This window comes from Scardinius erythrophthalmus, assembly GCF_964197995.2.
Source record: "Scardinius erythrophthalmus genome assembly, chromosome: 1".
In the NCBI taxonomy this organism is placed as follows: domain Eukaryota; kingdom Metazoa; phylum Chordata; class Actinopteri; order Cypriniformes; family Leuciscidae; genus Scardinius; species Scardinius erythrophthalmus.
In genome coordinates this window covers 17,613,575-17,685,663 of record NC_138221.1, presented here as the reverse complement: position 1 = coordinate 17,685,663, position 72,089 = coordinate 17,613,575, and the positions used below count along the sequence as shown (strand labels likewise).

General features: G+C 37.6%; 2 protein-coding genes across 5 annotated transcripts in view; one reads left to right on the top strand and one right to left on the bottom strand.

The window, feature by feature from the left end:
* The first annotated feature begins 19,831 nt into the window (after window positions 1–19,831).
* LOC308694771 (uncharacterized protein) lies at window positions 19,832–52,976 on the top strand. Its single transcript, XM_081372480.1, has 2 exons — window positions 19,832–20,000; window positions 51,559–52,976. The coding sequence occupies exons 1-2, from the start codon at window positions 19,943–19,945 to the stop codon at window positions 52,614–52,616; spliced, it is 1,116 nt and encodes a 371-aa protein (XP_081228606.1). The 5' UTR covers window positions 19,832–19,942; the 3' UTR covers window positions 52,617–52,976.
* Window positions 52,977–70,176: 17,200 nt separating this feature from the next.
* LOC308704332 (uncharacterized protein) overlaps window positions 70,177–72,089 on the bottom strand; it is an 18,435-nt gene continuing 16,522 nt past the window's right edge. For 2 of the 4 annotated variants that reach the window (XM_081388540.1, XM_081388541.1), the window contains exon 5: window positions 70,177–71,278. The gene's annotated coding sequence lies outside the window, so the exon portion shown is untranslated. The remainder of the gene's footprint in view (window positions 71,279–72,089) is intronic. The other 2 variants (XR_014031791.1, XR_014031792.1) reach the window with 1 other exon arrangement.

Genomic DNA, 72,089 nt, shown 5'->3' with positions numbered 1-72,089 from the left:
CTGCTTGGTCTAGACAAATGAGTGGCAATCCTGTTAGTGTTCAGGGGCAGAGCTTTCGTGGCCAAAGGCAAAATTCTGCCACTTATCCCCAGAGGAGATTTCAGTCCCGTGGGGGAACCCAACAGAGAGGTTCACGAAGGGGTGCAGGACGTGATGGTGGCCCTGCATAGGGGTCAGGGGCTGACCGTCGACTGTTCCTCCCAACTTTCACGGGCCAGTTGGGAGAGAGTGGTCTCAGACCAGTGGGTTTTATCTACAATAACTCACGGGTATTGGCTACAGTTTCGACGGCGCCCCCCCCTCGTTTTCAAGGGTCAGAATGACTATGGTCAAGGACCCACTATTGGAGCCCGTATTGAGAGAAGAGGTGCAAGCTCTTTTACGAAAAGGAGCAATTGCAAAGGTGCCCTTCAACGCACAGCAGACTGGGTTTTATTCAACCTATTTCATAATTCCAAAAAAAGATGGTGGTCATCGTCCCATTCTAGATCTCAGGCACCTCAACCAGTACTTAAAAATTCTTCCATTCAAGATGATTCATACAAAGATGGTAATGCAGTCCATACATGCAGGAGAATGGTTCACGTCCCTGGATTTAAAGGACGCATATTTCCACATTCCAATTTGTCTAGAGCACAGGCCTTTTCTCCGCTTTGCATTTCAAGGCCAGGCCTTCCAGTTCCAGGTTCTACCGTTCGGCCTGTCTTTGGCATTGAGAATTTTTACTCGGGTGATCTCAGCTGCCCTAGCTCCCCTTCAGCTGCGAGGTATCAAAATCCTGCCATACCTGGACGATTGGTTAATTTGTGCTCCTTCTCGAGAACAGGTGATCAGGAACACAGAGGAGGTACTAGCTCACATTCAGTCCCTGGGGTTCATGGTGAACTGGAAGAAGAGCAGTCTCCAGCCTCAACAGCAGGTGAAATTCCTGGGGCTATATTTCAACTCCATAACAATGGAAGCATGTCTCACTCCACAGAGAATAGACAGCCTGGAGAAGGCGTTAGGTCACTTCCAGAAGGGAAAGCTGGTGACAGCCCACAGGGTTCAGAAGCTGGTAGGACTGATGGCGGCAGCATCAATAGTGATTCCCTTAGGCCTACTGAGGACACGCCCGATACAGAGATGGTTCAATTCTTTTCGTCTTCATCCAAAAAAGGACAGAAGAACGAAGCTGTTGGTGACAAAGGCCTGCATGCGGGCCTTACTCCATTGGAGGGACAAGGACTTTCTCCGCAGGGGAACCCCACTGGGCAATCTTCCTCACAGAAGATCAGTGATAACAACAGACGCATCACTGACAGGCTGGGGAGCCGTTTGGGAGGGCAGGTCAGTAAGGGGCAAATGGGATCCCCATTGGTCATCAGAACACATAAATGTGCTCGAACTGAGGGCTGTTCATCTTGCTCTCAAGGGTCTGTTACCATTTTTTCGCCACAAGCATGTGCTAGTGAGAACGGACAGTACCTCAGCAGTTTACCACATAAATCACCAAGGAGGGACAAAATCACTACGCTGTCTCCAGGTGGCAACGAACCTGCTGACGTGGACCGGGCCACGGCTGTCCTCACTGAGAGCAATCCACATCCCGGGTGTGACAAACAGAGCAGCCGACATTTTGTCCAGAACAGGGCCTCTCCCAGGGGAATGGCGGTTGCACACAGAGGTAATAGCCCAAATGCGGACCCGATACGGGACAGCTCATGTAGATCTCTTTGCTTCCAGGGAAACGACCCATTGCCTGGGATGGTACTCCCTCACGGTACAGGAGGGCAGTTTAGGCCTGGATGCTCTGTCGCAAGAGTGGCCGACAGGCTTATTATATGCTTTTCCCCCCTTTCCTCTGATTTCCCAAGTCCTCCAGAGGATCAGAGAGGGTCATTGCACAGTTCTACTAGTTGCTCCACGCTGGCCAGGAAGACCATGGTTCTCGGACCTAGTTCAGCTGATTCAGGGTCCTCCGTGGCAACTTCCATCACGGGTGGATCTCCTATCCCAAATAGACGGGCAGATTTGGCATCCAAACTAGGCTTGTTGCGATAGTCGGTGTTACCGGTGATACACGGTGTTTAACCCACCTACCGGTCATAGCACTTGACCACCGGCACCGTCACCATCGTGTTGAAGTTTTAGCCTATAGTAATAAAGCACTTAATTCAGTTAGTGACTACGTGCCTTCGTAATTTAGCGTAAGCGGAACGTTCACATATCGCGCCTAAAAACGCATAGAAAACGCTAGGCGCGCCGCGTTCTCCTTTTTCCAAAGCGCTCGGGTGGTTGCGCTCCGGAGGCATCTGTCGTTGCTAAGCTTGGTTCTTGTCACGCGACCTGCGGTGAGCTTGCGGCATTCTGAAAAGTTGAGATGTTTTTATCTCGATGCGGCGCGGACGCGCTTGGAAAAAACGAGCTTCCATTATGAGCGCGCATACCGAGCGCCTACATTTGAAATAACGAACTTGCGCGCACAAAAGACGCGATATGTGATCAGGCCTTTAAGCAGCAGGTGTCCGATTTCATTTATCATTTGAGGAGAGTGAGGCGAGCTAACTGGCAAAGGATGGCGGAAGATCTGGTTTCAAAGAGAAATGCAAACGTGACTTTAATTTTTATATTAGTGTTTTTTTTTTTTTGCACTTAAGTGTCCAGTGATTATTCGGGTAGGCTACCTTATTTAACGAAGTTTTTGATGTTTGTTCGTTTCATATTCGATGGTTGTGCGGTGTTTTTTTTGTTTGTTTTTTTTGCTGAAAAAGGCAGGCACTTTATTTAACGAATAGTGATTTTTTTAATATAATTTCTTGTTTGATACTTGCACGATGTGTGCAGTGGTTCGTTTTAATAAATGCACTTTAAAGGTGTTTCATAAGTGCTTTTGTTTAGTTTTTACATGGTGTGTTAAGTTATTATTCATTTTGCAGTAAAGATGTGTGTAATACAAGCGAGTGTCTTATTGTTTTGTGTATTTTTATTAAGAATAAAATAAATTAACCCATGATTAATTCAAACAAATGCTACTGAATTGCCGCTAATTAAAGTGAAAGTAAAATTGAGACGTGTGCACGTCCGCATTTTCGGCCACCCGAAATCCCTGACACGCAACCCCGGTGACACCGGGATTACCGTTTTTTTTACACGTCGATTAACCGGTGGAAAAAATCCGTCACCGCAACATCCCTAATCCAAACCCGATGGCACTGCGATTGTGGGTATGGCCTCTACAGAGTCCGTCCCTCAACAGCTAGATGAAACTGTACGTGAGACACTGAATAACGCCAGAGCTCCATCTACTCGGGCTAATTACTCGATAAAGTGGAGAATTTTTTCAGAATGGTGTTTAGGCTTGAATGTTGATCCAATAACCTGCTCGGTGCCACTTGTCCTTAGATTCCTGCAGGCTCAACTGGATCAGGGCAAAGCAGCCAGCACAATCAGGGTTTATGCTTCATCTATTTCAGCATCTCATAGGGGAGTGGATGGCCAGCCATTAGGCCGACATCCCTTGGTAGGTCAGTTCCTGAAGGGAGCTCGTCGCTTATGTCCAAATCGCACTCTGCGGGTACCCAATTGGGATTTGCCTTTAGTACTAGACTCTCTCACTAAGCCCCCGTACGAGCCTATGGCAGATGCAGATTTTAAAGCTTTGTGTCTCAAGACAGCTTTTCTCTTGGCTATATGCTCTGCTAAAAGGGTAGGAGAATTGTGTGCGCTATCTATCAGTGAGGATTGTTTACGTTGGAGGCCGGATGGCACAGGAGTGACACTCTGGCCCAACCCTGCCTTTTTACCTAAAGTAATTAATCCTCAGTTCAGAAATCAAGTTCTGGAGTTAATTCAATTTCAACCCCCTTCACAGGCAGATCAGCAGAATTTGCTTACCCTTTGTCCAGTAAGAGCATTACGTACCTATGTAAACTTTACTCAGGCCTTGAGGAAGTCTCATTCTCAGCTTTTTGTTTGCTATGGAAAGGCCAGACTAGGGTTGCCACTTTCTAAGCAACGGTTGTCACATTGGTTGGTTGAGGTTATTTCCCAGGCTTATACAGAAAGAGGGTTTCCAGTTCCTATGGGAATACGGGCCCACTCAACCAGAGGTGTAGCTACTTCATGGGCCGCACTAAAAGGAGTTCCGGTGGGGGAGATTTGTGCTGCAGCATCATGGTCTACACCATGTACATTTGCTAATTTTTATAGAGTTGACGTAACTAGCACAACGCCTGTCAGCACGGCAGTTTTGATGTCTGTTGCCCAGCGAGGTTTGAATAGTTCGGAGTCTGTAGTTCCTCGCGACCCTGTTGACATGAGTCATCCTATTAGACCGTAGTGACGGTCAGAGTGAGGTCGAAACAGATCGTAAGTTATGAATATAACTATGGATCTGTGAGACCGAAGGATGACCGTCACTATTCTTGTCGCTCGGAATTCTAGGGCGTTCAAGGTAAGAGAACGAGTCGGAAGTTTAACTCGCCTTTTATAGCGTGTGACGTTCCGCTTCCGGGTCATGGGCATGACTTTGTTTACATAAGGTCTCGAGAGAAGGCGGAACGAAGGTTATCATCCTATTAGACCGTAGTGACGGTCATCCTTCGGTCACACAGATCCATAGTTATATTCATAACTTAAGTTATATTACTTATTTCGGGTTGAATCATAGACAGTAAAAGAAATGGACACAGCGACCCCATTGGATTCAACGGAGACAAAGTGAAGCCAATTAGAAACTCTTACTTCCTGGGGGTCCAGCGTACTGCGCAGACTCAAACTGAGCTTGACGACGTAGATGTGACGTGAGCAAACCCGTCTGTCTTCTAGTAGCTGTGCCATGATCAATCTGAATCATTACCTTCCGAAACTCGCAGAGACGGAGAGCGTGAGTAGGAGCTGTCCATGATCTTGGAGCAGGAGAAACTTTTTGTAGGTGTTCTGATTAATTATTTTGTCATTTTGCCTCGACGTCCCCCCGATTGCCCGCGAGCTTCTCCTCCTGTCCATACGGTAATTTCCTACTGTGCGACAGAGAGTCGCGTGGCTGTGACGCAATCGTTAGCCTACTTTTACAAAAACTGCTTCTACAGGGCCATAACGTAAGCTACAAGGTAATGGAGCGTTTTATACATTTTCGTGTTTCTTAGAAATAAATAATGGACAAATGGAGTCTTTAAACGCCTCAGATGCAAAGTTATTCGCTGTCAAAGTGACGCCAAAATGAATGGGAGTCAATGGGATGCTAACAGCAGGTGGGGTTCCGCTAGCCAATGGCGGCGCCCGGGGGTACCGTCAAAATAATACAAATCCCTGCCCCCCTGGGTTGAATGGTGGTGGTTTCGCACCCCCCTGGTGCCCGAGAGCGGAAAAAACTCACTTGCAACTTTGGGCCGGCGGGTCGGCGTCAGGAAGTATCGCGTGATATCAGGTCTCACGATGTAACGAATTGCTTGACGGTGTCGTGCCAAGGTCCTTCCCCCATAAAGGAAGTGTATCCCCGGTCGCGGTAGCGCGCACGTATGCATTTCAGCAGTAAAGGCAGGCCATTGGTTTGACCAAAGTAAATTAAACTATATCACGTGAATTGTCTAAGTTGTCGTTTTACTAATGTTGTTTAATCAACGATGCTTAGCAAAGACAGCTATCACGTGGCACATCTATCAAAATAAATGCTTTTATTCTTCTGTAGGCTATAACGATCGAACTTCATTGCACTGAATTGAGAATATCTAAAGTTACTGGAAAACTAAGACGACCACACCGTTTCACAGCCTTTGGGTATTAAATTGTACTGAATCCCCCCTACTCCTTCCACGGTGAATTATTATCAATACCATTTAATAATGCATTGCACTTAAATAGTGGGAAATGTCATACACAAAAAGCGATTGTACAGATGATAGCCTATCATCAAGTGCTTTATTGTGTGAATACTGTACATCGTGTCTAATAACAGCAGTGAATATGGACACGTTTCTTGTTTCCTGACAAAAGTTATAGTGGGATACAAATTTTTTCAGACCGTATTTTCGACCTGACAAAATATGTATCCCCCCGCAAAAAAAACAACAGATGATGGCCTATCATTAAGTGCTTTATTGTGTGAATACTATACATCGTGTCTAATAACAGCAGTGAATATGGACACGTTTCTTAGTTATAGTTAAGTTATAGTGGGATTTTTTCCTGACTGTTTTTAAACCTGCTATAAAAATATCCCCTCTCCATAATGCACAGATGATGGCCTATCAACGTCTCCACTTCCATTGGCGCCTGAAGAAAGCAAGGAAAGCCCCCCACCACCCATAAAATGAACATCAAACACTTACACACACCAGAACACTTATACCCCCCTTTTGCATCTAGGAATTCTTAAAGCTTAGGCCTTAAAGGAGAAGTTCACTTTTAAAATGAAAATTCTGTCATCATATAATCACCCTCATGTTGTTTCAAACCTGTATGAATTTCTTTCTTTTGCTGAACAGAAAGGAAGATATTTACCAGGCAGTTTTTGGGTCCCATTGACTTCCATAGTAGGAAAAAAAATATACTATGGAAGTCAATGGGACCCAAAAACTGCCTGGTTACTGATATTCTTCTAAATATCTTCCTTTCTGTTCAGCAGAAGAAAGATATTCATACAGGTTTGAAACAACATGAGGGTGATTATATGATGACAGAATTTTCATTTTAAAAGTGAACTTCTCCTTTAACTTGAAATGAGTCTCCAGTACACTTTCAGTTTTAATGAAAGTGTACTGTATAATAGGATACACACAGTAGATACTGTATCCACTTTCTTCATCACTTGAATGTACAAAATAACTTCGGCCATTGTTTTTGACATGCTGTTTACATACCAAGTATTATTTTATTAATCAATCAATTATTTTAATCTGCAATTATTGTATTATTAATCAATATATTGTAAGCTATTTTTCAAGCAAAATAAAAAAGATAAGAAGACACAAACTTGGAAGGTGTGATGTAATACAACAAGATGTAATGAATACATTCCTCCAGAAAAATAATGTACAGAAAACTAAGGAGTGCAAGCAGTACACAGGAAGGCGGCATCTGTTGGTGGGCCTTGAACGCACACATGGTAGAACCACCGCAAACAAATGTCACACTGAATCTGGAAAACAAATTTACATTCTTCTGCAATTATAGTTATATTTTTAATATACAGTAATTCATCTGGAGATAAAAGAATAATAGAATGTTTGTTAGTCATAGGTAAAATAGAAGCAATAGAATAGACAAATCTAACATAACAATACAAGAAAATTCTTGATAACTTTATAACAAAACGTATTTCATTTCACATTTCTTAAGTTTGATTTACCCAACTCAAGTCTGTCTCAGGCCCTTCTGACCCACAGAAGTGACATATGTTTGTCAGGTCATCTTCGAAACAAAACAAAAAACACAGAGCATGCATCTATAATTCTTCATTTTTCACACTAATACTTTTTAGGTAAGAATGGAATAATTCTGGTAGCTGCATAAGATGTTGTACAGCAATTATAAGGACAATTATTTGTATTGCTAAAACATCCCCTGATAACTTATTACTCACCAGTCTCTAGGAGAAGAGTGACAGCGATTTGCAGCCTGTGCTTGATGATATCCTCTTTCGTAGCAGGAAAATCCACTGTCTCATTTTTCAAAAGGTCTTCTGCAAACTGAAAAAAAATTGTTTTGACTACATTAAAAAATCATGTTACGGAGATATAAATCTACTGTCAGTGAATAACTTAACTAGTCTTAACTAAACAATGGTCATACTATAATGTGAGGGTGAGGACACTGCTCTGAATAGTAAACATACTTTCAAGGCAAAGACTCCACATGAGGTACCACCCACACGGAAAGAACCTATATGTGGATATATGCACATATATGAAACCTATATGCAGCATATATGTTGTATATATGCAGCATATATGCACATATATGCTGCATATATGCACATATATGATAATATATATGCTGCATATATGCGTATATATACCACATATAGGCAAAACTGAGGTGCATATATGCACATATATGATAATATATATGCTGCATATATGCGTATATATACCACATATAGGCAAAACTGAGGTGCATATATGCACATATATGATAATATATATGCTGCATATATGCGTATATATACCACATATAGGCAAAACTGAGGTGCATATATGTGCATACAGGCCATATAGGTCTCCTGTATTGCTTCTTTATATCCACATATAAGCCCTATATGTACATACAAGATATGTCTCCTATATAGCTCATGGCAGGATGGTCATTTTGTAGCTCATATCTCACTTTGGCAACTGTCATACATGATGCCTAGCTCTGATTGGCACTATCAATTCGAGAAGATCAAAAAGATACATTTTTTTCTGTTCATTTTTTTGTCTTATTTATGTTCTTGTACTATTTGATTGTTGTTAAGTAAATAAATAATGTATATTTCTACATTTTGGGCTTTTATTTATGTTGCCTACACTGTAAAAAAAAGTGTAATTTTACAGGTAATGGTCTGTATTTTTTTCTTTTTTACAGGATTTTATTATTTTGTCATTATACAGTGAATGCCTGTTATTTTACAGATATTTGCTGTAATTTAAGGTCCACTATTAAATTTACAGGTAATTGCTTGTATTTTGGTTTTACATCAATTTTACATTTTTTTAAAAGGAACTTGTCTGTATTTTTACAAAGTAATATTTCTGTGAAATTAGAAAACAAAGAAAAGGTGTGTAACTGCAGAAATCTGCATCTATTCAATATGTTGTCTTGTCCTTACAGATTATTAAGCATGTGTGGGTTAAAGTGAGTTACACATAGGCTACAGTAGGCCTGCCCACATGGAAATAACCTATATAAACATATATGTTTTAATATAGATTTTGATATAGGTTTTGAATATATGTGACATATATAAAATTGGCCGTTTTCCTATATTATATGTACATATATGCACATATATGTACATATATGTTCACATATATATGCACCTATATATGTGTGCATATATGCACCTATATGTTCACCTATATGTGTGCATATATATGTACCTATATGTTCACCTATATGCGTGCATATATGTACCTATATGTTCACCTATATATGCACCTATATGTTCACCTATATATATACACCTATATGTTCACCTATATATGCACCTATATGTTCACCTATATATGCGTGCATATATGCACCTATATGTTCACCTATATGTGTGTATATATGTACCTATATGTTCACCTATATATGCACCTATATGTTGACCTACTGATGAAGTTATGTATAAAAATGCATTAAGTACATAAATTCAAACACAAAGTTTGTATATTTACAGTTTTAATTTTTGCATTTCAAATTTCACAACTTTAACCAATCTCTAATTAAGTACTTAATAATAGCAAATGTACAGTCAATGTCTGATATTTGTTTTACTGACATGCAGCTCCTAATGGCAAGCAGTATAATATTAGAAAAATGGTGACAAATAAGAATGGAAAGAAAGGAAGGAATGGAACAAGGTAATGGTCTAAAAACAGGGTGATGGCAGATTTAAATTGTTTTCTTTAGTACAAATGTTGAAGAAATACAATTTCTTTATTATGAGTCATGGAACTTGACCAGGCAAAGTTGAAAAATGAAAATTAAACTTTGACCTGTTGGAGTGTCTGTTTCTGTTATTTTTAAACATAGGCTAAATAAGGTACATTGATGTGTGATAATCTGAATGTCACATACAAATACATTTTTATGGATTGACTGGACTGTGTGTGGAACCTTATCAGTAGCGTTTTTCAGTAGCCATTCAAATAATTGTTTCTTTAATCCTTATTTTCTTCTAAAATGTTAATAAAATTATGTAGGCATACAGTTTGTCATATTTTTGTATTATGTACAATAGGTATATAGATTTGAATTTGTATTATAACTGTATTAATTTTGTAAGTGAATAGTTACATACTGTAGCACGTACGTTACACTGATTAGACTACTTTTAAAGGGACTGTGTGTAGGAATTTCTTCCATCTAGTGGTGAAATTGTATTTTGCATTCAAACGAATAATGCTCTCCAGCGCCTCACTTTTCCAAAGGCGCGTTGCATCTATGGTAGCCGTTATGTACCAAAAAGCTATGACAGGATGTCTTATAATAGCACTTCGAGTTTTCCTTCAGGTGAACAGGTTTGTTATTTAAAACAAACTGAAACTTGAATCAATGAAAAAAAGAATGTTACAGTTATCAATTACTGACTGTGAAAAACATTAACTATGGTAATTAGTAGTAATGCCTTCTTTAGGCCGGTGACACACTGGCTGCGTGGCGTGAGCGTGGCGTTTCTGTTGCGTGTCAGCTGCGTGGCGTTTTCTATGTCTTTGCACACCAGAAACATGTCTGACGTGGCGCTGCTGCTGCAAGGTGACATATAAGCCTCATTGGTGATATATTTGGCATATGGGGAGAGAGTTGTGGAAGGCCTATACTTCATGTTAATCATAAATATAGCAGCAAAGACAACGTCGGCAGTACTGACACAAAATAGTCTACAGAATATTTTGTTCTGTATTGACAGGTGCAATATTTGAAAATCAATATTATTTTTTTTTAATTACATTTATATCTGTATTTATGTCAAAACCTAGAGACTTTCAAACATCAAAATGTTATTTATTAATATGTATTCATGTCAAAATGACATATAAACATTTTTTCCTATTCTATTTTGCCTGGAAACGCTTCCAACACGCTTGCGTGTCGCGTGAAAAATAGGCGTCGGTTCTATTTCTAGCATGCACACGTTTTACGCGCGTCACGCAGGCGGTGTGTCACCGGCCTTACTCGTATATATTTTATAAGTACGTGCATTGTTAGACATCATCATCATCAGAGCCTTCTCTAACGTTACTTTACTCAATAGCTGCTATTCATCAAAGAGCCTATTTAACTTTTAACTATAAATGTTCTACTGTCTATATAATAAAGTTCACAACCAAGCAATGAAAAATAAGCTTGTAATTAAGACCGTAACATTGACTTACCTGTCGAGAAGAAAGCAGCATCTCTTTTGAAAGCTTTCTCCTGCATTAGCTATCCCGACATTAACCCTTGTTTTTGTAATCTCCGGTCACATTTCCTTTTACGGTCTATTTTGGACTTTTTCGACGACGAGGACTCCTTATCCTGTGACTCAGCATATGTATGGTGTTGCCATCTTTCCAACAGTATGTGGACATCCCCACTAGGCGGGCAAACATCTTGGATATGCGTTATGGGAACGTACCTGATGCATTTCGTACGTGTTCCTATCCCCTGCTGGGAGGATTTCTGGCCCGTTAAATACCTTGGGCCAAAGCGGGCCAGCTCGGGCTAGAGGAGTGGTTACCAACAGAGGAGGAGGAGGAGTTTACCGTTGGGAGACGGCAGCGCCGGATGATTCTGTCAGCATTAAAGACTTAAAAATAAAATAACTTAAATCGCGTTCATGTTTGAATGCCTTCTGTTTGTGATGCAAAAGACTATGCGCGCTAACCTGAAGATACGCATAGTAAAAAAAAAAAACATAGCGAACGCTTGAAGAAATCAGACCAATCTTAAAGGCTATCACAGTCATGTTTTTTATTTTATCTGTCATAGCCTACGTCTCGTCTCTTTAAATCATAAAATAAAGTAACTTTTTTTTTCGGGAGCTTCCTCTGTTTCTCTGACTGAAAATATCTGTATGGGAGTCGAGAGAGTGCTAAAGCTCCTCAGGTCATATGGCATATACAGTATTTGTAGAAATTATCATTTTTTCTAAATGTGATGTAAATATGATAAAGAAACAGACGCAACTGAAAAAGTAAGTGTGTCCTCTTTCTTTTGTGATAGACCTAAAGGTAATTTATTTCTGAGTGACTAATGTGCGATTTTGACATAAATTAATTAATTATGATCAATGTATCACTTTTTATTGTAAACCTGTGGTAAAACATCGATGCTTGGGTTTTAAATATTCAAGTAAACAAAAAAAAACAAAAAAAATGCTAGCAAACGGCCGCTTTTATCGTGTTTGTTTTCAACACTGTTTCCAGTGATTTCTGATTAGTTTTCTGATAAAAATTCCATTTGTTGGTGAAATGATGGGTTATTGTGACGTTGTTCCAGAGAGGCGTGTTACGGGCGTGTTTTAGTGAAGCTCTGTGGAGCTTTTGGCCCGACAGTGGAAACGCAGGCCCGGTGCTATTGGCCCGAGGCTATTAGCCCGGCACGGCCCGTTTAAAGCCCTGGCTCGCACTGGCCCGACATAGTGAGGTTTATTTCACTGCCACCATTCCTCTCATATGGAAAAAGTCTATTATAATCCCGGTCCCCAAAAGGCCACGGCCCATGGAGCTTAACCACTACCGACCTGTTGGCCTCACATCAATAATTATGAAATGCCTGGAGAGGCTGCTGCTGAAAACCATCTTGCCAGCTGTTAACCCACAACTGGAACCCCTTCAATTTGCCTATAAGGCTAAAAGGGGCACAGAGGACGCTGTAGCCTGTCTGCTGCATCTCCTCCTTCAGCACCTGGCAATTTTGCTCGGATACTCTTTGTGGACTTCAGCTCTGCTTTTAATTCCATCCAAAGACACCTGATGATTCAAAAGTTGTATCACCTCAACATCTCTACTCGGCTGATTCATTTTATACACAATTTCCTTAGCAACAGGCAACAAGTAGTACGGATGGGCTCAATTACATCATCTGCTCTAATCATCAACACTGGAGCACCGCAGGGCTGTGTTTTAAGTCCTTTTTTGTATACACTTTACACAAACGACAACATCAGTCCATTATCCAGCATCAAATACTTAAAATATTCAGATGACACAGCCATTCTTGCCCTGCTCAAAGATAACAACTCTGTTATGGATTATCACACCACTGTTTTGAACTTTGTCCAGTGGTGTGAGGATAACTATCTGAATCTTAACATTAGCCAGACAAAAGAGCTGATAGTCAGTCCCTCTTCACTACAGCATCCTATTGTTATTCATAATCAAACAGTTGAAATAGTGGACAGTTTTAAATATCTTGGAGTGACAATGGACAACAAACTCACCTTTGATCAGCACATTATAGACATTCAGAAGAGAAGTCACCAAAGAATGTCAGTCATTCGAAAACTCAAAGGACTACACGTCTCTCCTCGATTGTTATTGCTACTCTATCAAAGCATCATTCAGCCAATCTTACTGTATTGTTCTGTATGTTTTTTCAATATGCTTTCTGTTAAAAATCGGACCAAACTTACAAAGGTATCTAATATTGCTTCGAAAGTTATAGGTCTTCCAACACTTAACCTCACAGAACTTAATAATAGAGCTATTACACGCATTGCAATTTCAATCGAACAGGACCCCACACATCCACTTAATGAGTTTTTAGCCCCACTGCCCTCAGGGCGTAGGTACAGGACTCTGAGGTGTAGGAGGGCTCGCTTTGGAAGAAGCCTGATTCCCGCAACTATACCTCAATAATCGACATCGGTGATTGTTAATCGGTGATTGTTTTTTTTTTATTATTATTATTTTTTATTATTATTATTATGTCTATTTGTATTATGTATATCTGTATTATATTGTTGTGTGTGTTAAACAAGTACAGTGCTGTGGAAAAGAATTTCCCTCTGGGGACAATAAAGATAAAGTAAAGTGAAAGTGAAGTATGAATGAACGGTGTGTAAATAACCGTGCAGTGTGCATCCTTTTAAACTTGCCGGGGCAGTGACAAGCGCCTCTCACTGCTCTGCTCCTCCGCTTCTGCTGGCTTCAGTCATGTGACGCTGGCTCTGAATGAAAATGCGCTGTGGAAACACATTGGCCTAGTACTTTTTGTCCCTGTCTGCTATTATAGTTTTTCAAGATGGCGGAACTACATGGAAGCCTCCGTGGACCTACCCGTCCCATGTATATAAAGATAATAAATTCTTCGTTCATTAAGGAATTAGTCTGATCATTGGCATAGGTATTTGTACACCATTGAGGGCATATTTATGAATAAAAATATTGATTTTAGATAATAAAATACCTAAAAAGCTACACATAGTCCCTTTAATGCAGACCGAGGGGAAAGTTACAGTTGTATTACAATGGCTACCGTCATGACCAAAGTAGAGAGCAGACAATAAACAAACACATAAACAAGACAAAAACAAGCTTTCCGAGATGCCTTGCTTGTGTATGCGGTTACTGCAGATAAAGAACATAGTTTTTAAAAACCAGAAACTCACCTGAGCTCCTTCGAGAAACGGAAAAAGCTGTAGTTCCCTCACTCTGCAAATGCGTTGACAGCATTGTCCGAATTAAATCCAAATTTCTGTTCAATTCTTCATACGTCTCAAGAGGTAGCAAATATGAAATTCTCTATGCATTTCTTAAAGGGTTACTTCAGGATTTAGCATTAAGCTTTGTATTAGTAGAAAACCTGTAGTATTTTCGAATTACCGTACTTTCCACCCTCATATCCCCCTATTTTTTGTCTGGAAAAAATCCTCCGATGACGCAAAAATCGTCATTTTGCGTCATCGGAGGATTTTCTGGCCAGAGGCTAAAGACTACAGCCAGTAGATGGCGTTGTTCCGCATGTTTTCAGCCCGCCCATAGGAGGTGGGATCTCACTCACAGAATGTACAGTGTCAGCCGTCTTTCTTTGGAAGCTAAGCTTGCAGGCTCTTGTTCTGTGGAGAAAGCTGAATAGTAGGAGAAAGCTGAGTAAGTAGGGAAAACCATCCTCCTTTTCCCGGACTTGTCCGGCGGGCGAGATCGTTCAAAATGTCCGGGATTCAGCTTTTGTGTTCTGCGGTCGCTATTCATTGTTTACATGCACACCTTTTGTTTCAATCTAACTGAATTCATTCCGATTGGTGAATCTGAATGTAGTGTTTACATGAACGCTAAACAAGTGATCGTTTGATGTGCGTTTTACCCTTGCTAAGAAAATTCCCGCACCTCCGTGAGAGATGCGAGACCCGGCGCGTCACAGTAACGACGCCACCGGTCTCGCGCCGTTCTCCCGCGGCCGTCAGCCTCGTCCTGCTCGCCACGGTAAACATGATGAATGGCAACTGTAGAACGCAAAAGCCGAATCCCGGACATTCTGGGCGATCTCTAGAGATCCCTGGCAAACTCATCACGTAGGCTAAGCCTTGTTGTTTTCAACTGCGCACTCTTACCGGTAGGCGTGGCCTCCTAAGGCAGCGAAGCAAGTGCATTCTGGGAGTTGTTGTCTTTCATCCACATAAGCCAAAAATACATTTTCTGGCTTTTCTCAGTCTAGAAAGCTCCAAATTCAAACATTTCTTCACATTTCTTCTACTTAAATGACCTATTTTAAATACACATTCATCTTCCCAGAGGTGAAGTATCCCTTTAAGCAGTCATCTATCGCACGAAGTTTGTGCTCACCACAATTTCCCTGACTTTGAGCTCTTTCAATTTGTTGACACTTTCTTGCTATTTTGTCGAGAACAGCTGCCGCCATCGTTTAATAATCTCTGAACTACTTCATATCTTTTCTCTCGGAAAACAAAAGCAGACTAAAGTTGTTAGCGGTTAGCTAGGGAGGAGAGGAGGAACTCTGGGTGGTGCTGAGGAAATGTAGTTTCACGACACGCAACAGCGGATTCGACTAGGAGCAAGTACAATTCAGATATCTTAAAATATAATTGTGACTAGTCGAAATCGAATTAGAGATATCTCAATTACCTTTGCGGATAAACGACGCATCTTTTAAAGATATCAATGACATCATTACAGATATCTTAAATGGAGTTTTGACTAGTCAAAATATATATTACAGATATCTCAAATCGGATTTCTTACTAGTGCAATTATAATTGCAGATATCTCTAATTGTCATTCTGACTAGGCGAATTATAATTATCACTCGTCAAAATACAATTGTTACTAGCTTTAAATATATTTATAGATAGTCAGAACAAAGGTTTAAATGCTAAAACGGCTTGCCATAGTAACAGTTCTCACACAAACATCGAGACAATCACACAAACGAACACAAAATCGCTCAGGTCTGAATGAACTCAACATTCTCCTCATGCTCGCTGCTGCTGCACTAAATGTTTATTTCAGTATGAAGACGCCAGAAAAGACGCACAAGTATCGCTGTGATCGATGAAAACAATACAGAAATGAGCCTGTCGTTTAATCAAACTGAATAAAGTTTGTGTGATGGTTGTGTGAATATGAGACATACCGTAAACTCACCTCAGAAGACTCTCCTTCTCCTCACCTTCTTCTCCTTCTTTTGATATTTGCGGCAGACTATAGTATCTACTGGTCTATTGCTGCCCTCCTCAGTTCATTTGAATAATTAAAAAGGGCAAAAAAGTTTTGTTGTCTCTTAGTACAAAGTAATATTTATAAATAGCTTGCTATTCCAGCTTCCGACAGCTCTGAGTACATGAGATTTCTTTCTGTACAATGAGATAAACAGTCCATTAGCATGGCTCACAGTTTCTACTTCTCCATGTAGGCTATGCTTGTTTTCCAACCATCCTTCCTAAACCTATATTAAAATATTTATATGGCTTTGAGGTTTTGAGGCAATTAAATGATGCATGTTAAGTGATAAAATTAACTGATTTAATGTTTGTATTTAATAACCTTTGAAACAACGTGCTGAATATGTCCGTTGATGTAGCCTATTATTCTACATGAGTTAAATAGTCATTAAAATAGCCTACAATAAAATACAGGATGTGCTCTATCCGCATTAATTATTCCTATTTTGTGCTTCATTTAAAAAAGTTCCTTTCCCATTTAGTAACAGGACTGGAGTCACTTCAGTTCTAAAATAGTACTAATTGAATGCTACTATATGTGAATCTGCGTGGCCCTCATTGGCTTCGTGGGTTAGAGGCCGATGAGGTCACCGCTCGCTCTCTCGCGACTCGCGCCGTTTTTCGAGTCTTCTGAGGTGAGGAAAGCAGTTCACGGTATTTCTCATATTTACACGACCATCACACACACTTTATACAGTTTGATTAAGCGACAGGCTCATTTCTGTATTGTTTTCATCGATCACAGCGATACTTGTGCGTCTTTTCTGGCGTCTTCCTACTGAAATAAACATTTAGTGCAGCAGCAGCGAGCATGAGGAGAATATGTTGAGTTCATTCAGACCTGAGCGATTTTGTGTTCGTTTGTGTGATTGTCTCGATGTTTGAGTGAGAACTGTTACTGAATGTCGAGTCAAAATTCAAAGTTTGAGATCTGTGAGGGGAATTGCTGCTGACGTCTATTACTAGCGTTCAAATACTGGAACAGTTTGATATAAGCTAGTAAACAATATTGTGTTGTGGTGCTCTAATAAAGGTTGTATGATCATTGTCAGTTTCTGCACAGTACAAACTGTAACACGTTAATGATCTAACTTAATTACATTATTGCAATGAATGTTGAACTATAAATGTGAACATTTTATGGTTAAGTAGGGTAGTTACCTGAGTGTCAAAAGTGTTTTTGTTTTTGCCATATTTTATGTTTTATACGTGTAACATTGCGAGAAACAGTATTGTCTTTTAATATAGGCCTAGTTGTCTTTCAGAATAGTAAAGTATAGCTTTATAGATATCCTAACTCAAATAATGTGTTTCTAACAGCAAACACTCAGAATAAAGTGAGATGATCTGCTTATCAATATTAACAGATCTGCTGAAAACACTCTTTATGTAAGGGATAATGTATAGAGAGGCGGTCGTTATAGCGAATAACAACCCCGACAGGCTGAACAGGAACCCAACGCGAAGCGGAGGGGTCTTGAATCAGCCTGAAGGGGTTGTTGTTAAGTATCGCTTATTACATGGCTACCTACAAAATAAATAAATAATTTGCCACGAATTATTGATTTAAAAAGGAGTTTATTGATTTAAAAACGATTGTATTGCTTCCGCCAAAGAAAATAGTCCGCGTCCATCCCAGCGGGCACCTTGACGTCAATTTAACATCAATATGACATCAACATTGATGTCAAAATGACGTCACGAAATAGGTCAAAAATGAAAGTCATATTGACGTCAGAGTGTCGATGTCAATTTGATGTCAAGATTTTGACCTCTGCTGATGTCATTTTGCCAAACAAAAAGGTGAAATGCATGGCCGTACACTTATTACCAGCTTCACTTAAAACTAACCAGATTTACTTTATTTAATTTCCTGTTTAATGAAATCATATTTTGTATTTTAAAGTCACCATGATGGTGGTTAGCGTTTGCTTTAGTTTTGCTCTTGACCCTTAACACTTAATTATAAAATTTTCTCTGTCTGCTCTAACTGTGTGTTTATAAAGCACATGTGTTGTAGCTAAAAAAGCCATGAGAAAATGAGATTAGGTGATGATGGCTGTTTATTTATGATGATGATATCATCATGTAAATGCCTGAATCTCTGATCTTATTCAGTGTTTAATGTTGTGATTATATAGGGCTTAATATTTAAAATTGTTTAATTCATAATAGAAGTCATTTGATTCCTCAGCATGTCTACAGTTTTATCAAACAATATACTTTTTTTTTTTTTTTACTATTTAGTGCACAAAACCCTTTAGTCTATGGCAGTACTTAGACACACACAGACATCAAGAAATAGCATATGAATCTCAACAATGGTGACAATCAAACAAAATAACCAGATAATCAGATCAACTCCAGCTGCATAATTTATTAAAGCCGCAATGCATGCTGGGAGATATGGGTGAGTTTTGATTGGTGGTACCCAGCATGCACTGCAGCATGAAGCATTTCATTGATTGTCACCATTGTTGAGAGTCATACACTGATTCTTGATAGCTGAGTAATAATGTAGAGGAAAAAGTTTAATGGACTAAATGTCTCTAAAATCATTAATATTATTTGATAAACAACATTGCTCACATACTGTCAAATTAAATGGCTTCTATTATAAACCTTCAAAAACACAAGTCCTATATAATTAGACTGTGAATTAGGTCAAGGATTCAGGCCACAACATGATGATATCATCATCCTCATCAATAAACAGACTACACCACCTGATCTCATGGCTTATTTAGCTATAACAATTGTGCTTTATAAACACACAATTATAGCAGTCAGAGAAAATTTTATATTACCAAGGCATGGGTCAAGAGCACAACTAAAGCAAACGCTAACCACCATCATGGTGACTTTAAAATACAAAAATATTTATCTTTATTTATTTATTTATCTACCGGAAGTTAAATACAGTAAATCTGGTTAGTTTTAAGTGAAGCTGGTAATAAGTGTACGGCCATGCATTTCACATTTTTGTTTGGCAAAATGACATCAGCAGAGGTCAAAATCTTGACATCAAATTGACATCGATACTTTGACGTCAATATGACTTTCATTTTTGACCTATTTTTTGACGTCATTTTGACATCAAGGTGCCCGCTGGGATAGCAACGCGCTGTTTTTCATGGCAACGGTCTGTTATACTTCGCAGCGGTCTGTTATCAAGAAATAACAGACCGCATTCTACATTGGAATTCAGCCAAGCCATGTAATAATTCATGACAATAGTTCCTGTTTTCACCTCATTTATTATGCTGATGTCTTCAGATCTCCTGTACATTGACACTTAGCCTAAAACTTGTTTCATTATTGGTGTCAACAGACTGAGGGTATTTGATAGTGACAAATCTGTAGATTTACTTCTGTTTATGCTTATAACTCTTTTTCTTATCATTATTTATGTTTGGGAGAATTAACATTATTATATTCTGTTGTCCATAAGCAAAAAACAAAACAAAACAAAATCACTCAGTAACTGATATTTCTTAGATTTTGGCAGATCAGCAGTCACATCATCAGTAAAGCTGTAATTCTCCAATAAATGCTCAGGAAGAGCTGAAATCTGCAAAGACTGAGTTTATTAAAGAGGACAGTGAGAACATGAGTGATCCAGAACCCTGCAGAATGAAACACACTGAAGATACTGAAGAACAAAGAGGTTGGTGTTTATTCTTCATTCATTCATGATGCTGAAGAACATTCATGTTAGAAACATTCAAACTAGGGATGGAAACGGTTAATCGATTATCGATTAATTGTCGACAAGAATTTACTCGATTAAATTAAAGGAGAACTCCGGTCAATTTTAACATTGAGGTCATTTTTTTTGTACATTTGGAGTGCTGACAATACAGAGAACAACGACATAAATTGGTGTTGCCTACACCGTGTTATCCTCTTTTTAAAATTTGCACTCTTTTGACTTCAATGGGGCAAGTACTAAACCTGCTTTTACCCTCTTAACATCCTTGATGTGTCATTACAAGTGCACAGCCAATGTGAGTGATTACTTTAGAGTCAGCACGGGTGAATCTGACTGCAATAGATGTGAAAGATATGAATACAAATGAAGTTAAAGGAGTCATAACCTAGTATTACCTTGGATACTGACGCTTTATTATAGTCTTTCAGGCCATTCTAAAAAAGAAAAGTGGAAAAAAATAAACACAGAGCTCCTCTGACCCTTATTTCTGAAGGCATTATTGTCTCGCAAGATCTGATGCGATATTTTGGCTGTCGTGGACGGTCATTTTAATAATGCATGAGTGGCGCGTTGATTGGTGGCAGGAAGGAGGGGGGTTGACACCGCAGGTAACTTCAGCATATCATTCCAAAATGACATCATGGCGCAAGTTGTAAATGAACCCGACCTGGCCACGACCTACGGAATTCAACCGTATGAGCCAGACTCTGAACCTGAGCTGGAAAGGGAAGATGTAGAGTCGATGGAAGGACGTCTACATCAAGATGTCTCTGAATGGTAAAGACAATCATTTTGACTGAGGCATACATTAACATCAGTAACGAGCTAAAATGTTTGTTGCTAGTTTCTCCCACATAGGTTTACCTTTTATTTAATGTAGATTACATTAACGGAGATGTAGTCTACTTTTTTTATCAGCTTACAGTGGTTATTGAGATCAACGTTTGCTATCATGTTTGTGAAGGATTCCAGCGTAAAATGTTTAGCACAGACACCTAACGTTAAGCCAGTGGGAAGGGTTGTAGGAACCGCGTCATTAAAAATGAATTTAATCCACTGGTCCCTGATAGCTAGGTCCGTTCTTGGGAGAGAAAACACATTTCCATGTTGATTCTGGCAGTCAACAACAGAGCAACTCACGTGTGCACTACGTTTCTGCTTCTTTCTCGACTGAATATGAGGGTGCACGCGTTAGCCTGCCATTAATTACAGTTTTACCCACTCCACAGTACACCAAAAGCAAATAAATTATAACGCCAGACTATCGATGTAAATGTCTATTGAGAGAATAATGTTAGAAATCAAAGTACTCTTGTATCTCAATTATCTGCGGCAGGTAATACACTTGCGTGATTGTTCTATGGACCGGCTCTCTCGGTTTCCTAGGTAACCAAATATAACTCCACCGCTGCTGTAGACTGCTTATAAATACAGGGAACAAATTATAACTAATGCAATGTGATGAAAGGGTAGTTTGATTTCTAACATTATTCTCTCAACAGACATTTACATCGATAGTCTGGCGTTATAATTTATTTGCTTTTGGTGTACTGTGGAGTGGGTAAAACTGTTTTAATGGCAGGCTAACGCGTGCACCGTTGACTCGCGCTAGCCTAGCATAGGCGAACTATCCAAAAGTAAGGACTGGATGAATTTTTTTGAAAACTGTCTCCACTGATGAATAACAACCAGGCTCACTTAAAAATGAGGTCCGATGTCGAAAATCCTGAACCACCCCTTTAACTATGCATTGGAGGGTTATATTAATCATTTTATTTTGAGAAGGTCGATGAAAAGCTTAAGCTCCAGACAAAGAGTTAACGTTACAGGTCAGTGTGTAACGTTATAGTTTGGTGCTATTTCGCTTTAAACGCTCGCTTTATACGCGCGTCCTATTCGCTTTGGACGCGCAAATGGGTTAAAAATGTTCAAGCGTCGAACTAGACGCGATACGCGCGAATTTGACGCTCTATTCGCGTTTGGTGTGAACACAGCATAATGAACAGGCTGTGATGTCAAGATTGCGCAATGCTGGAATGTGTGTGTGTGTGTGTGTGTGTGTGTCAGAGAGAGAGAGGCGCGGGCGCGATCGAACAGTGGAAACATAAAAACATACTCCATTTTGTTCATACAGGACATCATTAAAACTGCAAAGTGTTTAGCCTACTTATATTTGTGTAAAACACAACATTGTGCTTTTGTCAAACTGTACTCTTGTCAAACTGCAACGCAGCTAGAAGCTAGGCTAACGTTACGTTAGAGATGTTAAAGATAACGTGCTGCTGCTGCTAATGTTTCAAGTTTTTCATTCAAGTAGTTTACCAGATAGATTATTATATGTAGGCAAGGCAAGGCAAGGCAAGTTTATTTATATAGCACATTTCATACACAATGGTAATTCAAAGTGCTTTACATACTATTAAAAATAATCAGAAGAAATAAGAATATACAAAACAGTTTAAAATAAAGAAACAAGAAAGAACTAAAAATAATTAAAACAGTTTAGAATAAAGAACAGTTTAAAATAAAGAAACGAGAAAGAACTAAAAATAATTAAAACAGTTTAGAATAAAGACTAAAATAAGACACAGTATAAACAGTCGGACAAACAGTGACACAGTGCTCATTCATTAAATGCAAAGTTAAACAGATGCGTTTTGAGTCTGGATTTGAATGTGACTAATGTAGGAGCACAACTGATCTCCTCTGGAAGCTGGTTCCAGCTGCGGCTGGCATAATAGCTAAAAGCAGACTCTCCTTGCTTAGAGTGAACTCTTGGAACTTCTAGCTGATGTGATCCTAATGATCTGAGTAATCTGTTGGGTTTGTATTCCGTGAGCATATCTGCAATGTATTGAGGTCCTAGGCCATTAAATGATTTATATACTAGTAATAATACTTTAAAATCAATCCTATAAGTAACTGGCAGCCAGTGTAATGACCTGAGTACTGGTGTGATATGATCATATTTTCTGGTTCTGCTAAGAATCCTGGCGGCAGCGTTCTGTATGAGCTGCAGATGTTTTATGGTCTTTTTGGGAAGGCCAGTGAGGAGTCCATTACAATAATCCACCCTGCTGGTGATGAAAGCATGCACTAGTTTTTCTAAGTCTTGACTGGAAACAAAGCATCTAATTCTTGCAATATTTTTCAGATGATAGTATGCTGATTTAGTTATTGCTTTGACATGACTATTGAAACTAAGGTCTGACTCTAAAGACACACCAAGATTCTTGACCTGATTTTTAGTTGTTTGACCTTTAGAGTGAAGGTATGCGTTCACCTTGAGAACTTCATCTTTGTTTCCAAACACAATGACTTCAGTTTTGTCTTTGTTTAACTGTAGAAAGTTTTGGCACATCCAGCTGTTGACTTCATCAATGCATTGAAGCAGAGAGTCAATGGGGCTGTAATCATTAGGCGATAGGGCTAAGTAGATCTGTGTGTCGTCTGCATAGCTGTGGTAAGAGATTTGGTTCTTTCTCATTATTTTGCTCATTGGGAGCATGTACAGGTTGAACAGGAGTGGCGCAAGAATTGAGCCTTGAGGGACTCCGCATGTCATGGGCGTCCACTCAGACTTATGGTCACCTATACTCACATAATAACCTCTCCCATCTAAGTATGACCTGAACCATTTTAGAACTGTCCCAGAAAGCCCCACCCAGTTTTCCAGCCTGTCTAGAAGTATTTTGTGATCGACAGTGTCAAATGCAGCACTGAGGTCGAGTAGAACCAGCACTGATAATTTGCCTGAATCCGTATTTAAGCGAATATCGTTTATTATCTTAATGAGCGCCGTCTCTGTGCTGTGATGCGATCGGAAGCCAGATTGAAAATTATCAAAGTATCCATTTGAGTTTAAGAACTTGTTCAGCTGGTTGAAGACAACTTTTTCAATGATTTTGCCTGTGAAAGGAAGATTTGAGATCGGTCTATAGTTGCTTAATATAGTCTTATCCAGATTGCTCTTTTTCAGGAGGGGTTTGACAACAGCAGTTTTAAGGGAGTTTGGAAAACTTCCATAGAAAAGTGAGGCATTTACCACTTCTAGGAGATCTGCTTCTAAACAGTCTAACACACTTTTAAAAAAAGATGTGGGAAGTGTGTCAAGAGCACAGGTTGATGTTTTAAGGTGCTGAACGGTTTCTTTCAGAATTGTGCCATCAATTTCTTCAAAATCAGACATAGTAACTACTTTCTCAGGTTGTAGTCTGATCTGACTGACCCCAGCGCAACTCAAGGATGTGCTGATCACCTTTCTAATATTATTGATTTTCTCAGAGAAAAAGGTAGCAAACTCACTACACTTGCTATCGGAGAGCATTTCACTGGGAATCTGGCTTGGGGGATTTGTTAGTCTGTCGACAGTAGCGAAGAGATTTCGAGTATTATTTAGGTTTCTGTTTATGATATCGGAGAAGAAAGTCTGTCTAGCTTTGCCTTGTTCCATATTGAAAGCACGAATGGTGTCTCTATAGATGTTATAGTGGATTACAAGTTTTGTCTTTCGCCACATGCGCTCTGATTTTCTGCATTGTCTTTTCATAATTTGCACTGCTGTTGAGTTTCTCCAAGGTGCTTTTTGTTTACCATTCTTCCTGACTTTCACAGGAGCAATATCATCAATTACATTTTTAACCTTCGAGTTAAAAGAATCAAGGAGAGAATCAACCGAGTCAGCAGATATGCTCGGTCTTAGGGATATGGCCTTCATAAATAGTACACTAGTGTTCTCATTTAGGCATCTCTTCTTGACAGACACAGATCTAACTTCAATGGCAGGAGAGATCAATATATCAAAGAAAATACAGTAATGATCAGAGAGTGCGACATCCTTAATATCATTCAATGAAATGTTTAGACCCTTACTGATAAGTAAATCTAGAGTAGGCTTAATATTGTAGGCTAAGCCTACCCATGTAGATTTTTATTTAAAATTTATTTTATGTTGCTTAATGTTTCACATGCAACAGCTGATCCAGTGCACAATTATTTTTTTATGTATTTTAATTTTCTGTTGATAATTTATTTTGTTAAACTACATAAATGCCATTATCCATTAACATCAATTGAGCAATATAACATGCATTTTTATTCAGTAGCCTATAAGCAATATTTAACTTTTTATGTTAAAGACACTATTGATACCGTGAGAAATTTACATTCTCAGGAAAATAGCCGCTTATCAGTTAATCGTTAATCGATCGATAAGGTCAATCAATTAATGATTAATGAATTAATCGATAATTTGCATCCCTAATTCAAACACTTGTGTATGTGTAGCAGGCATAGCTGCCTAATTAATTTTAGTAACAACCTGAGTACTAACTGAATGGTAATCACCTAATTAGATCCAGGTGCGCTATAGGTGCGTGAGTGTGTATAAGGAAGGTTTCTGCGTGGTTGGGAATTGTGTAGACTGCTGCAAACTTTGACACCGTCTTTTCGAGCTGTTCCCGTATGGGGATCCTTGAGCTGAGCCGCATATCATTTGGGTATGTTACCATAGATAGAGATATATTTAATTTGGGGTGAGCTGTTGGCTGTATGCGTTCTGTTTGTTTTAGTATGTATCCCGGGCTGTGTTTATCCATCGTGGTTTGACGTTGGGAGGGCTGATTTGCTAATAATCAGGTGGGCAAACTATTGATTTAACCCTCTGAGGTCTGAGCTGTTTTCTGGGCCCTGGAGGTGTTCTGACATGCTCTGACATTTCTGGTTATTTCTGTTACTTGTGACATTTTCATGGCTAAAGTCTAATTACACTGTATTCAGCACAAACTCTGCTACAATAATATATCAGCAGCATGTATCTAAAAGTTTGTAGTTTTGAGATAATGCCATTTATGCGTGGTTTGTGAAAATACAAAAAAAAAAATTCTCACTGAAATAAGATCATAAAACCCATACTGATTATTTCTTCACAAGACTTTTGAAAATTGTATGACGTAGCCTAGAATATTTGCTCTAAAACTATGTGAAAATCACCCTGACTGCTCATTCAGATAAGACAATATATTGAGGCCATCCTTAAAAATATTTTGGTTTGCAGTAACAGCAAAAAAAAAGAAAAAAAGGGTCGGTAGGTAGGTCTATATTTTTATATATATAAAAAAAAATATATATAAAAGTATATTTTTTTAATAAAAAAAAAAATCGGGGGTTGGGGGGAGAACATTTTTTACCTATGTCTAGGGGCTGTTTACACCAGGCCACTTCATGCGTTTCTCAGATCGGATTGCAATATGATTTATCGAAACAATTCCATTTACACCTGGTTACATAGGCTAAATGTGTGTGTTTTTTTTACGGATATAAATCCGATCTTCAATTCCCGCTGTATGCAGATTTAATGGAGTGCACGTCACCGAAAGCAACAGTTATGAGCGCCATTTTAATTATCATCAGCTAAAATTTCTGAATCAAAGCCCACAATATGAGAAAGCGGCAACAGCCCTAAGATCATTTCGTTTCTTTACATTTAATGAAGATGATTGTGTGTTAAGCGTCTGTGACTTACTTTCACTTTGATTTGCGATAGCACGTTGATGCTCAGCTTCTTATCTGCGGCGATGCGTGTTGCAGTAGCGTCGTCATATCTGACTAAAACATGACATATAGACTATAACACGCTCTCACATGTTTATTTTTTAATAAACCATATTCAACAACATATAAAAATGAAATAATCTTTAGAGTAAAGCCGCAGCCATCATTACCAAGCGAGAACCATTGACAGTGAATGAAACGAAGCGAACTTAGCCTGCAGGCCGTAGTGTGACATGCGTAACGGTTAAACCAATGGTGTAAACATAACGAGTTTTTATTTAAAAGAAAGAATGTAGCTTATGTTTGTATGTAGGTCTAGGCAATTTATATTCACAATACTTAATAACTAATATTATTTTATTGCATTTGTATTAGTTGTTTGAAGAGTAAAAAAAAAAAATCGGTCGTTCTTAACGCATTTTACAACCGGTAAGTCGGTCAGACTAAAAGGGAAAAAAAATAAATAATTGGGTCGGTACTAAATTGACAGGGTCGGTCGGGTTACGGCAAACAAGAATATTTTTAAAGGGACACTAAGTGGGATTTTCTCCCATCTAGTGGTGAAATTGTATTTTGCAATCAAATGAATAGTGCTCTCTAGCGCCTCGCTTTTTCAAATGTGTGTTGCATCTACGGTAGCCATTATGTACCAAAAAGCTATGACAGGATGTTCTCTAATAGCCTTCATCGAGTTTTCCTTCGGGTGAACTGGTTTGTTATTTCAAACAAACTACAACTTGACACAACGAACAAACGAATGTTACAGTTTTGAACAAACAAAACTTACAACCTTGTTTATAGGGCCTTCTCTACTTTACTCAATAGCTGCTATTCAAGTGTCTATATCAGTGTTTCCCAACCTTTTTTTCAGTCAAGGCACCCTTTGAAATTAAAAAAAAAAATGTGTGGCACCCTACACTAGTGTTGTCATGATACTACTTTGATATTATACCTTGAAATGTGCTGGGGTTTATTTTTTTTATTTTTGATGTGCACAAATAAATGACAGGTACCATAAGATTTTCTTCTTCCTGTTCCTTTTTTTTTCTTCGTTCATGCATGTTACGAATGAATGAATGAATGAATGAATGAATGAAACATTTATGTATGACTTGAGCAATAAATAAATAAATGTATCAATTTTCAATACCACAGGGAAGAACTTATAGGCCTACTGTCATATAGATATTTTTATCTATTATTTTTTTTAATTTTTTTTGTCCATCCATTTAAAATCTAGGAAATCATTACTTTCTTCTGAAGAGATCACTTTACATAATGACATATTCAATTAAGGCTTTTTATTCATATATAAACATTGCTCATGCTCAATTACCATTGCAAATCTCACCTAAATGTTTGCTCACTCAGTGTATGGGATAATTATTGGGATAATAATTGGGATAATGTGATAATTATTGGGATAATTGCCTAATAATTTCACAGTAAATCTCCAAATTAATGTAGAAACATCATAAAGACAGTATATTTCAAATAATTGTTTAATGGCATATTTTTATGAATGAAGTGTTATTTGATTCTGATGTCACTGCTGCACTGTCACATGTGGATCCCACGCGTCCCATTTTCTCGCAACTCTTAACGTTCATTTAAGACTTTATTTAACTAATTTAAAGGTCCCATTCCATGGATTATTTTTATTATTTTATCATGTTTCCAGGGGTGCCCTTATAATGTTAGTATGTTTTTTAGATCAAAAATTGTTATAATTTAGAAATAAAAGGCATATTTCCTAGCCTGATTTCATTCCCTGATTTGAACACTCTGTTTGAAGGGGCGTGTCTGTGTGAGACTTCAGTGTAAACGCCCTCTGCTGTGATTGGCTGACATGCTTGCATATGAAATATCTGGCATTACATGTGGAACTATCTGGAAAACTTTTACTATTACAGCTATTATACGTTTTTACTATTACAGCTATCGGGATTAACGAATCGTGAGAAGTTTTTTAAGTATTTAGATCTATTACCATCACATAAAAGGTTGCAGTGATGAGCATTGAGCAGATGACAGCCTGTTGATCGCGTGAAAGATCTTATCATTGCAACGCAGTTTCTGCACTCACTAATGATTTCACCAATGCAAACATGAGGCATATAAATACAGTAAGAGCTTCGTTGTGCAGTGTAACAGCGTCATTGATTTCATAACGAGTTTTGGCAAGTGTCCATATAAACTCGCGCTGTGTGATTGACAGCTTGGGCGATTGGAAAGGGATTGTTCTGTGATCGCTTTCTGTATATTAATCACAGTTTAAGTAAGATTATTTTCATCCTACTAAGAGAAACGATGTGAAGTTGATCGCTACTTCCATATTAAATCACTACTTGTACTTACCGCTTGCTGGAATATAGTTGAAATAGTCCCCTTGGTCAGTATGAAACGCTGAGAGAAGTCTGCTTGATATTATCCCAGGTTAGAAAAACAGTCCGTGGTGAAATGGACAGAGCAAACTAACAACTTCGAATTAAACTTTTGCGGTATCCGATTATAGATAAACATCAACCGTCTGTTGACATTTCGCCATCAATACGCCAGTGTTCCTGTGGGCGGAGGTTAGTCAAAACACGGTTTTAATGACGTCATTAAAGAAGGAAGTAGAGGGATGTAGTCCAATCGAGCCGTTTTATGTAGTCAACTTCTGTTAAATAAAATATCTCGCTTGGCATTGAACTTTGAGCTTTATAATTTTACAGATATTATTTATACTCTAACAACAACATTACACACTAACTAAAGTTTGAAATATGGGATCACGAAGAACGGGACCTTTAAGACTGCTCTCATGAGGATACTCAAAGCGAAAGCGCAAAAGAGAAGTCGAGTCTGGCGCGCGTCGTGTCAGCATCACAGACAGCGCATTCTCTTTTGTATTTTCTCGCTTGCATGGTTAGAAGCATTTGCATGAAGAAGAACGTGATTATATAGCCTAATGTAACGCTAGTCAAAGGATGACAGAAAAAAAATGCTGCTTTAATTGCGTTAAATATTTTTAACGTGTTAAACTGAAAAACATTAATCGCAAGCGTTGCGTTGACAGCAGCACGGACATAACCGATGTGAATACGCAGCAAGACGGACGTTGTGACAATGTTTTCGTGTGTATTTGACTGTAAGCGCATCAATGAAAAATAGGCAGCTTTATGTGGACACACTGGGAATAAGGCATGGGAATAAAATCACACGCAAGCGCAACCTCCGCAATTCAACGCCAAAAACTTATGATTTGCATTTTTATTATGACCGCCGCTAGCATAGCTAGCATAGCTTCGCTAGCATAGCTAGCGAAAGCGGTCATATAGGGATTGTCAAAGTTTTTTTTTTTTTTTTTTTTCGTCACCTTACTGAATTTTTCGTCAACGATACCAGGGACACCGAAACACCGGGGAACATGAAATTTGGTGGGCATGTAGCCCCACTAGACTACTAAGGAAAAATTTCGTTTGGTCCCCGGGGGCCACTCCCCCCCCGCGCTGGGCCCCCCCAAACCCAAAAAAATTCAGTTTTTCCTAAATAACTACCTGAACCGTGGCACCGAGGATGAAGAAATTTTTATGGTATGTTGGTCTACTAGACTTTTACGGAAAAATTTCGTTTCGTCCCCGGGGGCCACTTCCCCCCCCCCCGCGCTGGGGCCCCCGTAAATTTTTCGTCAACGATACCAGGGACACCGAAACACCGGGGAACATGAAATTTGGTGGGCATGTAGCCCCACTAGACTTCTACGGAAAAATTTCGTTTGGTCCCCGGGGGCCACTCCTCCCCCCCCCCGCGCTGGGCCCCCCCAAACCCAAAAAAATGCAGTTTTTCCTAAATAACTACCTGAACCGTGGCACCGAGGATGAAGAAATTTTTATGGTATGTTGGTCTACTAGACTTTTACGGAAAAATTTCGTTTGGTCCCCGGGGGCCACTCCCCCCCCCCCCGCGCTGGGGCCCCCGTAAATTTTTCGTCAACGATACCAGGGACACCGAAGCACCGGGGAACATGAAATTTGGTGGGCATGTAGCCCCACTACACTTCTAAGGAAAAATTTCGTTTGGTCCCCGGGGGCCACTCCCCCCCCGCGCTGGGCCCCCCCAAACCCAAAAAAATGCAGTTTTTCCTAAATAACTACCTGAACCGTGGCACTGAGGATGAAGAAATTTTTATGGTATGTTGGTCTACTAGACTTTTACGGAAAAATTTCGTTTGGTCCCCGGGGGCCACTTCCCCCCAACGCTGGGGCCCCCGTAAATTTTTCGTCAACGATACCAGGGACACCGAAACACCGGGGAACATGAAATTTGGTGGGCATGTAGCCCCACTAGACTTCTACGGAAAAATTTAGTTTGGTCCCCGGGGGCCACTCCCCCCCCCGCGCTGGAACCCCCCAAACCCAAAAAAATGCAGTTTTTCCTAAATAACTACCTGAACCGTGGCACCGAGGATGAAGAAATGTTTATGGTATGTTGGTCTACTAGACTTTTACGGAAAAATTTTGTTTGGTCCCCGGGGGCCACTCCCCCCCCCCCCCCCGCGCTGGGGCCCCCATAAATTTTTCGTCAACGATACCAGGGACACCGAAGCACCGGGGAACATGAAATTTGGTGGGCATGTAGCCCCACTAGACTTCTACGGAAAAATTTCGTTTGGTCCCCGGGGGCCACTCCCCCCCCCGCGCTGGGGCCCCCGTAAATTTTTCGTCAACGATACCAGGGACACCGAAACACCGGGGAACATGAAATTTGGTGGGCATGTAGCCCCACTAGACTTCTAAGGAAAAATTTCGTTTGGTCCCCGGGGGCCACTCCCCCCCCGCGCTGGGCCCCCCCAAACCCAAAAAAATGCAGTTTTTCCTAAATAACTACCTGAACCGTGGCACCGAGGATGAAGAAATTTTTATGGTATGTTGGTCTACTAGACTTTTACGGAAAAAATTCGTTTCGTCCCCGGGGGCCACTTCCCCCCCCCCCCACGCTGGGGCCCCCGTAAATTTTTCGTCAACGATACCAGGGACACCGAAACACCGGGGAACATGAAATTTGGTGGGCATGTAGCCCCACTAGACTTCTACGGAAAAATTTCGTTTGGTCCCCGGGGCCACTCCCCCCCCGCGCTGGGCCCCCCCAAACCCAAAAAAATGCAGTTTTTCCTAAATAACTACCTGAACCGTGGCACCGAGGATGAAGAAATTTTTATGGTATGTTGCTCTTAAGGGCCCACATCAACCTAGCCCATAATCACTCATTTGTGATTTGCGCCCCTCCCATAAAAAATGAAAATGCAATATTATTCTGCTTTAATCGCCCCTATCTTCAGTGGAGATGTTCAGAACTGCACCATATTTCATGTGTATGATTAACTTGACATCCTCTGGGGGTATCCTCTGCTAAGTTTCGTAGAATTTCATCCATGGGGGGGTATAAAATAAATTCATTTATGTGCACATTTAGTGACTGTACACTCATCGGCCTGTAGATGGTGCTGTTGAGCGAAGGGTTGCTGGTTTAGGATGATACTGTCACACACACACACATGCAGGAATACAAACAAACGCAAGCATGCACACACACTGACATCCACACGCACAGACACACACCCATACACACACATACAAATCCACATGCACAGACACACACACACAAACACACACGCGCACACATGTACGCACACATACATACACGCACAGACACACACACACACACACACACACACAGACACACACAAACACACAGACAGACACACACACACACACACACACACACACACACACACAGACAGACATGCACATACTACTACTTTTTTTAGGTATATACATAAACACGCAATACAGCCAAATTACTCCACGTCATTTATTTTTGTGCAAAGCCAGTGCAGGCCTGAGCGGCGGTCATATTTTGTACCGCGATGCGGTACATCTAGTTATAAATTTGTGCGCATTATTTGTTGTTATTAGAGACTTCAGACGATCCGAGATTGATGGTAAAAAATTGTTTTTTTACACAGCACCCCTGCTCTCGCCAGAAGGACCCCAGGGTGCCGCGTCACCCCGCTGGGAAACGCTGGTCTATATAGGCTAATATAAAAATAAAAAGCCTGTAATTAAGACCGTAACATTGACTTACCTGTCGAGAAGAAAGCAGGCAACTTCAAAGCAGGCCCTGTCATTCTGAGCAACCTTGCACAATACTGTAAATGAGGAGATTTAAAAAAGAATGGCTTTTAAATTGTTTGGATTTATTTACAACACAACATAAATACAAAGATACAAAAAAGCACTTATTGAAAACAATGATCCAAAGACAGAGAGACCTTTGTGCCATTCCATCTGGGCACTGAAAGAAAAAAAAAAGTGAACATACTGATATCAAGAGAAAGGCTTGCACGATTTTGGAAATAAATATTAGATTTTTATGGTTAAAATTGCTTTTTAAATGTCCCATATTATGCCCCTTTTCACAAGATGTAAAATAAGTCTCTGATGTCCCCAGAGTGTGTATGTGAAGTTTCAGCTCAAAATACCCAACAGATCATTTTTTACAGCATGTTTAACCCTCTGAGGTCTGAGCTGTTTTCTGGGCCCTGGAGGTGTTCTGACATACTCTGACATTTCTTGTTATTTCTGTTTTATCTGTAGTTTAATAAAGTTTATTGTACATCACACAAAAGATGAAGCGTCAGTTTTCAGAAAATCACCGTAAGAGCTGAGTAAACACAGTAGGGTAACTGAGTAACTTTCTCTAAGTTATAAGAAGTGCGCAAGTAGCCAGTAGAGTTGAGGGAGCATTCCTGTGGGCGGAGGTTAGTCAAAAAACGGTTCTAGTGACATCATTAAAGAAGGAAGTAGAGGGATGTAGTCCAAACGAGCCGTTCACTGTAGTCGACTTCTGTTACATAAAATATCTTGCTTGGCATTGAACTTTGAGCTTTATAATTTTACAGATATTATTTATGCTCTAACAGCAACATTACACACTAACTAAAGTTTGAAACATGGGATCACGAAGAACGGGACCTTTAAAATTCACAGAATACACACACACACACACACACACACACACACAGACACACACACAAATGTTTCCAACAATATATAATATAATAAACACCAGGTTTGTTGTGCCTTGTAGGCATAAGCTATGCAGTGCTGGATAAAATAATAATAACAATAGCAGTATAAATCTTCCAAAAGATTTCAGTAACAACTAAGCTAGAGAAAAATATATTGATTATCATGTTACTTCAAATGTTTTCATTCGTGATGATGATATGAAATGATATAATAGTAAAAACATGAAGCCGTTTGGTGCGTTTTGCTTTCATCCATACATTCAAGCGCGATCGCGCTGCAAAATATGATACATTTAAACGCGATCGCACTCCAAAATATGATAGATTCAAACGTGATCACGCTCAAATATAAAACATTATGGTTACCATATACATATCTACGTTTGAGCAGATATCCACAAACACAGTAACATTAAACACGGGTCTAAATATAATAGTCCCCATATATCTAGCAACAGTTCAACTGCAACGTGACATTTATGCAACAATAAACTAATATGTAAGAATTTCTTACCTTACATCTTTCTTGTCTTCAAATCGCGTTCTTCTTCTTCTGAGGTAGCCTAAATCCAATGTAAGCTCAGGCGCGTCTTTCAAACTCGACGAAAAGTGAAGTGAAGTGTTTTGTTGTTGAGGTAATGAGCGAGTTCGCGTTCCATGTGGAGATTTGCATGTCAATCTCTTTTAAATTAAATCTAATGAGCAAGCGTTTGAGAAGCTGGACATCTTGTTGGTTTTATACAAATTACTTAAACAGAGAATATTTGTTTTTGTTTTGAATCCGATCATTTAAAAGTGCACACTTAAATGTTTATAAAGGTATATGGCTCATAAATGTGTGACAAGTATTCGCTGAGTTTTGTTTCAGTTTATAGACGTGCTCAAGAAAAAAAAGTTCACCGCGACGGAGAGGCAGAACGCACACCCTGTTTATTTTCTTTATTTTACAAAAGCACAATGTTTTGATTTGATTGTAAGTGGACACATACAAAAGTAGAAATATCAAAGATTCTTTTTTATATTTCTTTTTTCTGTATGACCATAAATGACGGAGTAATTTAAAGGTTCCGTATTATGCCCCTTTTCACAAGATGTAAAATAAGTCTCTGATGTCCCCAGAGTGTGTATGTGAAGTTTCAGCTCAAAATACCCAACAGATCATTTTTTACAGCATGTTTAAATTGTCATTTTTTGGGGCTCAGAAAAACAAGCTGTTTTAGTGTGTGCCCTTTAAATGCAAATAAGCTGCTGCTGGACGACCCAGGGGGCGGAGCTTCATGAGCTCGCTCAGTCTCTCAGGACAATTTCATCTCACGGAATGATTATAATATCAGAAACTCTCAGTAACGGTGTTCATTTCGAGTCGGACAATAATGCCTACAGAGTCAGAGTGCTGTATAGAGATGAAACAGGTATAGTTTAGTAGTTTAATTACGGTTATTATAACGTATTTGTCATCTGCTTGTATGTATCTATTATTTATTAATAGCCTACAAGACAGTCTGCTGTCTGAATGATGATCAAACATATACTGATGAGTTGTGAGAGGTTCAACCAGGCGCTCAGGTAGAGTCAGAGGAGTTTAAGATAGGTGCTCTTGGGGTAGGGAAAAAAATCCAAAGGAAAACAAAAGCAGGTCCCAGGCACTCAGTCAAAATAACAGGAGAAGGATCAGGTTAAAAAGCCTTTAATGAATGTGGCTTAAGTCATTTTAAAAAAATGATATACAGTACGAGTCAAAAGTTTGGAAACACTACTATTTTTAATGCTTTTGAAAGAAGTCTCTTATGCTCATCAAGCCTGCAGTTAAAAAAACAAAACAAAAAAAAAAACAGTAATATTATGAAATATTATTACAATTTAAATTAATGGTTCTCTTTTTTAATATACTTTAAAATGTAATTTATTTTTGTGATGCAAAGCTGAATTTTCATCAGCAAGTACTCCAGTCTTTGGTGTCTTATGATCCTTCAGAAATCATTCTAATATGCTGATTTATGATCAATGTTGGAAACAGTTGTGCTGCTTAATATTTTTTTATAACCTGAGATACTTTTTTCAGGATTATTTGATGAATAAAAAGTTAAAAAGAACTGTATTTATTTAGAATAGAAATCTTTTGTAACAATATACACTACCGTTCAAAAGTTTGGGAACAATAACTTTTTTTTTTTTAAAGAAATTAGTACTTTAATTAAACAAGAATGCGTTAAATTGATAAAAGGTGATGGTAACGATTTATATTGTTAGAAATGTTTTTATTTTGAATAAATGCTGTTTTTATGAATAAATGCTGTTAACGTTTTACTCATCAATGAATCCTGAAAAAAGTATTCCAAAAAAATATATTAAACAGCACAACTGTTTCCATCATTGATAATAACTGAGTATCAAATCATCATATTAGAATGATTTCTGAAGGATCATAAGACACCAAAGACTGGAGTACTTGCTGATGAAAATTCAGCTTTGCATCACAAAAATAAATTACATTTTAAAGTATATTAAAAAAGAGAACCATTATTTTAAATTGTAATAATATTTCATAATATTGCTGTTTTTTTTTTGTTTTGTTTTTTAACTGCAGGCTTGATGAGCATAAGAGACTTCTTGCAAAAGCATTAAAAATAGTAGTGTTTCCAAACTTTTGACTGGTACTGTATATGCACCAACATGTTTCGACCAACAAAATGGTCTTCATCAGGGCAGTCACGCAGAACAAGAGAATGGCAGCAAATATAAGCAAGTAAAGTCACACCCATAAACCAAAACATCAATTAACTTAATAAGGTCCAAATTAGTCAATTAATCCAATGAAGCAATCAGGTCTACAGGATAGGGAAAATCAACAAAAGCAAACATATGATATACTGATTAGTTTAAAGGAGCAGTATGTAAGATTGTGGCCAAAACTGGTACTGCAATCACTTTCAAATTACTGTAGAGCTCTGTGTATCCCCTCCCCCTCCCCCCTGACTCGAGATTGCCAGATATGCTGCAGGATCCAGCAGGAACGTAGCTGTGGCAACCCGGATGCCGAAACACTACTGACTTCGTGATTGGTAGATAGGTGGAGGGTGGGGCATCAGACCAAAACACAACATGACAACATCAACATCAGTTGAGGGCTGCAACTTCACTTTTTAAATGACAATATCCTGGCCGGACTACTGTTGTCAGTGATATAAGTATTTGAAATGAACATGATTTCTTAATGTCTAGTGACATATCAGGGCCATTTTATGATTAATTGAAAAACATTTCTTACATACAGCTCCTTTAATAAAGTTTATTGTACATCACACAAAAGATGAAGCGTCAGTTTTACTTCAGAAAATCACCGTAAGAGCTGAGTAAACACAGTAAGTTATGAGAAGTGCGCAAGTACATGAACGAATTTCGGTTGAGGGAGCATTCCTGTGGGCGGAGGTTAGTCAAAAAACGGTTCTAGTGACATCATTAAAGAAGGAAGTAGAGGGATGTAGTCCAAACGGGCCGTTCGATGTAGGCGACTTCTGTTAAATAAAATCTCTCGCTTGGCATTGAACTTTGAGCTTTATAATTTTACAGATATTATTTATGCTCTAACAGCAACATTACACACTAACTAAAGTTTGAAACATGGGATCACGAAGAACAGGACCTTTAAGTTTATAGTGCTACAATGTGGAGAAAATCCAGCAAAACGCGCCCGCGCGTTTGCCGACCTCAGAGGGTTAAGGGGGGAATATCCGCGAAAAGACATATCGTGACATTTTTTTATATCCTCCTATGTTTTAGTTGAAGAGGCCAAGAGCTGGTAATGTCGGCATGATTACAGCGAGCTGATTGGGACCGTGACCTGGCTTCCCCTTCCTTCATTTTTGGTCTTTTATCTATGTTGTCTTGAGTAACCTACTTTTGTTGTGCGTTGTCGCGACGTTCCGTCTTGCCTCGCCTCGCCTCATTTGCGCCAGCTTGACCAGCCCACATCAAGTGAACTTGACGCCGGGAGATTGTGAGACCCGATTATTAATCCGTGTGGCCGTTTGGCCACCTCCGCACAGTTTCAACTGGAAGACTGTGTTTGTGTGTTTGTGGGGTTTGTATGGTATAATTAGATTGTTGTGTGAATGAATTCATAAGTTGATGTGAGTTGTTTGAGTGCGTTCGGTTATTGTTGGAAGTGTGTGCGAGCGTGTGTGTATGTGCGAGTGTGTTTGCGTGCAAAGTATTACTGGTTGTGAGTTTGCGTGATCTTGAGTGCATCTTGTGTGTGTGTAAACACCTCATTCATTCTTTCAGTACATTTTTATTAATAAAATTAATCTTTTATTAATAAATAAAATATTGCTTTTTTTTTTTTTTTTTAAATAAGATGAAGTCTATATAACTCCTTAACTGGCAACTGAAAACACAGTAGTATATTAGAGTTACATAATGTAGTTCTAAACAAATTCTACAGAATTAAACTGTGGCATTTACTGGAAATCACTGAACTGTTCATCTGTGCACCAGAAGTTGATGGACCGTCCTCCTGCTGTTCTTCCACACTCTGGGGGCGCGGGGAGAGATAAGAATACCCGTTTATACTTAGATTTAAACCTAGACTCTATAGGCTACTCCACATAAAAATGTGAAAAAATGTGAATGTGTAGATTGTTTGATGTGTAGACACATAATGTTAACATTACCTCTGTAGGCCTCTCTGTGGCAGCAGAAACTCTTTATCCCCATGTGATGAACATTTGGTTGAGTACACTTTATAACACTATTTGTCATAATTTCTGGTGTATTGAATAGGCTACTTACAACTGCCTGGGGTTCTGTTGGGACAGGAGGCTCCAAAAGACAGATATTACCATCAGAATCTATTGGGACCAACAAAAATCCTAACCCAAAGTAAAATAAATGGAAATATCAAAAATAGCCTATATAAAAAATAACACGTATGTAAACCTCTTACATTATATGAAGGCCCTTGGATCTTTGGGGCTGGCTCTGAAGTCCCTCCAGGAATTCCCTCAGCCAAAAATGCTGCTGCACTGCTAGACACTGGATGCTTTAGTTATTTAATATGTCACATGTTTGTAAAGTCAGGTAGCCTACACCCATGATATGCTCAAGCCTTACTTGACTCAATTATGTTTTTATATTTAAATTTCAGCTGCTGCCATGTTCTTTTGATGCCTGCAGGATTGCACCTACATGAACATTAAAATTAGGTTGAATAACATACTGTTCTTCCAGTTTCACCTCTGATATTATAACAGTTGGGTAAGTTACTTGTATTACTAACTACAAATGACATCTTCAACATTGTAATTAGATTAATGTAATAATGACTATCTTTAGAAATTATTGGTCTACTTATTACTAATTACTAAATCCCATGTCAACCTTAAAGGGAGGGGAGTGGGGGGGAGGGGGGGTGAAATGCTAATTTTAACTCAATCTCCTGTTAATCTTGAGTACCTATAGAGTAGTATTGCATCCTTCATATCTCCAAAAAGTCTTTAGTTTTATTATATTTATAAAAGAAAGATAGGCTGTACCGAGTCTTTCCGGAAAAAAACGAGCGTCTGGAGGCGGGCCGTGTGGGCGGTGTGCTAAAGCTGTGTGCTAATGCGCCGATTGCTAACAGCAACACACAGAGACATTTGAAGCAGTTTTACTCACCGCCTGCAACAGCGAACCTTTATCATTGTGACTGCTCGATCCTTAAGCATTAGACGATCTGCAAATCCGTCGATCTGGGCTTTGTTTATAAAACAATCATCGTCGAAATGCAGGGAACAAACGGTCTTGCACAAAAACAAACAGTCTCTGAAAAAACAAACTCCATCCACTGGTCCCTTAACGCTGGGTTCTTTAGGAATCTGTGCAGGGTTGTCTTGCCCTGGCAACCAAAAACACACTTCTTTGGTGAGCCGAGCAGAGTGCTTTGATGAGGTACTGCTTTCGCTCTCTTCTCTCTCGCTCTGGTCTACGAGTGCGCGCGCGCCCGCGGAGAAGTGCCCTTAGGACCCATATAAGGAAATTCCGCCCCAGCTGACGTCACACAGACCCATACTCGAAAAAAACTTTACGAAACTTGTGACAAACCGGAAGGACAATTTTTGGCACAGAAATACTCCTTTAAACGTACAATTTAATTTTTGAAACTTTGTCCATGTTTAGCATGGGAATCCAACTCTTTAACAGTGTAAAAAACTCAGTATGCATGAAATAGCATTTCACCCCCCCTTTAAACACTTGAACAATACAAGGAGAGACAAGAAACAGCACTTTTAATGCTTTCAAATAAACAATATACAATTGCATGAATTATTATTGAATTGACCAAAGTGTGTAGAGGGAGAAGGTTAAATTAAAAATATAACTTTTAAAAATGTATGTTAAATAGCCTATACAGAATTGTTCTATAGTCTAATACCACGGTTGTCAAACTGGGGTACGCGTACCCCCAGGGATACGTGGACTGATTTCAGGGGGTAGGCGAAATAGGGCTGTGCCGGTAATCTTGACAACCGCACCACTGCGGTTGTAAAGCGCCACCGCGGTGGCTGAGTAGGTTTGCCAAAAATATGAATGCTGTTTTACATTAATATTATGACACACAAAGCTTTGTTTACAAAATAAATAATAGGTTAGCAATTAAATGTTATATCGCAGCCATGGAAAAGTTTGAATTCATGACGAATGATAGAGTTGTCCGTGAGCCCATAAACTTAAGCTTTGTCGGCTTTGAATTCTGGTTTGCGATCTGGTCACCCGATTATTAGCGAATTTAAAAATATTCCATTAGTTATTCCTTATAGAAAGCTTGAATTGTCTACTTTTAAACAAAACAATTCAAAACGAAAATAAACCGACTAGCATATCCGTATGAAGTGTGCATTTCTCTCTATAGGCGCGTTCACTGTGAAGATAACGAGTCAGCATCGTCAACTTCATCTTTGCAGCCCGACACTGACACAAAAAAACAAACCCTTTATTAATAAACTATTCAAATGTCTTCTTGCTATATTTGACACATTCATAATCATTACTTTTGCCGGCTCTTTGTGACAGCTGTTATGTGCTTTATTGGCAGCGTCACCCTCTGGTTACATGAACTCGTCACCACCGCATCAGCACCAGAACATGGAGATTTAATTTTAGAGAATGATCGCACAACAGACATTAGAACATTAGATATTCTATAATTAAATCAACTAATCGAATATTCAAAAATCGTGACTCATCCCTGCATGGAATCTCTTGTTTCTTTTCCCATATCTTCACTCACGCCATTTCCAAAGGGGATTATAAACGTTTCTTCCTTTGTTCGCTTTTAGGTCAATTATTTTCGTATTCTTTACTGTGTTAAAGTAGAAAAACGCTGTAGGACAGATAGCCTACATTTGTACTTGTACGTCAAATTTTTTTTAACACAGTTTGTGCTTGTTATTAGACATATGATAATTGGTAAGGCGCGTCAAGTTCATTTGTAAAGTGCGTTTCACACGCGCGGGTGATTTTAGTTTGGCTTTCTCTGGCAGCGCGCAAACATAGCCTAAATGCCTTGCCCTTGTGGAAGATAAAGTTCGTTTTTCATACCTTTTACAAGTAGAAAACATGAAGATATCAGAAAATAGATCGGTGGTCTCTTTCCTGCTCGTGTCCCACATCCCTCTCAAGCAGAGCGCTAGGCTGTATCACGCGTCTTTGTGTGGAAAATTTAACGAAAGTTTTTATTCATTTATTTTAATTTTTTAAAATAGATTCAACTTTATTATATTATGTATGTTACCAGTATTTACTGATATTTATTTCAATGCTTTACAGGCTTTAGTGTGTTGTTTCTTTGTTTTTTTTGTTTGTTTTTATTTATTTCAAAACAACGTCCCCCGACCACCGCAACACCGCCGGTATTTGGGTCCATTACTACCGCGGTGGTAAAAAAAACTTCCACTTCACAGCCCTATATCATATGTTGACTTTTGATGAGATTTGTATCATATGTTTATGATTCTATTCACTATTCTCGACATAATTGATAAAAATAAATATTAATAAAAAATAAAAAAAACTTGTTGTTAACAATTGGTGGTGTTGGGGGTACTCCGGAAGATCTATAATGTCTCAGGGGGTACATGCCTGTTAAAAGTTTGGGAACCACTGGTCTAATACAATTACATCAGATTTAACTTTTAACCCCCTGAAGTCGGGGGTATCGCCAGCGATACCAGCTCGCTTTTTTTTTATCAGTGTAAAAGAAACTCATAAATACTCTGTTGACTTTGATTTTTCATAGGAGTTTCGTACATCAATCGATTCTGTTAAATGTGTATTATTTTTGTGTATACTCACAATAAAAACAAAGTGTGGTGCTTTTCGCCAAATAAAGAAAAATAAACACGAAGCGAGTTCTGCCTTCTATCTGTCAGTGTAGTCCATTCTGAAACGCGTCCGAAAATGAACTGTAACTCAGCGAATACTTCTCACACAGACACGTGAGATATGTCTTTATGAAGCTTGAAATCTCTTCTTTTAAATGAAGTAATTTATATAAAAAACAAATGTTTTCAACTCATGTAATCCGTTTGAAAGCAAGGAGAGGTACCGTTTTTCCTTCTGCCTCATTATCTTTATAATAAGCTGTGGCCACCCCGGCTCCGGCGCTATTCACATGATAAATAGTTTAGGTGATCTAGTATGCATCGCATACGCCCCCCGATCAATGCCATAAAAACACAGTTTCTTCATCAGACTTACTGATAGTTCATCGCGTTTTGAGTCTGGCACGCTTCTCCGGTAAAGACGCCCTTCACATGATTCTGGACAGCGAGGAAGAATGCACCTTTTCCTCAGAGGATTATAACTCAGACGACGAACGGCAGCATTTTGAAGAGCGAATTCCGCCGAGGATACAATTTCGGAGTAAGTTTTACTTAAAAGTCTTTTGTCTTTTATTTTTCGTGTTCGCATTTATGAGGAAAAAACAATATTACGTGACAGTTCTCCATTATGGACGCGAGTGCTCTGAAAGCAGCACTAAAAGACTTTCAAACTTTCACAGAGACCTCAAAACAGAAAGTACAAATCCTTTCTTTAAATCGAGTTTCGTTTTGTATTAATTGTATCTTAATTTTAATAATTTTTTCATTAACAAATTTCCTGGATTCAATACATAAAAAGTAAATATAGGCTAGCAATTAGGGCTGGGCGATTTAAATCGCGATATTGTTATGCGCATCTCGTCAGTAAAGCCGGTTCCTTGATTAGTAGTAAATCACCATCACCTGCTTTCAGATGGAGCGGCATTTAGGGCTGAGGAGATAATTAAGTGATTAATTTAGTGATGATTGAGCATTATTGAAGACACCTGATGTTAACAAGCAGAATCACTGAAGAAGAAAATCACAAATTGTAAGTTACCATTAAGGTGATGGGTGTTTGCTTTAGTTGGGCTCTAGACCATTATATGTTTACTTTAATATTTACTGTTGTTTGTCTGCTTTTATTGATTTATAACAGTTAAATGAATAAAGTAAAATGTTATATAACATGAAAAAAAAGTGTACTTGAGTGCACTAAAAAAACACTTAAATACAAGAAAGTACTTTTGTAGTACATTCTTATTTTTTGTGCTAAAGAAAAATGTAAAAATTATACACTATAAATACACTAATAAAAAGTATATTTTTACTTAAGTAGTACTTAAGTGTAATTGCGAAAATATACTAAATAACATTGATATTTTAAATGTATTTTTAGTGCATAAGAAAAAAGATATACTATTAAAAAAATACACAGAAGTGTTTTATTAGTGTATTTCTTACAAGTACATTTTTAACACATTAAAAATAGTTCATTGTTAGTGCACTTTAAGATAGCTATCATAAGTTTAAATTAAATTGATTTTACTTAAAATATATTCAAAATGTAATAGTCAAAAATTAAATTTTCCCAAAAGTGCTATTTAAGTACACTTTATAAAAATAAACTAAATATTACTAATTCTTAAATTGATTTTAAGTGTATTCAGATAAGGTGAAAAAGACGTAGTATTAAATATATTAAAAATATACTTGAAATACAAATAGTATAATACATTTGTATTACCAACATGCTTATTTGAAGTGCATAAAAAATACATTGAATTGTATTTTAATATATTTCTAAAAAGTATACTAGAAATACACTGGTAATAAATATATGCTTAATTATACTTTAAATAAATATGATAAACACAAGCATCATTTTAATATATTTCTAACAAATGCACTACAAGTACATTGGTAATAAATATATGCTTAATTATACTTTTAAGAAATATGCTAAACACAAGCATACTTTTAATTTATTTCTAAAAAGTGCACAAGTAGATTGGTAATAAATATGCTTAGATTAAGAAATATGCTAAACACAATATACCGTTTGTGTGAAGTTTTAGTGTATTTAAAGAAAACATACTTATGTTGCTCTTAATTAAAGTACATTTGTGTAGCTTGTGTAAGAACATAGCTAAATGATTAAGCTTTTAGTGTGTTTAAAGTACTTTAAACACTTAGGCCTACTGCAATATATTTGTAATATTTATGATTTTACCATTTTAATATTTTAGATTTTTTGTATAATGTACCAACTTCTAATGTATTATAAACATTTGTCAACTATTATTAAGCATTGCAATAAGCACTTAAAATTAATGTTGTTCACTTTTACTTGTTTGTAGGTTACTTGTAAAGGGCTGTTGTCCATTACATGATATGTTTTTACTGCTGAAATTCCCACAAGGATATCAACATCATATTATTTTAAATGCATCATAGATACATTTTCCAAAGATGTTTAAATGTTGTTCAAAAATATGTTGTACTTGTTTAAATTTGAAAAACAAGAATAACACACTTGACTAATCCTGATTGGTTCCAGAGCCGTTGAACGTCTGTGATTGGTTCTTGTGATAATTATGATTTATGAGCTCACACCTCACTCACTCAGAGCTTGCTGTGCGTTCACTGAATGTGATTATATTTCTAATAATTTAGATTAAGTCTAAATTTAAACTGGAGCGATCGTGTTTCTTTAGAGGACTTGGAGGAAACCACGTGATTCATATGGATTAGGTGACGTTTTTTGCGATTCACTTTTTCAAACGTGAACAGGTAAATCGTTCATCAGAGGGATAAGTTAAATCTCTCAGGTTTCATTAGCCTACGATATCTCAGTTTTTCTTTCTAAGATTAACGGAATTCTTAAATGTTTTGCAACTACTTAATGAGTGATCATGACAGTATTTAGATTTTTTTTCTAACGTTAATAGAAAACGTTACTGTTAGTGTTGTTTTTATTTTTTCCTCCATCTTCAAGTTTGCATGACGTGTGACATTTGGAACCTCATTATGTTGTGATTCTAGGTAAGATTTGTAATACATTTACGTTTACTTTGCCAGTCATATTTTTGACTCTGTGTAACAGCACGTCTTTTTCAGTTCAGCTACATTCAATTTGACCAATCAGAGCCAAGTTTTTTAAGTCGAATTAGAAGAGATGAAGATACTGCTATCAGAAGTTACTGGTAAGTTTTAGTTGCTGTTTGCATAAATAAATAGCTCACTGTTTAGTTTTTGTCCTAGTTTTTTCTAACATTTTTTCCTAGTTTCCTAGTCTAGCCTAATTTGTGTTCATTCATGTAAAAATCTGTTTATTTAATTGTTTTTTTGGGACAGCTGCAAGTCACTTGTCCTGGCTTACAATATTTTGCACTACTTCTAATTTCCTTAACTCTTTGAAGAGTGTATGTGTTCCTGTACGTAACTTTTTTTTATTTTTTTTATTGCTCTCAAAGTCAAAGGGGGCTGACTAAAACAAGATTAGCATTTGTTGTACATTATAATTATTATTCTTGTTGGCTGGGTATACTTTTTCAGTTAAACAGTTAGCCTAAATTGCCCTTTTTGCTGTGATACAGTGACATACCATGTAGACTTCACAGTTGTTCAAGAGATATTTTATTAACTCCTTTTCTGAATTACATTAACATTTTATATTAAATGTCTACTGTTAAAATATATGAACTAAGCATTACATGCCATGTTAAAGAATTCCATTTTTACCAGGTGAAAATACTTACTATTAAATGTAATAAATATGTAGCCTACTTAAGTATGTTTTTAGTACAAGACAAATATACTTTAATGCATTTATAATACATGTAACAGTATGTCTTTTTCACCTTGTATGTACAACAGAGAGAAATGTCAAAACATCATACTGTGTTGTAATAAAAAAAACATCTAGGTTACGACCTCTGTTCCCTGAGAACAGGGAATGAGACACTGCATCGATGACGCTATGAGGAACACCCTCCATGTGAACCGGTGTTTGAAATCACGGCAATAGAATTTGACTGCCGACAGCCTATGACACTACTAGTGCGACTCAGAAGAATTAAAGAGGCGTCTAGAGAACATCGTTCCCCAATAGCATCATCGAAGCAGTGCAAATTCCCTTTTGAAAGGGAACAGTTACTTTTTTAACAGAGGTTAATTTTGCTTTAATATAAAAATAAACTAATCTTTTTCCTCTTTCATAGACACTGTGATCAAACAATTTCCAACACATCTGAGGTGTGAGCACTGATTCGAAGGAAATGCAACAATGAGGCAAACTCAAAGACCAATCACTCCAATTCACTTGAAGGATGAAGATGGTTTGAGTTGTAACAGTACTGTAACTGTTTGCAGCTATTAATGACTGCACTTTATTGACTAGTTGGGTTTATTGAAGTTAGTTTTTTTGTTGTTTATAATACCTCTGCAGATCACTGTATTTTATGTTAATGTATAATTTTTTTTACAGTTTACATATGCTGCTGTACTGATGTACGCTGGGTAATACATTAAAGTTTACTAGCTTTCAAAGTGTGTGTTTTTTATACAAATATTTTTTTACTGTGTGTTTTAATACACCATTAACATATTTAATTATGTTTTATAAAGGTACTGTTAACATAGTTAAAACATATTTAAAATTATTTACTATATAAAAAATATGTGAGCAATACATAAATATGATTTGTATATTCTTACATTTTAAATAATTTATAAGTGTATTTAAAAATGCATTAAAGATGGGTTCAATTGTACTAAAAGGGGTAACAAAATAAAATAAATTAAAGCTGAAATAGTATGTTAAAAGCATATTTTAGTTCATCTTCAGTGTGTCTCAAAATAGCACAGTTGAGTACACTAAGATGATCTTTAAGTTTATCTTAAGAAGTACTAAAGATAAGCTTTTAGTATATTAAGTACAAAATAAGAGCGCGAAAATAGAGCACTTTAAGTACATTATGGAAATGTACTAATTAAGTGCATTTTAGTGCACTTGTTTAAACCTAGGAATACATTATAAGTATAATGTGTATATATTTATTATATATTATTATATTTTAAGTAATTTATAAGTGTATTTAAAACGCATTAAAGATGGTTTCAGTTTTACTAAAAGTGGTAACAAAATACATTTTTTTTTAATCTGAAATAGTACATTAAAAATACACTTTAGTTCATCTTCAGTGTGTCTCAAAATAGCACAGTTGAGTACACTAAGATGATCTTAAGTTTATATTAAGCAGTACTAAAGGTAAGCTTTTAGTATATTAAGTGCAAAATAAGTGTGTCGAAAATAGAGCACTTTAAGTACATTATGGAAGTGTATTATGGAAGTGTAATAAAATGTATTTTAGTGCACTTTTTTAATCTAGGAATACATTCTAAGTATAATTTGTATATAATTTAATATTATTATTATTATAATTTAAATAGTTTATTATTGTATTTAAAGATGATTTCAATTATACTTAAAGTGGTAACAAAATACATTTTTTAAAAATATGAAATAGTATATTAAAAATACACTTTAGTTCATCTTCAGTGTGTCTCAAAAAAGCACAATTGAGTTCACTAAGATGATTTTAAGTTTATATTAAGCAGTACTAAAGATAAGCTTTTAGTATATTAAGTGCAAAATAAGTGTGTCGAAAATAGAGCACTTTAAGTACATTATGAAAGTGTATTATGGAAGTGTACTAAGTGCACTTAAATAAAATGTATTTTAGTGCACTTTTTTCACCTGGGATCTTATAGTGTTGTTTATGTTTTGACATAATCATGCTGTGATCTGAAAAATGAAACAGATTAAGATAGATTGGTTTAACTTGTTAGCAGCAGTTTTGTGATTCTTCAGCCTATGATTATCAGTACTTATAATTCAAAATATTTAATAAACATTGTTCTGATCAAAAAGACGTTCAAACATAATCATTTAAAACACAGACATCAAAAATCAGCCTGTGAATCTCTACAATGGTGACAATAATAAAGCATGTTGCAGTGGCTGCCACCAATCACAGCTCATTAATGGCTCCCATCATGCATTGCGGTATGAATAAATTATGATCTGAATTGTCTATGTAATTTACTTTTCCTAATTGAATATTCTGCTCCTCACCATTGTTGAGATGCATAGACTGAATCTTGACATCTGTGTGTGCCTAAAAGAATGATTTTTTTTTAAACAACTTTTAAGAAATCTTTAATATTATATCAAAAATTCTGGCCATTTATTCAGATTCACAGTTATGCTGTAACCAACAACATAAATCGAAGTCAGAAAGAAGGATTTTAATGAGTTCAGTGATCTAGTTCAAATGAGGATTGTCATAATATAACCAACACCATCAGATCACTTTTTATTCTTTGTTCAACTGGCAGTTTTAACTCAGATACAACCGCCAAAGAAAATCTAAAGTACACATAAAAGGGTCAGAGCCCAACTAAAGCAACTACCCATCACAATAATGGTAACTTACAATTTGTGATTTTCTTCTTCAGCGATTCTACTTGTTAACATCAGGTGTCTTCAATAATGCTATTAATCACTTAGTTATCTCATTAACTTAAACACTCTTGAGTGTGGACTCATACACTCCCAGGAGTGTTAATTTAACACTGGAGGTTTTGCTGTGTACAAAGAGCCGTAGTTAACTGACAAGCTGAGCCATATCGCATTAAATATCGCTGGCGATACGTCCGCGATATTGATGCGATTTGGCTCAGCTTGTCAGTTAACTACGGCTCTTTGTAGTAAATGCCGCTTCATCTGAAAGCAGGTGATGGCGATTTACTACTAATCAAGGAACCCGCTTTACTGATGAGATGCGCATAACAATATCGCGATTTAAATCGCCCAGCCCTACTAGCAATCACAACATAAGGTGCTTGAACTGGAGGTCATCATTAACCAGACCGTAGCCTACTCGCCTCGCATGTCTAAAAAATGTGAAATATATTTACAGAAAGCTGGTTCTAAACAAAACCATCCAAAACAAAAAACTATGTAGCCTAATAAATGTGCATTTCTCCGGTGCGTTCACTAGCCTACTGCGAAGATCGCGAGTCAATAGCCTATCTTCAACTTCATCTTTGCCAGAAGTTAATAAACAATTAAAATGTCTTATTGCAATATTTTACATATTCATAATCATTACTTTTGGTGGATCTTTGAGGCAGCTTTTTAGGTTTATGGCGTTTTGGAAAAGAGCTCTTCACGTACAAACACCGTTTCACCAAGGCACAGCGGCCCTTCAGCACATCAGGTGTGAACTACTAAATATGCATGATCGTTTACGCCCCATCCGCATATTGGCTTTCAAAACTAGAAGTGTTTCACAAAACTTAAATCAATGTATCGTTTTATGTGAATGATTAGGCAGGATGATTTTCACATCATTTTGAAGAAAAAACTCTAGGCGACGACAGGTCACAACTCTTTGTGACCTTATTTCAGAAACTTTAGTTTTTAGTTTTTTCAATAACCATGCATTTAAACATTATTCTCTCAAAAATGAAAACATGTACATACACGTGGCTCACATATTATGGTAGCCCTGTTTGTGCTATATAGAGTGAATTTACACCTTTGCCATTAATATGTTTATAAGCAACTGAAAAAAGCACAAATGTCAGGGCATGTCAGAACATCTCATGGGCCCCAAAAACAGCCCAGACCCCAGAGGGTTAAATTACAGAAGAATTAAGAGTAATCCCTTTAATTAAATTACAGTATTTAGATTACTTGGTAATTAATTACACCCATCACTGTATAACAGTAATTAAAATGTGAAGAAATATGAAGACCTCTTTTTGTCTGGCGCTGTTGCCATGGTGACTCATAATATCTGTGCTCCATTGATAATGGCTCTTTATAGTTGTGGTGCATGCGCTTAACTCAGAGTCAGTCAACTCAGAGTTGATTGAACTAACTAATTTCAGCTGTTCTGAAACCAAAAACTCAGTTTCCCATCTCAGGGTAAGTCAACTCAGAGTTCAAGTTTTAACTCAGAGTTGGTTGAACCTTTTTATTGAAACAGGCCCCAGGTGTAATGTGATTTGCATCTGTCATTTTGTTGCTTTTTGTATTTTGTTGATCAACTTTGTATTTTTCTTTTTCTCTTGTTTATTAATTTGATTTCTGTTTTTTTTTTTGCTTTTGTATTTTGTTGATCAACTTTGTATTTTTCTTTTTCCCTTGTTTATTGATTTGATTTATGATAATTTGATTGTATTTTTCTTTTTTTCGTTTTGACGTTGATTTCGTTAACTTTGTTGGACTGGCTGAGAAGGAGTGCTGACCACTCTAGGTCCAAGTTAATGGGTACCCTTGTTCACTGAGTGATTTGATTCTTCTGAATTTCCTGTCACTTGAATGCACATGTGCTTGTGGTGAAGTGAGTACATTAGTGTACATTTGAAGTGCTTGTAGTGAAGTGGAATTGGGTAGGTTTGTTATTTCTCCTTGCCATCTGACATGTTATCTTTGATCGATTTTGTTATCTTCCTTTAGTTTTGATTTTGAAGCCATATTAACCCCTTGTGTACTGAATTGTGTGTTTAGATTTTATTCTAGTTCTAATAAAGAATTGTTATTTTTTTCTATATTCACGTCTCTGCTCTATCCTTGTGGAAACGAACCTGTGTGTCCTTATTGGACCATTATTCCCCTGGGTGAAATTCCCAGGGTGGCGTAGTCAGTGTTGTAATTATAATTGAGTCAAGAATCACGAAATCCACCCCTTCGGTGGCTACATATGAAATGGCTGCAAAAGTTTCTGGGTTTTTTTTATACAACTGGTCAGTAAAAGGAGGTTTCTTATTGATTGTCAACATCAGGTCAAACTCCATTTAAATATTTTAACTGTTTTATTTTACATTTATTTAATATACAATCAAGGTTTAGAATTTGTAACAATTTTACCAGAATTTGACCTAAATTTAGTGCATATTTTTACAAACATGTATAACAAATAATAATAATTCCAAAATGTACAAATTTACAATCTACTCCGCTTTACTGCAAACACTTGTGTTCTTTCTCGCAGTGAAATTCACCTGATCTTGTGTTTTTTGTGTCACACTTTCACATGTGTGTGAAGTCAATGGAAGTAGAAGTTTAGTGTGAATGACCCTTAATAATTAAAACGTTTTAGTAGTTTTTTACATAACTATATATCAATCTAAAAGTTGCTGTCAAAATATGTCAGAATTGTGTATTTTAATGTTCATTTCATGTTAGATAATTGTGTCATCATTAATCAAATATATTTAATAGTTCTCACGACAGAAACATGGGATTTGTGCCTATAATGTTTACAAAATAATAACTGGAAGATCAGTGTACCTCACTCATGGAAAGTTTCAGGGACGTATTATTTATTTATAAAAAGACAGATTATTGTAATATTTTATAGCAGTTGTCTGTTACATCTGGGATAAATCTCCATTCACTCCATGTTTCTCTCTTTTAATTATTTAGATTATTTAAAAAATTTGAAAATTAGTTTTTCTTTGATTTCAGACCCGATGGAAGAGAGTGAAGAACTGAGTGAAGTGGAGGAGGAACATCATGTCAAACCTGGAGAAAAACCTTTGAGTCGATCAAAGACTAAAAAAACATTTTTAAAGAAAAGAAGAGCCAAGAAATCTTTCACCTGCACTCAGTGTGGAAAGAGTTACACAACCAAACACAGTCTTGAGCGTCACATGAGAGTTCATACCGGAGAGAAGCCGTTCACATGTGATCAATGTGGGAAGAGTTTCAGCCGATCAACATACCTTGAAAGTCACATGAAAATCCACACCGGAGAGAAGCCGTTCACATGTGATCAATGTGGGAAGAGTTTCAGCCGATCAACACACCTTGAAAGTCACATGAAAATCCACACCGGAGAGAAGCCGTTCTCATGTGATCAATGTGGGAAGAGTTTCAGCCAATCAACACACCTTGAAAGTCACATGAGAATCCACACCGGAGAGAAGCCGTTCATGTGTGAACAGTGTGAAAAGAGATTCTCAATCAAAAACTCTCTTAAGATTCACATGAGGATCCACACCGGAGAGAAGCCGTTCTCATGTGATCAGTGCGGGAAAACATTTCTCAGTGCATCACACCTGAAGAGACACCAGAGAGTCCATACGAAGGAGAAGCCATATTCATGTTCTGTGTGTGGAAAGAGTTTTTCACAGCTGGATAGTTTACATAAACATCAGAAAATTCACACTGGTGTGAGAGAGTACATGTGCTTTGAGTGTCTGAAGACTTTTATTACAGCGGAGAAATTAAAACTGCACCAGAGAATTCACACTGGAGAAAAACCTTACAAGTGTTCACACTGTGACAAGAGATTCAGTCGATCATCAAATCTGAAAACACATGAGAGGAACCACACTGGAGAAAAACCTTACAAGTGTTCACACTGTGAGAAGAGATTCAGAGAGTCAGGATATCTGAAAACACATGAGAGGATCCACACTGGAGAGAAGCCGCCCACATGTGGTCAGTGCGGAAAGAGTTTCTCTACTAAAAGTCACCTGAAGCGACACATGAAGATCCATGCAGTGGAGAAACCACAGTAAGTAGTTCATCTTTATGTGCTGAGAAACAAAAGCAGTTTTTCCACCTTCAGAAAAGGTTCCAGTTGTATTTCCACTTGAGCTGGTACGGCACGGCACAATTACAAACTGTTCTCGGCCCTGAACTCTCAGCACACTTGGCTAATCGTGCCGAACCGTGATGATAGTGTGTGTGTGTGTGTGTACTAGTGGTGGAAATTTTCATTCTTTCCAGAGAATCGTTCATTTTCAGTTCGTTCACAAAAATGATATGTTCAGTGACAATTTCGGTAAATGATATATGCATAGTACCGTACCTCTAGCATATTACCGACATTTATCTTTGTCAGATTACATTTACTTATTAAACTTGATGTCTATTCTAACACTTAATATTGCCTGTGTAGTTTGTTTAGACACAAATCTGGAACATGTTAATGATGGAATTACTTTATTGCAATTAATAGTTTTTATAAAGTCGAACTATATTTAGATTAACATATTATGGTGTTGTAGTTATTTCCCTGTTGAGGTTCATAAAGATAGGTTAGGTTCATAAAGATAGGTTAGGCCTATTTATCTAATTATTTAGTTTTATCATTGATGATTTATCCATGTTATATTTTGAGGCTTTTATCATATTTCCTGACTCAAATAAGTAAGTAGTTTATATTAATGTTCTGAGCAACAAAGTCTCTTCTGTGTAAGTTAGACACACATCACTCCATAGCCAAATCTCTCCTCTCCACCTATAGCCGGTGTGTGGTGAGCACAGGACACTTTGTTGATTGATTGGCATCTATTAACTCTTGTTCAACCAACAGGAATGTCTAATTTGTCAGTTCAGATCAATGCAAAAATACCACCAATTCGCTCTCTGACAGCAGGTGGCGCTCATGTAAAAGCAGAAATAAAGCACTATACAGGGCTCTAGACTGCGAGTAAATGGTCACATTTTGCGACTTTTGGTGCGAGAGAGTTTCCATTTCTGCTGAATACGAGAAACATCACATGGCAAACGAAAGCAGAATGAAACCACACTACTCGTTTGAGCTGCGCAGAGCAAACAGTTTATCAGCTCTGAGCAATACTAGACAGCGGTTTACTCGTGGGCCGATCTCGATCACGCAACAATGTTACTACGCAGCACTGGGAGATCCATTGAGAGAGCATTTTAAAGGGATAGTTCATCCTAGTTACATGTAAGTACTTTATAGGTACACTATAATTACTGAAAGTTACGCTGTAAATTCGTCTTAAGGTGAGACACGGCAAGCAAAAACATCGTTTTTTTTTTCACTGGTCAATTTTGAGATTTTAGGTTATTTGTCTTCAATAACATGTATTCTTTCAGACTTGTGCTGAAAACAAGTCCAAAATACACATTTAGGTCTTTATTTTACTACACTTTGTCTGTTTGAGTGTGCAGATTTCGCCTAAATTCATCAAAAGTTGGCATTCTTAATCATCCCGCTTCTGTACCCCTTCATCTCATACACCGTTGGAAAGCTCTCTCTCTCCTTTGCAATGCTGTCGGATCCGAATATGGTCATTTCCTGTCAATCAGCAACCAATCATGAAAGTAAAACAGGTGATTTAACTCGAAAAGCGCAATCTCATTGGCTGATGCCAATTTCTGACAACGTGATTTGTCCAGAATCGTCACGTGACGCGCTTTGACATTTCCGTGGTAGATTGATTGATTGATTGATTTTATTTCTGGATCAAACTGGTACAAAAAGAAAGAAACGGTAATCCAAAAGGATAACATGCTAAAGTAAAAATACTTATTTCCAGCATGGTCCTTGGTGTTACACACAGTAAAACAATAAACAGAAACACAATGGACAAGAATAAAGAAAAACAAAAACAAACCCATACAATATGAAGAGGAGGGTAAAAATCATCACATAAAAACAAACTAAAACAAAATAAAATCACTATAAAGACTCCAAATTATCAATAACTAATTTACCCTGTCCTATAAATGTTTTTTGACCTGTGTTTTAAAAATCCCTCTTGATGATAGGAGTTTTGTAGCAGTAGGCAAACTATTCCATGCCATGATACCAGTATAAAAGAAATAATTTTTAATTGCATTTGTAGCTCTAGGAACTATGCAAGAGCGGATGCTGGCCCTAGTATTATAGCCATGCTGCGTATGGACCATGTTTACGTTAGAGCATAAATATTTGCGGGCATGACCATTAACAATGTTAAACATATGATTTAACTTAAGTTGTTCTACTCTTAGATGTACAGGTACTAGACCAGCTCTTGTAAACTCCTCTCTACCTATATGAGTACGGGAGGGTACTTTTAATAGGTACCGAATAACATTGTTTTGCAGCACTTGGAATTTGTTTTTAAATTTCGCAGTCAACTCAGAAAACCATGCAGAGCAAGCAAAATCTACATGGCATTGAATCAGAGTTAATACCAATAATTTCTTTACAGAGGAATCAAAAAGCTTTGTCTTGCGATATAAAAACTTTAACTTACAGGCACATTTGGTAAATGGTAAATGGACTGCATTTATATAGCGCTTTCACAGACCTATGGCCACCAAAGCGCTTTACATAGCCTCACATTCACCCATTCACACACCGACGGCGGTGTCAGCCATGCAAGGCGCCATCCAGCTCGTCGGGAGCAGCTGGGGTTAGGTGTCTTGATCATGGACACCTCGACACTTGGTCAGGTGGAACCAGGGATTGAACCACCAACCTTTCGGTTTGTAGACAACCTACATGAAACACTGAGCCACTGCCGCCCCATTTGGCGAAAACCTTGGCTGCAATGGCTTCACCTTTAAGTGATTGATCCAATGTTAGACCCAAATATGTAACACTTGATTTGGATACAATTTCAAACAATTTTTTATGGGTAGTTCAAAATGTCGAAAGATATGTGTGTCAAATTCTCTCAGAGAAGTCAAAAACTGTTGTCATTAGCTAGAAGACACAAGGGAGTACCAACAAAGACAAAAGATGATGAAATGCCATATGGGTCTTCACAATTTTTTTCATGAGAGACGCACTGATAGGACAAAGTCAGTAGGAGAGCCGTACGTCGTCCTTTCAGTTTCGGTTCTCAATCGACCAAGTGTTTACATGTTCTCTCGATAAACCACCTCTTTCAATCCGATCGAAATTATTTGTAATAGAGTTGACACTTTGACTTTGTAATGGGTTATGTTACAGCCCTACTTATTTTTAATGTTTTTAAGAAATATCTGTAGTGACTGGCTGCAAGATATCGCCGTATTTTTTACAGCCATGCGAGCCACAAATTAAAGCTTGGCGGGCCGCACGAGGCTCGCGAGCCACGCAATGAGTAACCATAGTGCGTAAATGCGTTACGAACAAGCTGTAACATTTTGAACACATCTAAATGTAAGTCAAAAATACACATTACATTTCAAAGCACTTAAAACCCACGAGCCAAATCCTGAAAACAGTCGCCTCAGTCAGCTGATGGTGAAGCTAACCAACCAGGCTCCCTTCAGCACTGGTTCAAAACAACTCAACAGGACAAAACTAATTATGAATCATTCAAAATATCAATATTTAGAACATTGGAGAAAGCAAACAAAGTAGACTAAATTGATATTTGATAGAGTATCTGCACACTGTCAGAGAAGAAGAGACGGATCCTGACTAAAACAGGCTCCACCAACTGGGTCAGACAGAGATGCACTTCCTCCACTGGGAAAAAGTATCTTCACTAAGTGATTTACACCTTGGACAAATAGCCAAAAGAATAAAACTTCCCAAAGTTAGCACCAGAAAAGAAGCTGGAAGTTCTCCTAGGAGAGGGTAGCAGCTCCACTGACAGCTAAATATGATCTGCCTGAGGGACTGTGATATATACAGTAAGTTTTATTCTGTGATATACGGTATTTAGTTTTTCCATTCCACCTGCAGTGATGGACTGTTGATGTGTTGTTTTGGATGTTATGATCAGTGATGGATGAAGCAATAATGAGTTTTGGATGTTAGCCTAAACAGTGTGATACATGGATTTTACTTGGACCTAATTTTGTCTGTAATTCATGGCTTTCAATAGAAATTAGTGGAATTTTGCCATAAAAATCTTTAAAGGCCGTTTTCTCAAAATGATTTTTTTCTTGCACTCCCAGTGACGATTTTCCGCTTCTGTAGCACCTACATACACCAAACTTTACAGTCGTATTCCTAACTATATTGTGAAGATTTGTTCAGAGGAATTTGTTGATATATCATTCTTGGCCTGATTTATATGACATTTTATGCCTAAAAATAGGGCAAAATACATTTTTTAAGGCTATTGCCAGTATTTTCTGATTTACAGGGTAACAAAAGGGGATATTCATCATCCCCTCTGAAAATGTCTTTTCATTGAATATATCAACAAAATGCAAAAATAATTCTGTACCTTGTTTTTTTCAATGGTTAGATTTGTCACTTCAAAATATATGCAAATTAGCGCATATTTAATTAGATATAGCCTCATTAGCATATTTAAAAATAAAATTACGGAAAACTTGCAATGCATTTTTTTCTCCTATTCATGTGAGTAATCAACTGGTAAAGTTTGATGGTTATATCTGTAAGTTAACAATTTTACTCTATTCACCTGTAGTGTCTCGCCTTAATTAAACAGTACTTTCCAGGCTGTAATCTAAAGCGTTACCGTTATTTTTAATGTGATGACCAAAAAACATGATTTGTTCATACTTCAAAGATTGTCCCCATTTGTAAAACTAAACGTTTTAAAATTTAGGAAAACTTATACTTGGCAAACCAACATAATTATTTAAAAATTTTAAATTAGCACTATAAACAGTAGATGGCGGCAGAGGAGCGCTTATTGACTTGTATGCCATTTCCACTTCAAGAAAATCCAAATTTCTATGAAATCATTTTTAAAGCAAAAGTAAAGTAGGGCTGCAGCTATCAATTATTTTAGTAATTTGTTCTCATTAGTTTTTGTACTTCAAGTAATGATGGATTAAAGTCATTATAATTTTATCAACAGCTTGTAGTTATTGTCCAATTTTATTGTCTGCTGATTCTTCTTGTTTCAGGAATAATTCCATAATTTTCAGTTCTGAAAGCCAAGTATTACGTTTGCTTCAGGGGCTTCCCAGCAAACACAGAACGTTCCCCTAACGTTGGTATTTGGTTCATGTTTTGTCATTGTGTTGGGAACTAAATAATAATGCTCTAGGAATGCTCTTTTTATTTTTTTGCAACAATAAAATAATGTTCCCGCAACATTGCAGGATAGTTATTTTTAACAACATAGACCTTTTTAATATTATCATAGAAATATTTTAATATAACATAGGTTATTGTAAATATGTAATCTAACTTTCCGATTAAAACATGCAGATGTTTTTTGTATAATGACCTGTACAGAGCTCTGAAACTAGTTTATGCAGCATTTAATAAAATGTAGCAAGTAGTTAAATCCACACAGAAATCATAAATTCTCATAAATTCTTTATATATATATAAGCATATATTATTATCAGGAAAAGATGGCACCGTTGTGTGTGGCTCGCCGTTTACCTCTGCTGAGATTTTTGTTAATTTTTCTGTTCCTATTACTAATCTCTCAAAATGTGTCACCGCTGCTGGTGTATGATCGCCTGACCCTTTTAACTATAGGCAATTCTACGGACTATACTTCTCCAATCTACGGTTTTGGCAAACAGTCGAAGACCCCACCGCCTTTCCTTGCGTCTATACCAGCTTCTTTACAACGTCAGCCCTGCCTTCTACCTCGTAACAATAAAAATAAAAACCGTCGCAGGGGACATGGAAAGAGAGGTGGAGTTCGTGTCAGGCTTCGAGCTTACCTGGATTCAATTTCCATATGCGATCCATAAAACCAAACAAAGATTTTATCTGTGAGTTTTCTGAGTTTTTGGCTGATGTTGTTCCGAAATTTGATAAGCTCCTGATTTGTGGGGATTTCAACATTCATGTTTGTTGCCCCTCAAATCTATTTGCTAATGATTTAAAAAATGTGTTAAATTCTTTTGGCCTTAATCAATTTGTAAATGGGCCAACACATAATCTTGGCCATACTTTGGATCTCATTATTTCCCTTGGTCTTTCAGTATCAGTCCTTGAAATATTAGAATCGGGTTTTTCGGATCACTTACCCATTAAATTTGAGATCAGCGTTCCACAACCTCCTAAACCTGTACCATCAGTCTCTAGGCGTCGCTGTTTCACACCCTCTTCAGCTGGAGAGTTTGCTTCGATGTTCTTGGGCTCTCAGTTTTATGCCAAGAATGAGTTGGTTCTTCCCCAGATAACATTCTCTCTGCATTCTATTCTACAAGTGCTGAAATTCTAGACTCTGTTGCCCCTTATCGGTTTGAGTTTATTAAACCTAAAGTGGACCCCTGGTTAAATGACAACACAAGGTCCATAAGGCAACGCTGCAGACAAGCTGAAAGGAGGTGGAAGAAGGACAAATTGCAGGTTTCTCTGGGAATGTTAAGGGATAGTCTTGTGGAATATCAGAGGGCAGTAAGGGTGGCAAAGATGGGCTATCTCTCTTCGGTCATAGTTGACAGCTGTCATAAACCTAAAGTGTTTTTCAACACTATTGACTCTGTTTTGAATCCACGTACTTTTGCTTTGACAGAGGCTTTGACCAGTATGTGTGAGAAGTTTTTATGTTATTTTGTCAATAAAGTAGCTTTAGTTAGGCAAAATGTCAGTGTTAATCTTAGTGTGTTTGTACCTGCTGATCCTCTCTGTATTCAGCTGTTTTTGGGGAATTTAAACCTATCTCTCTGTCGATGCTCTCTCAGGTTGTATGCCACATGAAATCTACCAACTGTATTTTAGATATTGTCCCTGCCTGGATGATCAAGGAAGTTTTTAGTACTATTGGGACAAATTTGCTTATGTTTTTAAATTTTTGTCTCAGTTCTGGTTCTGTCCCAGATGCCTTTAAACATGCCGTGGTTAGACCCCTGCTTAAAAAACCCAATCTCGATCCTAATGTGTTGTCTAATTTTAGACCAGTTTCAAATCTGCCCTTTCTGTCAAATGTGTTGGAAAAAGTTGTTTTTAATCAGTTACAAGCTTTTTTTTTACAACAGAACTCAGTGTTTGAGAAATTTCAATCTGGTTTTAGATCGCGTCATAGCACTGAGTCGGCACTGTTAAGGGTTCACAATGATATAGCGTTGTCTGTAGATTCAGGGGATCCTACTGTATACCCAGCGGGCACCTTGATGTCAAAATTACGTCAAGAAATAGGTCAAAAATGAAAGTCATATTGACGTCAAAGTGTCGATGTCAATTTGATGTCAAGATTTTGACCTCTGCTGATGTCATTTTGCCAAACAAAAAGGTGAAATGCATGGCCATACACTTATTACCAGCTTCACTTAAACTAACCAGATTTACTTTATTTAATTAAAATTTTAATTAAATCATTTAAATTTTGCACTTTAAAGTCACCATGATGGTGGTTAGCGTTTGCTTTAGTTGGACTCTTGAACCTTAACTCTTTAATTTAAATTTTCTCTGGTTGCTATAATTGTGTGTTTATAAAGCACATGTGTTGTAGCTAAAACAGCCATGAGAAAATGAGATCAGGTGATGATGGCTGATTATTGATGATGATGATATCATCATGTAAATGCCAAAATCACTGATCATGATCTGGGTCTGATGCGTTAATTATAATGGACTTGTGGTTTTTATGTTGTATTATAATAGAATCCATTGATTTTTACGGCATGAGAGCGATGTTGTTTATCAAATAATATAAATGATTTTAAAAACATTTAGTGCATTAAACTCTTTCCTCAACATTATTACTTAGACATCAATAATGAGTGTATGACTCTCAACAATGGTGACAATCAATGAAATACTTCATGCTGCAGTGAATGCCGGGTACCACCAATCAAAACTCACCCAAATCTCCCAGCATGCATTGCGGCTTTAATAAATTGTGCAGCTGGAGTTGATCTGATTATCTGGATATGTTGTTTGATTGTCACCATTGTTGGGATTCATATGCTGTTTCTTGATGTTTGTGTGGGTCTAAGTACTGCCATAGATTAATGGTTTTTGTGCACTAAATAGTTTTTAAAAACCAAGTATATTATTTGATAAGCACAGAGCCCAATAACTTCTATTATGAATAAAACAGTTTTAAAACCACAAGTTCTTTATAATAAAAACATTAGACACTGAATAAGATCATGATATCATCTTCATCATCAATGAAAAGTCAACATCACCTGATCTCATTTTCTCATGGCTTTTTTAGCTACAACACATGTGCTTTATAATCACAATTATAGCAGCCATAGATTTTTGTTATATATGAGTCAAGGGTCAAGAACACAACTAAAGCAAACGCTAACCACCATCATGGTGACTTTAAAATACAAAATGTGATTTCATTAAACTGGAAATTAAATTAAGTAAATCTGGTTAGTTTAAGTGAAGCTGGTAATAAGTGTACGGCCATGCATTTCACCTTTTTGTTTGGCAAAATGACATCAGCAGAGGTCAAAATCTTGACATCAAATTGACATCGACACTTTGACGTCAATATGACTTTCATTTTTGACCTATTTCTTGACGTAATTTTGACATCAATGTGATGTCATATTGATGTTAAATTGACATCAAATGCCCACTGGGTAGTGCTCCTTGATTTAACAGCAGCATTTGATACAGTGGACCATTCAATCCTTCTTGCACGCCTTGAGCATTGTGTAGGTATTCAAGGATCCGCACTTAAATGGTTTAGCTCCTATCTGACAAATAGGAGTTTTTCTGTCACAATGGGTGATTTCTCCTCATCGTCGGCTCTTCTTTGTTGTGATGTGCCCCAGGGTTCAATTCTTGGCCCCACCCTTTTTTCTTTGTATATGTTGCCACTAGGGGCTATAATAAACGAGTATAATCTGTCATTTCATTGCTATGTAGATGATTTACAAATTCATCTGCCTATGAAATCAAATGACAGTATTGCATTAAACCGTCTGCATAATTGCATTGATCATATTAAGCTCTGGCTTTCTCAGAACTTCCTCAAGTTGAACGAAGATAAATCTTCAATACAAAATGCATGTCAGGTAATCCAGCTTTAAGTTTGGGAGCTTTGACTTTGTGCGCCAAGCAAACTGTCAGAAATTTGGGAGCGACTTTCGATTGTGGCATGAAATTCGATAAACAAATTAGCAATGTGGTCAAAATTAGCTTTTTTCAACTGCATCTTTTGGCTAAAGTTAAGCCTTTTCTCAAAAGACACGACTTAGAAAAGGCTTTGCATGCCTTTATTAGTTCAAGGCTTGACTATTGCAATGCTCTTTATGTTGGTCTGAGTCAAACATCTCTTTCTCGTCTTCAACTTGTACAAAATGCTGCTGCTCGTTTTTTAACATGTACACAGAAGCGCACATATCACTCCAGTTTTAGCTACGTTACACTGGCTTCCGGTGCGTTTTAGGATTGATTTTAAGATTCTATTGTTTGTTTTTAAAGCTGTAAATGGGCTAGCTCCTGAGTACCTGTCTGAGCTCTTAACTCTTGGTGGACGAAATCGGCGGTTGCGGTCTTCTGATCAACGGACTTTACAGGTCCCGAAGTCGAGGTATAAACAGTGGGGTGATAGGGCCTTCGCTGTTGCTGGCCCTAAACTCTGGAACAAGCTCCCCCCGGACATTCGTACTGTAACAGATCTCGTGCTTTTTAAAACAAAACTTAAAACGTATTTGTTTAAAATGGCTTTTAAACTTGGGGATACAAAATTTGTAAGGTAAAAGCCATGCTTTTTTCCAATTAATATTATCTATCAAAGAATTCCAGAAAAAATTCCCAAAAGAAATAAAATTCTTAAAATGTTATTATTACATTTTGGGTCGTAAATACTCTTATCTTCAATCATAAATTTCTGTTCACTCTTTACAATCTCTTCAAATGATAAATGACATTTCATTAGATGAACAAGTCCATGGTATAGCTTTTACCATTGTAAGAAATTCCTTATGAATAACAGGGAAATTATGTTTAGACATGAAATCATAATAAGAATAAACATTCCCTTGTGGATCTAACAAATCACAAAGATAATCAATACATTTTTCATGCCAATTCTTAAGAAAAATCGAATTGTTCTTAGCAAGTATAGTTTCATTGTTCCATAGCTTAACTTTATGTGGGGAAAAATTGTGAACAAAGCAAAGTTTCCATGCCAAAAGAGCCTGCTCGTGGAATTTAGAAAGCTTTATAGGAAGCTTAGAAGGAGAAAAATTACAGGTGAGCAAAAACTTAAGCCCTCCCACTTTTTTTATAGATATGTGGGATAAAATACCAAATAGACTCTGGCAAATTGACAAAACTCTTTACCCAATTCAATTTAAAATTATTATTAACATAAAAAAAAATCAAGCATTTCAAAACCTCCCTCAGCTTTTTTACCACATAAAACCTGTTTCTTCAGATGCTGATGTTTGTTTTTCCAAAAAAACTATAAAAAAAAAACGACTAAAATAACGACTAAAACTATCTGTTTACAGGTATTCTCATGGACAAAAAATGAAAAGGATGGATAAATAAAGTGAGCTAGACCTTCAGCTTTTATTAAAAGAACTCTACCAAGAAAAGATAAATCTCTTTGAAGCCAATTGTTAAATATTAATTTAGCTTTTTTAATGTTAGGGAGAAAATGCATATCTTGTCTAAGAGATATTTTCTTAGAGATATGAATACCAAGATATTTCACACTATCTTTAATGGGTATATTATTTATAGAAATTTCATGAGATTCAAATAAACAAAGAATTTCACATTTAGGAATATTTAAATTCAAACCAGAAGCCTCTGAAAATGCATTAATTGTTTCAAGAACCTGATTTGTATTCTCTAAAAACAGGGTTGTATCATCCGCAAGTTGTGAAATTTTGATCTCACGGTCAAAAATGGACACCCCTTTAATATCAGGATTATTGCGAACACTCAGAGAGAGTAATTCCACAACTAACACAAACAAGAAAGGAGAAATTCCACAACCTTGCCTCACTCCCCTATTAATAGGAAATCTAGTAGAGTTTGTAAAAGAATTGTAAAAGAACCGAGCTATTAATATCCTTATATATCATTTTAACAAATTTGATAAATTTCTCTCCAAAGCCAAACAACTCTAGTGTCAAAAATAGAAATTTGTGTTCAATGGTATCGAACGCTTTGTAGAAGTCTAGGAACAATATGATTGCATCTAAATTAATATGATGTGCATAATCTATGAGATCTAAGATTAGTCTGATATTACAGCTTATATGTCGTTTGGGCATAAAACCTGTTTGTGTTTCATTAATTATATCAGACAAACCTGTTTTTAGTATTTTGGCAAAGACTAATGAAATAATTTTGTAATCTAAATTTAGTAATGTGATTGGCCTCCAATTGTCAAGTGAGAGAAGATCTTTACCTGGTTTGATGAGCCCTTGTTTCATAGAAGTACTTAATTCTTCATTAATAATACAATCATTATACATTTTAAGTAGTGGTCTCTTGATAGTTTCCCAAAAATGTGCATAAAATTCAATAGTTAGGCCGTCTGAGCCCGGGGATTTACCTTTCTTCATAGACTGCATTGCGTTGGTTAGTTCAGTTAAAGTAAGGTCCTTTTCGCAAATTGTTTTAAACTCATTTGAAATTATTGGAATGTAATGTTTGATTTTTTGTATAAAGGAATTCACATAATTTACATTATAATTTGAACTATATAATTTATTAAAAAAAGAATATACATAGTTATTTATTTCAGAGGTTTTTTTTGTTAATGCTATCATCAATTTTTAAAGCCGTTACAGAATTTCTTTTTATATTTCTTTTTTCCAAAGAAAAGAAATAGCTGGTATTTTTCTCTCCCATTTCTAACCATTTAGCCCTGGATCTTATGAATGCACCTTTGGCTAAATCAAGATAAAGATCATCTATTTTATTTCGCAAATTAGATAGATATGTTTCCTCTTCAGTATTAAGATTTTCCTTGGACAATAATTTATCAAGTTCATTAAGAAGAACTTGACATCTTTGGGAATTAACTCTTTTAAGTTCTTTACCTCGACGCATTGCCAATTGCCTAACTTTAAATTAAAAAAATTCCCATCTTTGGATATGATTCATAGATTCATCGACCAGAATAGAAGAAATTTTGTTAACACCATCTACAAATTTTACATCTAAGTAACTTATTATTAAATTTCCAGTAACCACAGATTTTTTTACAACCTATTTGAATTGCCAATTAAAGAAATTAAAATTAATTTGTGATCTGATAAAGGTGCATAAATAATCTGAATATCCAAAACAAATTGGACTGCATTAATAGATAGGAGCCAAAAATCAATTCTTGATTTACGAGAAAGAGCATTATTTGTCCATGTATATTCCTTATGATGAGGATGTAAAAAGCGCCAAACATCAGTAACCTGTAAATCATCACAGAGCAACTCAAAAATCTTAGATGTACTACTCTTTGGGGGGAGTCTATCCACAGAGTCATTGGGGGCTTCATTAAAGTCTCCTCCTATCAATAAATAAGCATCTGTGTGTTTACTTTTTAGATTTATAAGTATCAAACTAAGTTTCTTGAACATAGATGCATTTAAGACGTTGTTGTTATGACCGTAAACATTACAAATGATAAATTTCGTATTGTCAATATTTACAATGATTATAATCCATCTCCCTTCACCAGAATTAATTGTTTCCACTATGTCTCCTTTCAACTTATTTAGGAAAACAGCGACCCCTGCAGAATGGTTTGTTCCATGACAAAAAAAAGCAGAATCACCCCACTGAGACTTCCAAAACTTTATATCATTCTCACAAGAGTGAGTTTCTTGAAACAAAATAATTTGAGCCTCCCTTTGTTTAACAAAAAGAAAAAGTGCCTTCCTTTTATCGATATCCCTTAGACCTCTAACATTAAGAGAAATAAGATCTAATCTCTCAAAATTAAAAACTGTCATCCAACAGAACTTACAATGAAAAAGAAAGAGAGAGAGAAAAAAAGAAAGACCTCCCAAATTAGGTTAAGTTTCTCGTTAGAATAAAACAAATAGACCCACCGGGATCTTACATGCAACAAGATGTCAACCAGCAATTATTGCAACAACCACATTGTGAGTTGTTAGGGACTAAATGTCCAATGAACTTCAAATAACAACTATCAGTGAGTGTATGTCCATTTTCACTCAGTATGATTAAATGTCAACATTCACTTTTTTACCTTCGATGTAAGCAAAAGCACCTATGAATGACGCTATTTTGCCTTCTTCTCTAGCTTTCTGTACCAAAGGCCAAGCTTTGGCCCGGATCGCTCTTTCATCAGGTGACAAATCTTCTTTTAGACGGAGATGGGCATCCTCCAGAAATGTCAAGCCTCTTGCATCCCTCCATACGATATCACGATAGTGATGCATGCTGAATTGAATGATTATGCCTCTCGCTGTGTTACCGTCTTTCTTCTTTCCAATTCTATGCACGGAATCCACCACCTCCGGTAGCTTTTCAGCAATTTTCTGAGAAATCTTGCCAAGAATATTGATCACCAGATCCCGAGTGTTTTCCTGTTGATCTTCCTCCTTTACACACACAGTTTAGAAGTGTCCGTGGTTGATGGCCAACCGCCCGCAGTCAGAGTCCTGCCCTGGCAACATCGCAGGGAAAGATGCACTGGAACTTTTGCACCACGAAAACAAACGCGCGTCCCATCATTGCTCTCTCATCTACTACGCGATATCACAGTTTGACATGTCTATCACATAGACTGTAAAGGGGGATATTATCGTTCCTGCTTTCCGAGGAGTGAAATGTTTTATCAGCCTGTTCTGGTGGACTGCTCTTCTGATAATGAGCTCAGGCCTTTTTCAGCCTTGAAGAGAACTGTTGTTCGTCAGTGTTGTGTGTGTGCGTTTGATATTCTTTGCAGGTTTTAAACTCTGTGATATACAACATATAGACTCGAAGACGTCTTTCTCGGACCCTGGAAGGTCACCACGGACTTAAATCTTGGAATTGGGCGACAACTATTCTGATTATACGATATAATAGTACCCTTTATCTATCAAAAATGAATAATTGTTTAGACTTTATGTTCTTTTAGCCAATCAGATGTAAACGATTGTGTAATGTATGTCCTTGGAAAAGGTATAAGTGGTGTGAGATTTTGTGTAAGGTAGAGTTGGCTTGCGGCCTCCTCGTGAGAGTTTGATGCTGGCTCTACTGTAGCGACTGAGACAAATCAGACACAATTATTTGCCATATGCACACACCAATCTTTAAAACTTCCATCCGAGAGCAGGGTCCCAACCCCCAGGCGGGGCGAAAGGGGCCTGGTTGCCATGGCTGCGATCAGATAGGATGTTTTATGACTCTCAGGAATGCTAACAAGTAACTAACTCTGCCACAGATATCAGAACAAACTCCCCTGCATTCATTTATTGATGAACTGACTGACATGAAATGAACAGGCATTCCAGAACATTTTGAGAATGATTTACTGTTGTGTGTTTTGTCTTTTAATAATTCTGTTGATACTATGATCTCTTTGATACTATGTAGTTATTACAAGACCAACTGTCTATGTAACCATGTTTGGTCTCGATAAATTGGTGCTTTGAAGATCGAAATGATTGTGTACATGATATGCCAATAGCTGTGCAACACATTAGAATTACTAAGAATCTTCCTTAGTAGTGTCATTAAACACCAATCCAGCATGCCAGTCCGAGTGAGCACGCTTAAGACAAAGGCTTGTAAATCCTGGTGACAGAAGAAACTCCCGCCAGACAGTCCACCCTTCTCATTGGTACAGCAAACCCAGAGAGGGGTGGCCATTCTCAGGCTTTATTAGAGACTGACCACAGTGACCGTGCTCTCTTCTCAACGCTTCTCATCCGACAACAAGGCAGCTTCTGCTGTTACTGGGGGAGGGGCTGGACCCCTTCCCCCCCACTTGGGCCCAGCTCCCTGGGCCCAAACAGGCCTGAGCAATGCCTGCCATGCTTTCATACTCCAAAAAGGAGTCAGACTTTTCTTCAATCTAGAAAACAACTGCAACTTTACCATCACTGACTCAACGATCCACTCCTGGTCTTCAAGCCAGGACAGCAGGCTTCGACTCACAACAGCCATGTGCTCGAAGCCACCATGCTTTTCTTCAAGGCCATAGACCCAATCAACGAATCCAATCCAATCCAAGAATTTTCCACGATTGCAACTGCCATGCAAGTATTCTTTGATGAGATTGCTATGAAATAAGCTGATGGTTCTTCTTCTCATACTGAGATCTTATTCCATAGTTCTATTTCCTGTTCCACACCACTCACCCCTTTACCTATGCATGTATGGATGGATGTATGAATGTATTTATGTTTGTTTAGTGTTAGTTATGTTTGTGATTTAGTTCATAAAATTTGTGCACGATTATGAATTTGGTTTCTGATCCTCTGTTTGCATACAAAGTCCCTTTTACGATTTTGATCTTGCTACATGCTAATTGCTGTACATAAGGAAAAATTATTTTTCAGCGACCATGAACAATACATTTTCCTTAGAATAAATGAATAATCAAAGAGTTCTTTGGAACTGATTAATTGATTGTAATATTACTTTGGCTTACCTCAAAGTTATATATAAATAATAATTATGGATTATTATTAATATTTCCCCTTAGAGCTAATGTCCTTACACTACCAATTTAACTGCAAACTATTCTTCAGCAAATTTTTACTTATTTGATTGAACTTCACGACTCCCGGTCTTCTTTCATCATATGTGACCCTGGGTCTGGCAACTGTACCCCCCTTACACCATAATGGGGAAATCTCAGAGTATAATGGGCAAAGAGGGTTGATATGTTAAACCGGTGTTTGGTCTGATAAAAAAAGCACATGGGAAAAAATGTTTGAAGGGTATTAAAGAAACTAATAAAATACCATGATTTCCCTGAGGAGGGAACCTTAAGTGTCACTAGGCTGACAGCGGTGCAAGAGTCGGTGGAAGAGGGGAGTGCACAAAAGGAGTGTTGTGTGAGACGTGTGTGTGGATTGTAAGAAAAAAAGGATTGCTGGTTGGGGGAGGCAGAGCGGAGAGAGAGAAAGGGAATGCAAAGGGAACTAGTGTATAGGGCAGTATAGGGCCTGATAATAATTTTTTTTAGCAATGAGATAAGAGCCTCATCACCGGAACCGAAAGACGAGGGAGCAGCATGGGGACTGAGAGAACTCACACAAGGTCAGCTGCAACTGAACGCTCAGGTAAGTCAACTCGACTGAAATCTTGAGTGACGGTGAGAACTGGACTGAGGTCCGAAATGAGAGAAGAAGAGAAAGAAAAGGAGTTTCAGCTCCCAATTGAAGTGGCTGGACCGGAAGGTTCGATGCTGGTATAAAGACCGTGGACTGAAAAACAAATAAACCAAGCCATGGCCCATAAACGAAGTGACTCAGGTGAGAAATTTGCTAACTACTTTCTGTAAAGAATTTAGTCCCACCATACAGGAGCTCAGGCGACTGTCATCTGTGAGTCTAGGAGCGAGCAACTGGCATAAAGTGAGTGGCAGAGTGCCAACATCGGACATCAAGCAGAAACATCTGGACTGGGATCATGACGAGAATGAGAGGCATTTTGTACTGCCATTATTACAATTCCTACAGAGTTGACATGCCATTTTCAATGGGTTCTTTTAATGGATGACCATCACTCTGTCCACATCAATCCACAGAAATTATTCATCCGTGCTGAGGAGCCGTGCTGATGCACAACACTCGTAAAGATAATTATGCAAATAACTGCAGTTGCAGATTTCAAACAGAGACGGCGACAAAGATGCACAACTTACAGACTGCAGTTTATGAAGCGACTAGAATACATTTTGTGCGCAAAAACAAAAAAATATAGCTGCGAGCAGCGATTACGGGCCCAAGCCGATGGCACCGCCACCCCGGTGCCTTTAGTTACCTAAAGGCACCGGGGTGGCGGTGCCGCCGGCTTTGGCCCTTTATCGCTTTGGCCCTTCAACATACATAAATATATATATATATATGTTTGTGTGTGTGTATATGTAATGGAGGCCAGCTAGTAGTTGCTGTGCGTGTAAAACCAGTCTTTAGCCTCCTTGTTAGAGCGCCTGACTCTCATGCCGGAGACCCGGGTTCAAGACCCACAGGGAGTGGGGTGTGAAGGACCCGGTGAGAGGGGTTACATTGGTGCCGTGACCCGGATGGGAGTGAGGTTTAGGGGGGGAGTGTAACGGAGGCCAGCTAGTAGTTGCTGTGTGTGTAAAACCTCTCTCCTCTAAACTCAAAATGGCGCTCTAGCGACAGACGCTAGAGGCTGCAGTCTTTAGCCTCCTTATCCTTGTTAGAGCGCCTGACTCTCATGCCGGAGACCCGCACGGAGCGGGATGTGAAAGACCCGGTGAGAGGGGTTACATATATATATAAAGTATATATAAAGTTTATTTCCATAATTCCATTCAAAACGTTAAACTTTCATAGATTATACTGTAGATTCAGGGCCCACAACTTAAACGATTTGAAGTATTTAGTTGTTTATTTGTACATTTGGGCTTCCAGCTCATAAAACCCACGAAAACAGGATTTAAAAAAAATTGAATATTACATGAAAATCACACAGTAATTACACAGTGATACCATGGTCATTGAACCAGATTTTGGTTATTTTGGCAGTGTGGGCAGGTGCAAAAACAACGTGTGTTGGAGAAGCGTGTGCAGATCAGAGGATCAGTAAATGAAGATATAAACAAACCCAAGAATTTATGATTTCTGTGCTTTTCACATTCAATCTAATTGCTACATTGTATTAAATGCTACAAAAAAACTAGTTTCAGAGCTCTGTACAGGTCATTATACAAAAACATCTGCAGTGTTTTAATTGGAAAGTTAGTTTACATATTTATATAAACAATAACCATTGGGGAATGTTCTATATTTGGTAACTATTTCTATGTTAATATTAAAAATGTCTATGTTGTTAAAAATAACTATCCTGCAATGTTGCGGGAACATTATTTTATTGTTGCAAAGAAATAAAAAGAGCATTCCAAGAACATTATTATTTAGTTCCCAAAACAAATCAAAACCGGAACCAACAGGAACGTTCTGTGTTTGCTGGGAAGCCCCAGAAACAAACGTAATACTTGGCTTTCAGAACTGAAAATAATGGAATTATTCCTTAAGCAAGAAGAATCAGCAGAAAATAAAACTGGACAATAACAACAAGCTGTTGATAAAATTATAATGAGTTTAATCCATAATAACATGAAGTACAAAAAAAATGTATAAAAATTCAAACTAATGAGACATATCTCTGAAAAACAATGAATGAGTTAAAATTAATATCAGATTAATGTCACTGTTAAAAGTGTTACGGCCTCTTCTTCAGCTCCTGAACATTAAAGTGTTTTTTTTATCTGGTGTAATTTTTCTGGTGCTCTTCTTCTGAATGAGAAGGCAGAAGTGATTACAGAACGAAGGCCCGAGTGAAACTCTTCCCGCATTGATCACATGTGTAAAGTTTCTCTCCGCTGTGGATCCTCATGAGATTCTTCAGACTTGATTTACATGTGAAGAGTTTTTTTGGCATCTGTTTCTCCTTTCTCGTTCCCGTCCATCAGGTCTAAAAGAAACATTAAATCATGTGAGATTTCAAATGAGAGACAAACGTGAAATGAAAAGTGAAGCTCAAAGTCAAGATCACTGATGAGTTCAACAGTCATTTTAATCTCATCAAATCTGGTCAACAACGGCTGTGCACGATTATGATCTATTTTAATGTCATGAAGATGATTTGTGTTATAAATCACTAGTTTGGTCATGAAACAATGTAAATCTGGTGAGCATCAGCATGTTCTTCATCATGAAGAATGAATGAGGAATCAAGAATAGCTTGTTTGCATATGACGTCACATCACTGCGTTGCCATGGCGCGAAATGCAGATGGAGGGCAGGAAGTAATGTGCTACATTTAGGAAGCACTATAACAAACTCAAAATGCCTATGTTTTGCGTCGTTTATGGTTGCTCAAATCGATCAAACCGAGAAACCACAAGGAGTTTTTTCGTTTACCAAAAGTTGTTGTTCATAAGGGGGGAAATGCAAGAAATTGACCGAAAAACGCCAGACAAAATGTCTTGCAAACCTAAGCCTGCGGTCGGGAGGAGCCGAATCGGAAAATGCCTGTGTGTAGTATTTTCATGGGCGTCAGTTTGGTTAGAAATGTGCTGGGTACAATGACGCATTATTATTTTTTCTCTTTCGCGCAGGTCATGTTTTGAAAGACTATGTCCTGTAGCCAGTGTTCGAATTGTGTCAAAGCTCTTGGGGGATGAAGAACAAAGCCTTAAGTTTTCAAAAAGCATTAGACATATGACCCACTATTCTGCTTCATAAGTAGGCTACCATGTTGACAATATGACATGACGTGGTTT

What these genes read in the sequence shown, in the direction of transcription:
- LOC308694771 (XM_081372480.1), top strand. Translation starts at nt 19,943, where the DNA reads ATGAGTGATCCAGAACCCTGCAGAATGAAACACACTGAAGATACTGAA. An exon ending in AGATACTGAAGAACAAAGAG is followed by an intron (nt 20,001 to 51,558) that starts GTTGGTGTTTAT and finishes CTTTGATTTCAG; the next exon opens with ACCCGATGGAAGAGAGTGAA.